The sequence below is a fragment of the Lytechinus pictus genome, chromosome 2 (genome assembly GCF_037042905.1).
Source record: "Lytechinus pictus isolate F3 Inbred chromosome 2, Lp3.0, whole genome shotgun sequence".
Taxonomy (NCBI): Eukaryota; Metazoa; Echinodermata; class Echinoidea; order Temnopleuroida; family Toxopneustidae; genus Lytechinus; species Lytechinus pictus.
Genome location: NC_087246.1, coordinates 65,453,479 through 65,525,567, shown reverse-complemented (window position 1 = coordinate 65,525,567; position 72,089 = coordinate 65,453,479). Strand labels below are relative to the sequence as shown.

The following is a 72,089-nucleotide window of genomic DNA, read 5'->3' as shown; positions in this document are numbered from 1 at the left end:
CATGAATGAAACATGATTGTAAAGCTTAGGTCGTCTTCGTAATATTTCATGTATTTGATGCAACTTGTAAGATGGGTTCCAATTCGCACATGAGTAAGTAAAACAACTTGAAGTGAAGGTAGATAAAGGTGTCATAATGGGCAAAAAGCGGAATGTGCAGAACGTGATTTTCTCTTTGAAATTAAAGATATCTCCAGCCAGATGTGTCATTAATACACTTCCATCAAATTGATTTACATACTTATGCCTTACAAGAGTTATTAATTTTGTGGCAATGAGGGAACTAGCCACAAAATACATGCTATATAGTCATGCTAATGTAAAAGTCCATAAATTGTCATTTTTTCTGAAATTTGAGATTGATTTTACTATTTAAATTCGAGGTTTTTTTTCTCGCTCGGTCGACACACACTCTTAGGTTCGACAAAGGGAAAAAGTCTAGCTTAGATCCATTAACTGAGGTTATAGTCTATGTATGTAAATGGATAATGCTATAGATCACTCGCTTATTGAATAAAAATAAAATTTTGCTCACATGTGCGCTATAAAAATAATTACTCCGATTGTGTTTAGTCATTTTCAGTCTGAGCTATTCTCATTGGAGAGAAACGAGGAATATTATCACGGAAGAACTGAAAGTAAGAGAAAGAGAGGGGCGGTGGGCATTAAAGAGGGTGAGGGGTCAGGAGAACTTGGAAGAGATAGAGGAATAGGCCTTCAAACGAACAGAGAAAGGAAGACAGACGGCGGCGGCACGCAGGGTGCACAGAGGGCTAGTACTATTGGGGGAAATGATTTACATCATTACATTTCCTTCATTTCATTACTTATTTTTAAAAAAACTAAAAATTTGTCTATGGATGCATCTGGCAACCAAAAAGAATATGAAAAAGGCAAGTATATCTAGATAATTATATGGCAATTTGTTTGTTAATCTTGTGATTTGTTTTATTCAATTGAAAATGAAAAATGAAAAAAAAAATCTACGTTTCATTTTAAAGGATAAGTCTACCCAAACTAAAAGTTGGTTTGAACAAAAAGAAAAACCTAATCAAAATCGGAGATTTTAAGTGTCGCTTAATTTCACAAAACAGTTATATTCACATCCTGGTCGGTATGCAAATGAGGAGACCGATGTCCGATGACATCATCCACTCACTTTTTCTTTTGTATATCATACATGAAATATGAAATGTTTTAATTTTCTCTTCAGTGTCATGTGAAACAAAGTTTTATTCCTCCCTGAACATGTGGGATTACCATTGTTTTAACATGTGGTTCAGATCTGTAAAAATAATTTTAGAAATGTATAATTCAAACAAAAAACAAAATAGTGAGTGGGGAACATCATCGACTCTCCCATTTTCATATCGCTGACTTGAATGCAAATAACTACTTTGTGAAAAATGAGCGAAATTTTAAAATGTCATAAATTTCTTACTTTACATCCGATTTTGATGAAAATTTCAGTAATATGCTTCTTTGATTTTCTCTTTTGAATAAAATCGACCTTTTTTCTCGGGTAGAATTTACCTTAAAAACACAATTATATTGATTGTATGCATCATTTTCCCATAAAATATAGATTGAGGTCCTCCCCCAAAGAAATATTTTTTAAAAAGCTTTTTAAAAAAAATCGACGTAAGCCTCATAAAGCTTTAGCGACTTCTTTTTTTACCGTGGTCATTACAATTGTTGATACTGGGATTTATCAAACTGAAGTTGAAGATATCAAAACATATATTGTACAAGACTGGAACTCTACAATCAAAGCTCTCCTTTCATAAGCTCAAAAGAGGGAGACATTTCAACATAAAAATTGACAAGCAAAAAAAAAATGACTATCACTCCGAAAGACTAGGAGGGGCATTTTCATGAAAGAAAGGGCAAAATATAATTTTGGCTCAAAGTTGGGGCAAGCACCTCGAGGACACCCTACCAAAATCCAAGCAATCGTAACGTTTGATTGGCCAATACCAAGTTTGTCACAGAATATTGCATTGCTTTATAGATTTTAAGTCTTGTGAAATGATCCCCTCGTTTTTCTGTTCTTATTCAGGGTCCCGTGACACAATGTTTAGCAATTGATAATAGCATACGATGTTCATTCTTGTACTCTATTCAATCATTGATCATATCTGCAATAAAGACAAATCGACACAACGATCAATCACAAGTCTTTGATCTTCGTGTTCCAGGCCCCATATTTTATAGATATGTATATTAGAGGGAAATTCAATCCGATAGCCCTTTAAAATACTTTTTATATAACAGCAGAGTGGTGAAAGTTTGGACTAATTCAGATGAACAATAAAAAAAGTTATGTTTTAGTTTCTTTAAAATTTCATCAATATAATTATACAAATGTATACACATTGTGTGAGAGTTTCTGTACTTGGCTTAAAAAATGGCAATGCCGTTGTCATGTTATCGAAATTCACTTTAGAACGACTGAAATATCATTATTCCAAGTTATTTTAATTCCAAGGATATACAGTAGTATATAAATATAATCAGTAGTTGCCTGGAGAGAAGAATTGTAATAAAACCTGAAAAACAAAAGAATAGCAAAGGTAAAAGTTGTAGACCTACCAAATTAATTGCCAGTTTCAGATTTGCTTGGATTTTTAGGGATCTCATTTTCCAAAGCAGACAATCGGGATTTCTTATCCCTTACTGAATATCTGCTTTCAAATTAATCATTTGTTATCAATGCTAGATAACCACAGTAATACCGACACAAAATAATCTTTACCAGTTTTTTATTTGTATTTTATTCTCATATCAATTGGTTACATTTACTTGCTTAACAACAAGTAACATCTTACCCCAAAACATATATAGAATATAGAAAGTATTCAAAAATGTTACAGCTCTTCAATACAATATACCAGATAGGTTGAGAAAACTAGAGCCAAAATAAAATTGGAAAGGGCCAAAGTGTGAACACATATTCCCGGTGGCAAATTTTCTGTTACTTTCACTTTTATCAGGAATCAATATTCAAATTTAATTTATCTTTGGATACCCAGATGGCATTAAGAAGAAAAAAAAGCTATTTTCTTATGCTTGTGATTTGTGACTTTGTGCAGATATGACAGAGCATGGTCCATGGACAGAGTGAGGTGCAAAACACTGCTGAGTGATTTTTCAAAGTGTTAATACAGGCAGTACATAAACCATGGGACTGTTTCACAAAACTTGGTATGATAACAAATGATCCAAATTAAAAGGTAATGCATCATCATATGACGGGCCCCATCTTACAAAGATTTACTATTGATCCAATCAACCGTAACTCTATGGAAATCCACCAGTGTCATAAATTTTTCTACAGGAAATTTGCATTATGTCCTTGTAAACAAAGAGAAAACAATGAATGCATTAACATACATCATAGAAAATATTTTGAACGAACATGCACAATGGATGTTGACGTTGCTGGCCGTCCATAGTTGTGATTGATTGGATCAATCGCAACTCTTTGTGAGACGGGCCCCTGAAGACAATATTAGATGGAAAGCAGGCAACTCCCCAAAACATCAACAAATTAGGGCCACACAACATAAAGCTTAACAATCGATTGCATGGACAACAATTGAGAATGATCATGAAAATCAATCGTACCATAAACCAATCAGCTCTGTGTAACTGTGTTACTGGACCCGTGTAAGCAATAGAAGGACCTTTACAACTCCTAACTTCATGCAAAGTCAGTGAACACATAGTCGGGTTTCACAAATCACACTGCCTTTAAGGAATAATCTACCAATTTGCATAATATGCATTCACTCCTTGGCTCTTTCAATGTGAACTTTGACTTCTTAGTTTATCAAGATTTGAGGTAAGGGTACAATTCCAAAGATTATTTATGAAATACAATGAGTCTTTGGAAATGTACACCCACTCATATTACCCTGTACGTATGATGCAACTGAAACAATCATGCTCACTTCAATTTTTACTACTGTATCAATAAAAGATTAATTTTGATCATAATTTTATGTACACATACTTTCTTACACTGAACCACTAAAACCAGTGTAATAAAACAAAACAAAAAATAGACTTTGGATTGGGAAGTTCAAATAAGGTGGCAAATTTGTGTCAAAATACACAAGAATTGCATCAATGACAGCTTTGGACCTCTCTGCTTTGAGAAATAAATGAAATACACATAGTATACTGGCCAGTTCAGCAATGCAAAATATTTTCAAACCTAAATGAAACCTCAGTCAATTGTGTATCTTGTATGTATGCTGTTTTAGCCTATATTTTTACCATTCATTACTTTAAAAAAAAATAGGTGTGTAATGATCGCTCAATCATTCAATATCAATTTTGCAAGTGCAAAAACACAAAGGGTATAAACATAATTTGCATCTAACTTCTTTGATTTTCTAGCAAATTCATTGAATCACATTTTACTTGTCTCTCTATTATATATATATATATTTTTTTTTTTTACAAAAACCTCTTTTAATCAGGAATGAGCACATTGAAGAGGATAAATTGAAAGAAAAAAGGAAGAAAAAATACACTGCACCAAAAAAATCTGATTAAAAAATACACATGTATTCATTTAAAGATAGTTGACAACTTTTGACTTGTTTGATTCATTTGCATGCAAACTATTCAGAATCAGTGAAACAGACCCAAAACTTCATCCCCCTCAATATTTTTTATTAAAAAACAATGTGGCTTACAAAGACCATCCAACAACTTGCTGTTTGTTTTCTTGCTTGTTTGGTTTTTAGATTATAACAAAAGCAACAGCTAAATTTAACATTATCACTATAGATCCTGAATATTATGCCCTGTAATATCCTTTTTATCACATTATCATGAATTTTTATGCGAGTAAGTATACATTCAATTATTTTTTTAATTGCTGACATAGATGTATTTCTGCTAGAAGAAATTTCTTTCACATACACTGTAAATTGCTGGTTCAAAGAGTAATATGTATGCTAACAACTAGTTAAAACAGGTTATTGTAGTAATGGGGAGACTAGTCTTTGCTGCAGATTTTATTAGTTTCTCTTAGTGGCTTTCATCGTATTAACTCTAAATAGCATACTATGTTCTAAAATATAACTCATTAATAAGACAAGAAGAGTTCCAAAAGCAATTCATTCCTTGCATAAATCATTACAATATGTTCATGATGGTAGAAAATTGCCTTCAGTACTATATTCATTAAGGTTTGATATATGGGGGAGATATTCTGGTAGCTCAAGGATCACATAATATTACAGCTAGAAGATTGACATTAATTCAAGAACACCTTTATATTTTACACATGCCTATAACATTTCATATTTATCATTTGTCATCATTATGTATATAGAAGACGCTACATCTTCTTGGTATTCATATTGACTTCTGTATTTTGTGTTGAATACTTGCCATTGGATTTTTGAATTTTGAATTCAAAATTTTAAATTGAATAAATAAATTCATGGAATATTAGGCACTATTTTGCGTTTTGAAAGCATTACATTAAAGAGGGAGATGTTTAAAATAGGTAAACAACGCGGAAGGCACTAGCTGCCCACTGACACCAATGTTATCATGGTTACGCAGATGCCATCTTCTGAATGCCCAAGCTCTGAGGATTCTCAGTTCGCATACACTCCGGCTGCTGTTTGAAGATCTTGGCAGGTTGGTTCTGCCTCCTTCTGCTGTGTGAAGTGAGGTCAGCAGATATTTGGACCAATGCCGATGTAGCCAAAAGCAGTATAGCGTATTTGCACGTGCTGCGCGACTGGCTGGTCATTGACAGCTGCATGCAAAATTACCTTGATGATCTTCGTAATGAAGATGGTGGTGAGTACACGTTTTGTCCAACAGCGCCAGGATCTTGCACCTTTAAACTAATATCATGAAGCAAAAGTCATACATCAAAAATCTGATACAACACACACACTCAGTGTGACCGATTGTGGGACCGATTGTGGGAGACTGTTCCAGTGAAATTTATCAATGTTGATCCTCCCACATTCAAGTCTTGATACTGCCACACTACTGCATAATTTGACCATGTAGGTCCATAGTTTGAACCAGGAATTATAGTTTAAACCTGATGAATGTAAGTGATGTAAGTGCATGCCAGAAAAAGATGCAGGCTATATAATGACTTCATTCACGAAGGATTGAATCTCCATTGTTCAAGTGAATTTTAGCTATCTAGAATCTTCAAAATAATTATCCAAAACACACTAATTCTAGCTTTTCATGCAGGCCTGTTTTCATGATTTTGTTTTGAACGGATTCTTAATTCTTTATTATGACCATAGACCAATGCTTAGCTGCTTGAATACAGCCATATCCAGAAATATTCAGAAAAAAGGAGAATCTTGGGTAAAGATAATTATTAAAAAATACATTCCACTTTCACCTATCAAAGTTTAAACAATAAACAAGTACATATCTCATGGCAAATCTGGGAAAAAGCATCTGGGTCAAATGACAACCTTTTCATTTTCACTATTGATGACAGGTGTCATATAAAATTTTGATGTTCATCAAAAATCCTTTGAATATTTTTTATCTATTCATTTACCTTGTTTTGAACCCACCCTCCCCACTTTAAATGAAATGCCAGCATGTTAAAAATTGATGACATGTAACATGCACATGACACATGTACACATTATGAGCTTAGGAACAAGCACACCTCAAACTAAAAATTCATGAAATATTTGTCTCCATCTCATTCTATTCCATAGCTGCAATGATGCAATCATTCTTTCATCTGGTATCCTCTCCCTCTGATTAAAATGGGAAACAAGTTCTTCATCAGAAGAGACAAGTAATATTTGGGAGTCAAAATATTGCTTCCCCAAATCCTCAGATACTGTCACTTACATCATCCTTGTTATTTGCATAGGAAACTGTCCAGAAGTTGACACTTTCTTTGGTTAGCTTGTCTTCACTGAATCACTTTCAATAACCAGCTTAGGTTCCCTGTAAAGTTGGCTGATAGTGGCCTTTAAGAATAAGTGAAAGTTAACATTATACTTGACTTCAAGTTAACATTGACACTACTCCTACAACTACTGCTTTTGCTAATGCTTCTACTACTACTGCTACTAATATTACTTCTTCTACTACTATTACTACATGTACAGTAAGCTCCATCCGATTGTATCAAGATTTGTCAGTCTATGTTCAGAGACCCTTCTTTGAATATATGGTTTTTTTTATTAACCTTATGACAACTAAAATCTATATATTCTGGGCCAAACATCCATCATATGGCTTTCTGTAACACAATTTAGTTTGTTTGCCTCCAGACGTACATTGTACATTGATTGATTGTGATTGTGATTTGCAAAGAAAAAAATAAAGAAAAAAAGAACAAAGTAGAGTATCAAAATGACAAGTACATGTATGGGTCATCATGTTACTCTATAAATAGACTTCCCCTTTAGGTTGTCCTGTTGCTTTGCCCCTCCCCCCTTCTCCTCCCTATCAAAATACACTGGCACTACCCCTGGGACTGAATACAGTGTTTGTCTATATTACCTGTCTTCTGATAATGTTCAAATTATCCTCAGCCTTCTTGATGTATCCTTCTATAAGCTCTGGATTTGTTTCTGCTTTGTGTTCTTGAAAGGCATCTCGTATCCTCCTCACTGCATACGTCCTGACAATAAAAAGAAATGAAAAAAAAAAGAAACAGATTAGAACAATGATTACAGGGAGAGAGATAGATAGATTATTAGATAGATACATGTAGATAGATAGATAGATAAATACATAAATAGATATATCAATAGATAGATAGATAGATGCCAAAAATTATAGAGCACAGTAATTTGACATCATAACAATTTTGTTTAAAATTACATCAGTTCCCTGAAAATACCTCATCATTAAGCTAAAATATCATTATAAAAACCTAACAAGGTCTATCATGTTTTTAGTAAATAGCAATGATTTATATAACATTTACCTGCAGGTGCATAGATACTGTATGATGTAGCTCTTATGCTCTACAATTACAAATTACATTGTACATCCATAATGCCTTTAACGGTAAATGCAGCCATTACCATGTCTCTCACTCTCAGGCTGAGCTGAGGAAGGAAAAGTTACTGTTTTCATCATAAAAAGCAAAAAATAAATAAAGTTACACGTCATATGCAAAGTTGGTTTGAATGCAAAGTAAAATTTTGTTTATTCATAAGGCCAGGCCCAAGGGTAAAAATCTACTTTTATATGGCAACATGGTTGTTTTTTTTTGCAGATGAATTTCAATCAAATTGGTCGGATTCGATGAGTGGTGAACTTTTAGTTTTATAATTATACTTCAAAAACATGTCATAATATTAATAATTATTCTACTTTCTTGCTACATAAATTGACCATATTATAATAGAGCACCTATGCTTCCAAGTGATCAGTAATTTACAATATGAAATCAACTTAGATCTAAATTTTGTGAGTTTTGAACTTTTGAGTACATGTAGTTCGTAAAAATATATGAAATGAAAGGTGTTACATAATGAATATCATTACCATACGTCGTTTCGAGTACATGGGACTAAATATTATATATATGTCATACATAAAAAACGTGCATTATTAAAGCATGGAATTTCCACTCTAACCTGTAATTATATCCAGTGAATTTCTGGGCTTCCCGTAGCATTTCTCTGTACAGGCTCAATATTTTCATCCTATGAACTTGAGCAGCGGCCATTTATCCGTAAAATTATTTCTACTGGAGGCTTCACGTTCGTTCAGCGAAGAGTAAACGCAATAGACATCAATGATTGCCGTTTTCGACTTGACTGCATGTGTTGGACCCAAAATAAAATAATGTGATTACTTTGTGTGATAACTCATTCTAAGCGGTACACACTGATCAGTGCGTGGCGATTCAGGGGAAGTAAATGCGGGAGTATATTGCTAATGCACTCCTTACCATCTGTGAAAGAATGATGTAAGTGATTTCATACACACGGGAACGATTTTTGTATTGGGGGTGCTGGTTTAAATTTGACAAGCAAAGAAAAGGGGGGTCGATCGCTACAAAATGATGGTGATTTCGGTACTAGGAAAAATTGGACCCCCCCCAAAAAAAGTTATTTTTTTACTAATACATGGTGAATAACACATGTACGGTACAGTCAGCACCCCAAGTTGAATCTTGGGGTGCATCCTCGATCGCTTCCCAGGGCCATCATGTTCATGCATAGGGAGGGAAAATTCTTATCATTTTTGGTTAATGTATGCACTATATAGGACCCAGATTGGCTGGCTCCTTCAAAAATGCGCCTTATTTGTATCTTTGACAGATATATGGCGCTACTGATAAAAATGCTGTGCATCATCATCATCATCCACTCTACTCCGAGTTGCCATGACCGGGTGCCTCGGGGGGGGGGGGGGGGTCTGTAAAAACGGTTCCCGTTTGCTCCGGCGACAGTCGAATGACTGAATTCAACGGCTGGATTTAACACTATATTAGGCCTATATATCCTATCCTAAACCTTACATCCTACCTACCCTAAACCTTACCCTAATAACCTAACATAATTTTACCATGTATACTATACTAACTCTAACCAGACCGAGACTCCCTGCTCTATAATTATAACCCTCCATCTTAGACAAAAATAAGGCCCGGAGCAAATGTTGTGTCACTATCTAAATTAAGTTTCGCGAGCAAGCATTTGATTTACCAAAAAAATCTGAAAATGAAAGATCCATTTAATATTTTACCCCGTTTTTCTAAATTTTTCTTGGATCAAAATCACCTTCATTTTTTTTGCATGCTTGCTTGCTTGTCAAATTCAAAACAACACCGCCTCTTAAGAATCGTCGGGACCTGACCCTTGATGGCGGGACAGATCCAGCAATGTCCAATCGGAGTGCCAATATGGAGAGTCGGGAAAAAAATTATCTGTCACAAAGGGGGTAGTCCTTGAGACCTTTAACATTTGCTTTACAAAATTATAATCAGTAGATATATAGAGGATTATTTCAAGGACTGACTGACTGATTTTGATATATTATAAACCCGAATAACCTGATCTGAGCACTATTTTTATATTTGATCATAAATAGATCGATACGTCTCGTATCTCGCTAAAAATGCCAAGTGCGAACTTAATTGGAGCAAGCTAAAAAAAATATTGAGATCTATAGACTTAACAACGAAAAAGTATACGATGAGCAACAGCTGAAAATTTTTATACAGCGGGCCTATGGCAGGGGCGGATCCAGCTTTCTCCAATAGGGGGGGCCGAAAAATATTTTCATCAACATTTTTCTCGATTGGCCGCTATCATCTGATTTTTTGTTGGCTTTTCAGGGGGTAGTCCTAACTAAAGACTGAAGTTTTTAGTATATGTTAGTTTTTTTGTTATAAACAAGTTAAGGTATCTCATGTGGTCTTGATATATAATGCTAGCGCGAGGCGCGAGCGAAAATTCTTTGATATTTGATGTCCTTAGAATTGAAGATTCTGAGCAGTTTTTATATTCATGAACAACTAAACAATGCGAGCGCGAAGCGCGAGCCGAAATTTTATTATAGTAACGTGAAAAGGGACTCAATTAGTGATTAGTGATTAATGAAGAGGATACAAGTATCACCAATTTAATAATGAGAGTGCGAAGCGCGAGCTCAAAATTTTTGATATTCCGACCTGAAAATTGAACAGTCTAAGCGCGTTTTTTATTTAAATAAAGAACAGGCTGTGTGTCTCAAACAATTAAATGCGAGCGCGAAGCACGAGCTTAATTTTTTGATATATTTACATGATAAAGGAGCATTTTGACAAATTTTGGTAAAAACTTTCAAAGAGGATAGGTATCTCACTAATCAAACAATGCGAGCGCGCAGCGCGAGCTGAAAATTTTGATATACATTAACAATTTGTGTAAATCAAACATAATAATGAAAGCTTGATGTGTGAGCTAAAATATTGTGTGCAAATTGATTATAGAACTGGTTATATTAAGTGTCATTTAATCCTCTTGAATGGGATTCATTACACAGGCAATGCGAGCGCGAAACGCGAGCACAAATTATTATATAAAGTCTATTTTTCAATTCTTCCCCTCACCTTTTTCTTGTTTCCTTTCGGGGTCGGGTCGGCCGTTTTTCGTAGTTTCTATCAAGTTAAAGAGTATACTTTTTTTCTGCAGGTTGACAAAAAATAGGGGGGGCCGGGGCCGGCTCGGCCCCCTCCTGGATCCGCGCCTGTATGGGTCAACGGTGATCTGAAAAAGGAACATTATTGTTAATGATAATTATCCAAAATCAATAATACAAGCTGAACATTTTTGTATAACATTCAGACCCGAAACCATTTCAAACACTTTTTGTAATAAAAATTAATGAACAAAATGCCTATACAACCAATGCGAGGGCAATTAAGTGTGGGCTGAACAATTTAGTTTGATCATAAGAGCTGAAAACGAAATATGTTCAAGCACTTTTCGTAATAAAAATAATTGTGTATCATACAAGCATTAGTCGAAATGATAGATTTCTGCAACATTACTACGGGAAAAAATACTAGTAATTATTGGAAAAATATAAACATTTAGGTTTTGAAATAATTATGATCCTTTAAATCTTCAAATGAATTCTAATCTTTTGAAACTTGAAATCTCTAACCGATGCAAAAAAAAAAAAAAAACAGCAGCCCGGCAATTTTTAGCACCGAGAGGCAACTGTAGATATTTTGATACAGAGATTATAGCTATTTTAATTGATTTATACATTTTTGAATACCCCCAAATATGCCTATATAAAATGGATTGGATTTGACTGGACGCGGCCCAATTGAGGCCATCAGGCATAAATATCCCTAAAATGATGTCGATCCGGATCGAGCAGATTTAAATTCATCAAAATTTGCAGAATTTTGAGCTAAATCACGGAGCTTAATGTGTAATGGAATTTTACTCACTTTTTTTCTGAACACTTGGAAAACGTCCCTAGGCTGACTGTCCAGCCCTAGCCCCCACCCCTCCCCCTCTACCTCTATCGGTTAAATTCTTTAAAGTATACATCCAAAGAAAATTCACGATTTGTGATGATTATAGACAAATTATATATGAATGGAAAGGTCTTGTCTTTTTATACACAAATATGTCACTAAAAAGTCTTATTGATGTCGTGGAAATGCAAGAAATGAAATTATTAGAGACCATTCTAAGCCCCCCAGCCGCCCCCAGACCGATGAGTTCACGCAGTGAAAACAGTCGAGAATAATGACGTCACACAATAATCGAGCTCATCATCCCTCTAGCTCTGTGCATAATACACTGAATCACCTTACTGACCTCTTCAATATCTTCCGAATTTACCGTTTTCTTCATGTAATGTGACATCCGAATTCTGTTTTCGACAACTTCAGACTATAAGGGAACCAGAACTGTGTTATTTTGCCCGTTTTTTATTGAATTGTGAACTGGAAAGATCGATTTTGTCCACTCGACAGTCTTCGTTGTGTTGCTCTACTAACTATTGAAAAACTCCAAGCTGCACGGTCCCATTCACTTGCTCCCGATGCATGTTGCAGGCTACGCTGTTTGATCCAGTCAAAAGTCAAGGTAAGCATGTTTGGAAACTGTACTTGTTCTGACGATGCATTCAGGTCAGATGACAGATACAGATCTGATATAAGTTTAGAATCATGCATTTTGGCATAACTACTATCAAAATTAAAAAGTTTTTATTTTAGAAATAATGTTTTTGCACAATTCCACCCAAGGGTTCATTACATGCCGCCACGCACAGAAAAATCAAGCCATAGAAGTCGTGTGTTGTGGACCCAAGAAGTGAGATCCCAGACGCCTCCAGGCTAAGCACGCGCAACCCACTAGTTAGAAATCCACTGCCAAACGCGGTTCGTGGTGCGAGGTTAGTATACTTAATACGTGTGAGTGGCACAATTCCAGCAGATTTTTTCTTCAGATTTCTAAAACTGGTCAGGACTCAGGCAGGCGATTAAATTATTTAGGAGCACTGAGTGGTATGGACCATGGCTGAAAATCTGCTGTTTCAGAGGAATGTTTAAGTTTTTATTATACACAGAATTACACACCATGATGCCGATGTCATGAAGCCAGACAAATTTTCAGCAGTGATTACCCTGATTCCTGGCCAAAATCACTCACACGTATTGCGAGGTTAGTATTAGTATACTACTAGTACGTATTGCGAGGTTAGTATTAGTATACTAACCACGAACCGCGTTTGGCAGTGGATTTCTAACTAGTGGGTCGCGCGTGCTGGGATCTCACTTCTTGGGTTCACGACTTCTATGGCTTGAATTTTCTGTGCGCGGCGGCATGTAATGAACCCTTGGGTGGGCCAAAATTAGAGTCTGGTGTTACTTTCTGATTAGAGTGTTGCTGCATATATGTATGCGTAATGCCTTCAACAATGAAGATAAATGCAATCTTTGTAATGACACAGAGACTCAGAGAGCACCGTACCTCAAGTGATGTTCGTGTAGTCTCCACTTCACTACTGGAGTACTGCTACAGCCTACACTACGCTACACACCTACCCGGGTAGGTGTGGCGTACATGTGCGGTAGTGTAGCGGTAGTGAAGTGGAGTGGGGCCTACACAAACATCACTTGAGGTAGAGCACCAGTGTTCTGAGTGGAACTTTTCAGGTGTCTAAACCTACTATCATTTGTTGTTGACCGGGAATTACATGCCACCGCACGTCATCAATCATCACGATAATTAAATTCATACTTTGATTTGATTATTTAAACTATTTCTTTTTTTCTCTCTTCTACACACAGATCTGCACAATTGCTGACTCTGGTGACTTCTGGTCTCGGCTTGCTACCTCAATCTGGGAGATTCCATCATGTCCTTTTACTATGATTTGGATATAGCCATTTTTTTCTTCACTCTTTCCAGGACCTACGGTTTGCAAGTTGTAGACTGATAATGATACAAAAGAAAAAAATTCTTTATCAATCTTGGAAACAATTTTGAGCACAGTTTTGGAGAGAACTAAGAAATTTGACTTGGACAGGAATACAGCTTGTCAAAAATAATAACACACAATTTAAAACGAAAGAACAATTTTAATGTTACTAGGGCATTTTGCGAGAAATGTTATACTCAATCACACGTCCCAAATCAAGGGTAAGTCCTTTGATTAAACATGTAGTTGAATTGCGATTGCAACTCGACCTTATTACGCTTGAATTTGAATTTAAGACTTACGCTTGATTTGCAATTGAACATAAGTTTCTTGCAGTGCCCCATAATTATGTTTTGTTATCAGATATTTAACGTGCTGATTTTTCTCGAAAGGTATAATATATTTGTCCTTTTAAACGGTATTTGAATATGGGTACGCCTTTTATTTGTTTTCCACAATATTTATTGCATGTATGAACAGAAGTGAAATATTTATTGTGAAGCACTGTGAATGTTGTGTGCTGTTGTGTGATGGTTCATCATTTTTGTTATAAGACTGAAAGCCTGGTGGATGTGAGGAAGTGGCCTGGATGAAAGAAAAGTGAACATGTGTCCAATTACTGATTTGCATATTCTAAGAAAATTTTGTTTCTGGATAAATTTTGCTATGCATTCCCTACATTAAGAGTAAAGGAGAAGTCCACGCAATCAAAAATTCATTTGAATTTAAAGAAAAATAACAAGATATTGCAGGAAATTTCATAAAAACTTTGATTCAAATTTATATAATTACTATTTTAACAGTTCCGTAAATATAACCTATTGTGATCAGATGAAGAGTTTCCTATCGTCAAATCTGCAAAGAATAAAAAACAAAATGCCACAAAAAATAGAAACGAATGTGATGTGAGTGACAACTCTAATTTGCATATCATTGTTTTGTGTATATGACTGTTTTGAGTAAAAACAACAAGGGAAATCACTCTATTCAAATAATTTTTAGTTGATGTGGACTTGACTTTTAACTCTACCCCTCCCATCCCAAATAAGAGTAGAAATAATCTAATCAAGAACTTGAAAATCAAAAGCAGCAATTAAGAAGGAAGATTTGATAAATACAGGTCTGAATAGAATTTCACAAGAAAATAAAAAGAGAAAAAAAAGATGGGTAGGGACGGGGAAGGAATAAAAAAAAAATACCCAGAAAAAAAAAATTCGAGTTTCGAACCAGGGTCCTCGCACATGACAAAACAACGGCCAACGCATTTGGCCACAGACCATCGCCCTATCAGGAAGGCATTTTTAAGATATATGAAAAAAAGTCCGCTCGCCGCTGTTTCCTAATAATGCTTCGGCAATTCAACTGCAATTTCAGTAATTTCGCGATGGATATTGCCGTGTTTTTTTTGTGCTTCCTGACTTTGCTACTTAATGATATTTCATAATTTTTGTTCAGTCATAAAGAAGAATGTCTATGCTTTATATTGACTATAACATTAATGTGACGCAAGTGTGATTTCTACGTGAAAATATGCTTTGTTTATTCACATATATTTCTTGAAAAAAAAAAAAAAATTTAAGCTAAATATCGGTTACCAAAATACGTTAAATGTGCACTTTTTTTCACTGTTCAGTAAATTCAAACTTTTATCTATATAACAAGACCAATCTTAAGAGGAATAAACAATTCTAAGAGCAAAAAACGCTGATTGGAAAGATCGTCTCTAATGGGCTGCTGTCAACTCAGCTGCTCACTGCTCATTGTGTGACGTCACTCAGCTGGAGCTCGCAAGAGGACCGGTGGAAGGCAGAAATATGGCATGAAAATAAATCATTTTTGAAAGCTGATTTCTGCAATCTCTGATCACTATTTTGAAAAGTGAAGTTATATATCTGATTAGTAATACTTCCCCTTTACAATGATGACCACATAAAGTCATTATAAAATACTTTTGATTCTTTGGATGTCTCCTTTAACGTTACACCTCCCCCCATTCCGTGCATATACATTTCGAGTCATGTCGTGAAAGAAGTCTTTCAACAAACAAGAAAATGCACTCCCTCTAAATGCTGTGTAAACAAATTTTGCGAAATAACCATGGCGGACTATAATCCGTTCTTCGGAGATGAGGACGGAGAAATTGAGGACAGCATCATTGCTGCAGTAGAAGAAGAAAAATCAAGACCATCCTCCAAATCTGAAGGTTCCCCCAAGACTGCCTGGTCCAAAGAAGAACTGAGTTACGACTCCATAGCGGTGAAATTACTGAAAGACAACCTTCTGCTTTCGGCATTGGAATTGCATACGGAGCTCACTGAAAATGGTCGGCAGCTGCCCCGCCTCCGTGATTACTTCTCCAACCCGGGGAACTTTGAGAAACAGTCGGCGGACGGCCGCGGTGGGTCTCCTCAAGTCGGGAATTTGTGTGAGTATCGGGGCAGTGAAATTTGCGGAAGTAATTTTGTAATGAAATGGTGCACCATTTCATGTTAATAATTGAGATAAGTATGGTAGTGGATCATATTACCAAACACTTTTCATGAATTCAATCATATCAAACACGTCATTATTCTAATGAAATTCAATCATATCAAACACGTCATTAATTATTCTAATGAAATTCAATCATATCAAACACGTCATTATTTAAATGAAATTCAATCATATCAAACACGTCATTATTCTAATGAAATTCAATCATATCAAACACGTCATTATTCTAATGAAATTCAATCATATCAAACACGTCATTATTCTAATGAAATTCAATCATATCAAACACGTCATTATTCTAATGAAATTCAATCATATCAAACACGTCATTATTCTAATGAAATTCAATCATATCAAACACGTCATTATTCTAATGAAATTCAATCATATCAAACACGTCATTATTCTAATGAAATTCAATCATATCAAACACGTCATTAATTATTCTAATGAAATTCAATCATATCAAACACGTCATTATTTAAATGAAATTCAATCATATCAAACACGTCATTATTCTAATGAAATTCAATCATATCAAACACGTCATTATTCTAATGAAATTCAATCATATCAAACACGTCATTATTCTAATGAAATTCAATCATATCAAACACGTCATTATTCTCATGAAATTCAATCATATCAAACACGTCATTATTCTAATGAAATTCAATCATATCAAACACGTCATTATTCTAATGAAATTCAATCATATCAAACACGTCATTATTTTAATGAAATTCAATCATATCAAACACGTCGTTATTCTAATGAAATTCAATCATATCAAACACGTCATTATTTTAATGAAATTCAATCATATCAAACACGTCATTATTCTAATGAAATTCGATCATATCAAACACGTCATTATTCTAATGAAATTCAATCATATCAAACACGTCATTATTCTAATGAAATTAAATCATATCAAACACGTCATTATTCTCATGAAATTCAATCATATCAAACACGTCATTATTCTCATGAAATTCAATCATATCAAACACGTCATTATTCTAATGAAATTCAATCATATCAAACACGTCATTATTCTAATGAAATTCAATCATATCAAACACGTCATTATTCTCATGAAATTCAATCATATCAAACACGTCATTATTTAAATGAAATTCAATCATATCAAACACGTCATTATTCTAATGAAATTCAATCATATCAAACTAATTATATCAAACACGTCATTATTCTCTTGAAATTCAACAAACTTTACCATACACAATTACCTACAAAGTACAATTATAAATATGTAAAAACTTTGCCGAAGTCATTTTTCTTTTTTACGATATTAGCTTTGAATCGGACCCCTCTTCGCATGTGAAATATTTTGCTCACTTCAAAAAGGTATCGCAATTCGTATTACCGAACGTGTGTTTTCTATGGGAAAATTTGAGAAAACAACAAAATCACTGATGAGCTATTTTGACCATATTTGATTATTTTTAGAATTAAGATTTTGAAAATGTGTTTTTGACCATTTTTCATCATCTTTCTTTTCAAGTTCCATTTGGAAGGATGTTGCAAAGGTTTGAGCGCATGAAATTATTTTTTGACGCGTACGATGCGCGCGTTCGGTAATACAAGGCCGGTCATTAATACATTCACTCACTATACATGTATGGCATGATGTATGTAGGGGGGGGAATTCAATGCAGTACGGAGTACCGGTAGCATTTTTTTCCCGTTCTAATAAAAAAAAAAAATAGAGCGGAGGTTTGAGGAAAAGCAAATAAAGTTTAAAAAGATTATTAGAATTCTATTTTATTTGTGACGTCTTACATCACTGAGCTGAGCAGCTTCCCCATATACATGTATAGTGTAGTAAAAAAAAAATCAGTGAAATGACATTTTATCAAAAATCAAAAATGGTTTTTATTGTACCTTGATTATAAACAGACCAATTATTTCACCTCCATTCTTGGAAAAAAATTGTCATCATGAACCATTAAAAAATTGACATTTTTAAGGGGCAGCTGCTCGTATTCAAATACCTTAATCTTTGATTAGATTTTCCTCAACCTTCACCAATATTATTTTTTGTGGTATTTTTACTAAAAACTACATGTATTCTTCAGAGTGAACTTCCCCTTTAAATGGTGTTATTGTTTACAAAATATGTTGAAATCAGACATGATCTTTTCTTTTCTTCTAAACTTCTTTTAAAATTTACTGTTGTCTCATGTACACTTTTGTATATTACATTTAAGTGATGACAAGAATCATACTACTTGCAATCTTCCACACTGAGATTATAAAGTTAAATCTGATGAAAAAAAATCCATTCAAGTCAAATCAAATCTGTTACAAAATACTACAATTACATTATTGTGAAAGTTTCATTTTTCATTAAATATACACAATCAATCAGTGTGGAATTATGAATATGAGGCTTGTCAGTTTTTACATGTGTATGTTGCTGTTTCATATTCTCTTGTGTTGTAGTGATGAAATGTTGTTGCACCTTCAATCTTCATATATGTTGCTATAAATGCAAGCTTGTATCTTTATTTTTTTTTCATATAAAAGAATACACAATGCAGTTGAGGGAAAATCATCATGATCCTTGAATCTATAGGCCTACATGTATTTGTATCTATATTTCACAGATCGAACATCAAGTGAAACAACATTTGATTCCTTGGACTTAGCACGTTATTCAGATGATGGTAACAATCAGGTAGATGAAAGATTAACAGTTCTGGAGTTTGAACTGCGGAAAGCAAGGGAAACCATCAAATCACTCCGAGCTAACCTCACAGAAGCTGCAGGTCAGTCTAAATCTCAATGTCAAATTTAAAGTACACTTAAAAAATATATTTTAACAAAGTTTGCACAAATCTAATGATGTTGATATTTTGAACAGGGATAGATCTCTTTTAGAAAAATAAAGTCTTACATTCTTTAAAAATTTTAATGGCATTACTTGAGTTGAGGAAGATGCACATATATACATGTAATGTTTTTTCTTTAATATTTATTATATAACACCAGGCATGGTGGCTCATTGGTAGAGTGCCTGCCCAATGAATAAGAGGTCGAGGGTTCGACCCTGCCCGAGTCATACCAAAGTCTAAATAAAAATGGTACCTTCTGCCTTCTTGCTAGGTCCTAAATTGGCTACTGGTACCCTTGGTAAATAAAACATCATTGTCATTATTAAAGATTGATTATGCATTATCATCTCATGTACCCCAGCATGTATTTAATCTGTGATGGACTATAATTATAAAATTACATTTCTGTAGCGCATAATACACAAGGTCTCTATGCGCTTCTTACGTACCCCCATCCCCCCCCCCCAAAAAAAACAATCATGTACTTGTGATATCAAGTACAGTATAAAATATGCAATTGCAATTGATTGAAAATAAAATTTGAAAATAAGATTTTTCTAATACTAAATAGGTTCATTATTGCGGATTGAAATAATCGCTAGAGGGTATTCATTTGTCTCGCAATCTACTATGGTCAACAAGGAAATTCGTGATCACTCTCGCAAAAAGTGTTCACTGGCTTTCTAGGAAATTCGTGATCACTCTCGCAAAAAGTGTTCACTAGCTTACAAGTTCACGAGCTTTCGAGTGCCGCTGCAACTCTTTATCAAGTGACGAAAATTATCTGATGACGTACTCTATTTATACTAATCTCCAGGACCGTACGCACGAACGCGAGAACAATAGGTGGGTATTGATCCGTTGCGTCGGTATGCGGCGCGGCCGGTAATCCGTATATGCAAATAAGCCGGGGGTATATGCAAATACGCCGTGGGTCGGCGATATGCAAATTAGACAAAATTGGCGGGCTCGCTAGTTTCCCGTGGGCGGGGGCTGACTAGCTGAGCGGTCCCTCGTTCGGGGCCGGGAACGATCGGGTCGGCGTGCACTGCCAGGCAAGGGGGTATTGTGCTGTCTGATGGTTCGCATCCAGAAGTCGGGGATGTCGATCCCGCTGTCTCTGTTGAAGTTGTTAGGACAAAGACGTATACTAATAGCCTCCTTAATCCTGCGTGTATACCAATGTCTCTCTTTGGCAATGCAATGTACACCCTCCCAATCTGGGTGGTGTTGTTTCTCCCAAGCATGTTCTGCCACCGCGGATGTGTCGGTTCGCTGTAACCGAACATCGCGCTTGTGTTCAGAAATGCGTTCAACTATCGGTCGGGCTGTTTCTCCGATGTAAGACCCGTCACATCCCTGGCAAGGAATGTTGTATACTACGCCATCACGTCTGTGATCAGGGATAGGGTCTTTGGGGTGTACAAGCTGTTTGTGTAAGGTGGTGTCCGAGCGGAAAACCGTTCGGATACCGTGACCTTCTAATCGGCGTTTAAGTTGTTGTGAGAGGCCATCTATGTATGGCAAGACTGTGCAAGTCTTGAAAACCTTCTGATCCCTTGGTGGTAGTTTTTTCTTGAAAGTGTTCTTGATAAAACGGCGTGGGTAGCCGTTGCTGTACAAGGCGCCACGTATGTGTGCTCTTTCTTTCGGGAGTTCAGGTGGGTGAGTTATGATACGTGCTGCTCTGTCGAACAGGCATTTAACAAGACCTTTCTTGACCGATTTGTCGTGATGAGAATCAAATGGTATGTATTGGTCTGTATGAGTGGGCTTGCGGTAGACAGAGGTGGAGAGTTTCCCGCCCTCGTGTCTTTGGACTAGCGTGTCAAGGAATGCTAATTTCCCTCCTTGCTCAGTCTCCAGAGTGAACTGGATGGACGGTTGCTGGCTATTCATGTATGAGAGTAGGCTGTCTGTTTCGGATCTATTTACGATTATGAAAGTGTCATCGACGTATCTCTTCCACACCCGAGGGTGGCATGTGGAAGGACACTTGGGCAAAGCGTTCTGTTCAAAACCTTCCATATATAGGTTAGCCACAACCGCTGAGACTGGGCTACCCATTGCTGCTCCTTCTGTTTGCTCATAGAAAGAGCCTCTGTACAGAAAATATGTGGATCTGAGGACGAACTCCAGGAGTTCGGCTATTTGTTCGGGCATAAGTGTGGTACGTTCTGATAATGTGGGATCGGATTGCATGCGTTGCAGGGCCGTACTGCATGCGCCCTCTATCGGTACGTTAGTGAAGAGGGAGACTACATCAAAAGAGATCATGGATTCCTGTTCGTTAACTGTCTGCTCCGATGTGAATTCAGCGAATTCACTGGAGTTGGAAACCGTGTGTTCTGAGCAGTTAGTGAGAGGGGACAGGATGTCCGCCAGGTACTTTGATAGGTTATAGGCAAATGAACCTATGCATGATACTATTGGTCTGAGAGGTATCCCGGGTTTGTGTATTTTGGGCAACCCGTATATTCTAGGTGGCTGTTTCTGTGTGGGCTTTATCTTTTTGTATGTAGCCTCATCTAGAACTTTGTCTTTCTTTAGTGCCAGTAACGTACTGGTCAGTTTGCGACACATTCGATCTGTGGGGTCTTTCTTTAGCATTTTATACGGACCAGAGCTCAGAAGCTCGGTCATTTTGTCTTCGTAGGCGGTACTATCTAGAATGATTGTGGCACTACCCTTATCCGCAGGGAGGATTGTGATGCTATCATCATTCTTGAGTGTCTTAAGAGCATCACGCATCTCTCTTGTGGTATTCGGTTTCGGAGGACGTGCTCTCTGTAGAATGGAATCTACATCTTTTCGTGCGGCATCGGCCGAAACTGGATCAATAAACTTGACCGCGGTTTCAACCTTAGCTACAATCTCGGTAATGGGCAATTTTGGGGGCGACACGGCAAAGGCGAGGCCTTTCTTAAGCAATAGCTCCTCGGTGGAGGTGATCTGTCTCGAGGATAGGTTAACAACCCATTTATCCTCATTCGCTAATGAGGCGGTGACCTTCTTCGATTTGAAAAGTTGATACAACCCAAATCGAAGAAGGTCACCGCCTCATTAGCGAATGAGGATAAATGGGTTGTTAACCTATCCTCGAGACAGATCACCTCCACCGAGGAGCTATTGCTTAAGAAAGGCCTCGCCTTTGCCGTGTCGCCCCCAAAATTGCCCATTACCGAGATTGTAGCTAAGGTTGAAACCGCGGTCAAGTTTATTGATCCAGTTTCGGCCGATGCCGCACGAAAAGATGTAGATTCCATTCTACAGAGAGCACGTCCTCCGAAACCGAATACCACAAGAGAGATGCGTGATGCTCTTAAGACACTCAAGAATGATGATAGCATCACAATCCTCCCTGCGGATAAGGGTAGTGCCACAATCATTCTAGATAGTACCGCCTACGAAGACAAAATGACCGAGCTTCTGAGCTCTGGTCCGTATAAAATGCTAAAGAAAGACCCCACAGATCGAATGTGTCGCAAACTGACCAGTACGTTACTGGCACTAAAGAAAGACAAAGTTCTAGATGAGGCTACATACAAAAAGATAAAGCCCACACAGAAACAGCCACCTAGAATATACGGGTTGCCCAAAATACACAAACCCGGGATACCTCTCAGACCAATAGTATCATGCATAGGTTCATTTGCCTATAACCTATCAAAGTACCTGGCGGACATCCTGTCCCCTCTCACTAACTGCTCAGAACACACGGTTTCCAACTCCAGTGAATTCGCTGAATTCACATCGGAGCAGACAGTTAACGAACAGGAATCCATGATCTCTTTTGATGTAGTCTCCCTCTGCACTAACGTACCGATAGAGGGCGCATGCAGTACGGCCCTGCAACGCATGCAATCCGATCCCACATTATCAGAACGTACCACACTTATGCCCGAACAAATAGCCGAACTCCTGGAGTTCGTCCTCAGATCCACATATTTTCTGTACAGAGGCTCTTTCTATGAGCAAACAGAAGGAGCAGCAATGGGTAGCCCAGTCTCAGCGGTTGTGGCTAACCTATATATGGAAGGTTTTGAACAGAACGCTTTGCCCAAGTGTCCTTCCACATGCCACCCTCGGGTGTGGAAGAGATACGTCGATGACACTTTCATAATCGTAAATAGATCCGAAACAGACAGCCTACTCTCATACATGAATAGCCAGCAACCGTCCATCCAGTTCACTCTGGAGACTGAGCAAGGAGGGAAATTAGCATTCCTTGACACGCTAGTCCAAAGACACGAGGGCGGGAAACTCTCCACCTCTGTCTACCGCAAGCCCACTCATACAGACCAATACATACCATTTGATTCTCATCACGACAAATCGGTCAAGAAAGGTCTTGTTAAATGCCTGTTCGACAGAGCAGCACGTATCATAACTCACCCACCTGAACTCCCGAAAGAAAGAGCACACATACGTGGCGCCTTGTACAGCAACGGCTACCCACGCCGTTTTATCAAGAACACTTTCAAGAAAAAACTACCACCAAGGGATCAGAAGGTTTTCAAGACTTGCACAGTCTTGCCATACATAGATGGCCTCTCACAACAACTTAAACGCCGATTAGAAGGTCACGGTATCCGAACGGTTTTCCGCTCGGACACCACCTTACACAAACAGCTTGTACACCCCAAAGACCCTATCCCTGATCACAGACGTGATGGCGTAGTATACAACATTCCTTGCCAGGGATGTGACGGGTCTTACATCGGAGAAACAGCCCGACCGATAGTTGAACGCATTTCTGAACACAAGCGCGATGTTCGGTTACAGCGAACCGACACATCCGCGGTGGCAGAACATGCTTGGGAGAAACAACACCACCCAGATTGGGAGGGTGTACATTGCATTGCCAAAGAGAGACATTGGTATACACGCAGGATTAAGGAGGCTATTAGTATACGTCTTTGTCCTAACAACTTCAACAGAGACAGCGGGATCGACATCCCCGACTTCTGGATGCGAACCATCAGACAGCACAATACCCCCTTGCCTGGCAGTGCACGCCGACCCGATCGTTCCCGGCCCCGAACGAGGGACCGCTCAGCTAGTCAGCCCCCGCCCACGGGAAACTAGCGAGCCCGCCAATTTTGTCTAATTTGCATATCGCCGACCCACGGCGTATTTGCATATACCCCCGGCTTATTTGCATATACGGATTACCGGCCGCGCCGCATACCGACGCAACGGATCAATACCCACCTATTGTTCTCGCGTTCGTGCGTACGGTCCTGGAGATTAGTATAAATAGAGTACGTCATCAGATAATTTTCGTCACTTGATAAAGAGTTGCAGCGGCACTCGAAAGCTCGTGAACTTGTAAGCTAGTGAACACTTTTTGCGAGAGTGATCACGAATTTCCTAGAAAGCCAGTGAACACTTTTTGCGAGAGTGATCACGAATTTCCTTGTTGACCATAGTAGATTGCGAGACAAATGAATACCCTCTAGCGATTAAGATTTTTCTGTTCAAAAGTTAAGTTGTCATTGAATATGTAAAAAAAAAATCTTTTCAACATATGCTAGAACCTTGCAAACTGTACATTCATCTCTCCATCATCTTGTGAGTTTCAGTGGGGGATGAGAAAGGGGGAAGGTACCAAAATATCTCTCCCTTTAATGCAGTATACTATATTTGTTGTCTTTGTTCCCTCCACATACTTCCATTCAATCTTTCTGCTTTCTTTTCTTCATCCTGCATCTAAACTTTAATAATTAGTTTGCTAGTAGTGTCTAACACTTTCTTTACATCAAAGGCATCGGTATTGCAGTATAATAGCAGAGAAGCTCTTAGGGAATAAATTCCTGCCAGGTACCCATTTACCTCTCTGGGGTTCACTGCAGCAGTTTCTATACAGGGGCTCGCTCTCACAATTGATCATGGGACCCACAACGGCACATGATCGATTGTAAAATGCCCTTAAATTTGACCCTTGACATCTGCTTGTTAGGATCAATCAGTATGTACATGTGCCATTCACCAGTTAATCTGAATTCTTTGAAAAGGGGGTGTGTATTCAATCTATCCAATTTAATATCAGTATAGATCCTCCATCTGCTGTATGTACCTGGAGATATTTCTTGATTGAATAAGTTTTTGAGCAACCCTGCATTGAATGTGACAGGTAGTGTAAGAATCATGTAGAAAATGATGAAGTTTATCCTTTTTGTTTTGTTTTGTCATGTGTTTTGTGTTTTCCATTGTTAATAAGGCTTGTGTCATCACATCAGGTTGTCGCGTCAAGTCGGGCAATCGTGAAACCGAGCATTCAAGAAAAGGGTCACCTCAATTCCCAAAACAGTCCAGTTCACACGACCATTCGAGAAAAGGGCACCCTACATGTAAATTCATGAAAGGGCGGTTTCCAGTTTACCCGATGTTTTGTGAAAATCATAGCAAAATTATTGAATGTTCGTGTAAACTGGACCTGACGTTTTGGGAATATCTGGGGCCCTTTTCTCGAATGGTGGGGTATACGCGATTGCCCGACCTAACGCAACAACCCGTGATGACATGAGCCGTTAATTATATAAAGATATCTCTTTCTACATGTATCTACAATTCAACTTAGCATCTTATCTGAATCTGATTTAGTCTTTTAGATTTCTTCAGCTCTTCCCTGATATCCTCCCTCTGTCACTCTTTCACCCCCTCTCTTCCTAGTACCCTTCTCTCTCTTCACTCCTCCATCTCTGTCTACAATTCAATTTACCATCTTTTTCTGATTTAACCTTTTAGATTTATTCAGCTCTTCCCTGATATCCACCCTCTGTCCTCTTCTACCCCCTCCCCTTCCCAATCCCCTTCTCTCTCTCTTCAATCCTCCATCTTTATTGTGCCTTACATGGTACATGTATCTTCTTTCTCTGTCCTCTTCTACCCCCTCCCCTTCCCAATCCCCTTCTCTCTCTCTCTCTTCAATCCTCCATCTTTATTATGCCTTACATGGTATCTTCTTTTTCTGTCCTCTTCTACCCTCTTCTACCCCCTCCCCTTCCCAATCCCCTTCTCTCACTCTCTCTTCAATCCTCCATCTTAATTATGCCTTACATGGTATCTTCTTTCTCTGTCCTCTTCTACCCCCTCCCCATCCCAATCCCCTTCTCTCCCTTCAATTCTCCATCTTTATTATGCCTTACATGGTATGTTTTACCCCCTCCCCTTCCTAATCCCCTTTTCTCTTTCTTCAACCCTCCATCTTTATTATTCCTTGCATCATGGTATCTTTTCCTCCTCTTCCCTCTTCTGACCCCCTCTTTTCAAAGTAAAATACAATGTTGTGAGATGGCCATGGGGTACTTGATAATTTCCAAGAGAAATTCAAGCTTCTGAAAAGAATTCAGCATGCCATCATGATAAAATCTTACGGGTGAATATTCCTGGTGTGAGCAGCTTCCAACCTCTGAAAGATATTTTCACCATGGACAATCTTGATTTCTTTTTATGTATATTTCAGAGAGTGACATTCCATCACCTGTGCATTCCAATACTGATATGGAGGGAGCTGTAGCAGAGGTATGAAATCTTTTAAGTCATTTGGGCTATGTTCACATTTGGACCCTGTCTCATAAAGGTTTACATACATATCCATGTATAATGGATAACAAATATGAAAGAATAAGACTTACTGGTTCTTGATCATTGTTTTAAACAAACTGGGCATGCAACAATGATCTTGATCGGTCAGAAAGCTGGTGTGAGAGAGCAAGAGAAAAGGGAGGGGGGATGGAAAGGTTTCTGTACATTTATGATCATTTGAGGTTGTAATACATGTACGTGTACGTGTTGAAAACAATATCTTTTACCTGTACAGGTATCTTATGAATACAGTGATACGTATATATATGTAAATTTATTGCTAAATTCATAATTCATAAGATAATAGAAAAATTATAATATATATTTTTAAATCCATGATGGCATGCTGTAACCAAATTTCAGAGTAAATTGCTATCAGAATATGTTTGTTGCTCTCAATCTTTTTGGCACTTTGCCAACTTACTTTCATGGATGAAAAACACCCCCTTACATGTTTGTATCATGATAATTTGATATGGAATTCGACTTAAAATGCAGAAGATACAAAAATAAAACATTTGATTTCATTGATACATGTTACACATATCTGAATTTCACGCGCGAAATCGGCTGGCGGTAATTTTTTATTCACGCCTGTCTCGCGGCAGTTGCGTGACCCTTCGGAAGGGTGTCTATTTTATTCCGAGCAATACTGTATCATGATAATTTGATATGGAATTCGACTTAAAATGCAGAAGATACAATAATAAAACATTTGATTTCATTGATATATGTTACACATATGTGTAGTTGACCAAACACTATAACCATGTTATGTGTTTTAAAAATTGTAAAGCAACAGAAAGATAAGTTGGTAGATGTGCATAAATTTCTGAATGTTTTTAGTTCTGTTGCAATCATTGAATGGCGTACCTGTGTGAACTGCTCCCTATGGAGTAGAGCATGTTCGTGTATAGTATATTGGCAAGCCTTAACCCAATACAGACCTCTTTCATGTCGGTATATAGTGTAAAGTACATGATAATGAGGAAATTGCTTCTGGATAATGTGTAAATTTGTTTTGTCTGTAGTATTTTTACCCCAGTGGAATGCCAAATTGTGAATGAAATTACATTTTCTTTCAAACCATTTTGTTAAAATGAAATGGCTGTATCTTAGATAGTAATGATAATCTTTTTTTTTTTTATTTGATTGGTCATTGGGCTAATATTCAAACTCATTTTTTGTTCCTTTGGTTCCTTTGTTTATTTTTTTAGGAAGCCACCAAACCTCTTGAAAGGAGAGCAGTCAACTTTCTAGTGAATGAATACCTCATGAACAATAATTATAAACTCACATCCATCACATTTGCAGATGAAAATGAAGATCAGGTAAGAAATGTGGAAATGATGAGGAGGAGGTGGATGGTGATGATGATGATATTGATGATGCTGTTGATGATGATGAGGAGGATGATGATGATGTTGAATATTGTGGTGATGATGATAATGATGAGGATGGCGATGATGATAATGATAATGATGACGAGGATAGCTGGGACAGTGAGGAAGGTTAATGGTAGTGATGACTATGTTGATGGTGATAATGATTACGATGATGATGAAGATGATGGTGATGAAGATGATGATGATGATGGTGATGATGATGATGATGATGATGGTGATGATGATGGTGATGATGATGATGATGATGATGATGATGATTATGATTATGATGGTGATGATCATGATCATGATGATGATGGTGGTGGTGCAGATGAGGACAGGGAAGAGAGAAGGAAATAATGGATAGGGGAGGGGTACATGTAAAGTTCACGTTTAAGAGAATGATAGAGGAGGGAAAGAGAGGGGAGGGAAGGCGAGAGAAGGCATTCAATTGAGGGGAATGAAATATAAATGAGGAAAGTTGAGGAGTGAAGGCGAGGGGTGGAGAGAGTGCGGCAGGGTAATTGAAATGAATGGTGAGGATGAAGTGGGGAGAGAGAGAGAGAGACAGAGGATGTAAGATGAAAGAGGGGGAGAGAGGGAAGGGAGTTAAGTTTATATACATGTACATGTATAGGGGGTATTTGCACACCACCCTTAATACCAATGTAATAGTTGCATACATGTATTATCATAATAGCTTTAGCATAATAGCATGCATGTTTGCAATCTTAGCATCCATTATGTATTCCAAGTCTGTCACTTCTCAATGTAAATTTGCATGTGTATCAGATTTCCAATTCTCTTTAGGGCTCTGAGTGGCTTTTCATTAGTGTTTTGTCAATAGGTTTAAGTGCCATGACAGGGGGCCGTTTCATAAAGCTGTTCGTAAGATAAGAGCGACTTTAAGAACGACTGGTGAACCTTTCTTATGCGCTAAACCATCGCCAATGAATATACCATTTACCACAAGAAAGGATCACCAGTCGTTCTTAAAGTCGCTCTTTACTTACGAACAGCTTTATGAAACACCCACCTGGAACATGAACCAAATGGGCTGTATCAGTAAACTACTCATAAAAATATGTGTGACTCTGTGAACAACTGGAACATGTTCATACATATACAGTGTCCCTGCACATAATTTGTACACTATACATTAACAACACTACAGGAAAATGTAAAGTAGAGCAAATTGAAATTCCTAACCTGGCTATCTTAAAGCCAATGATTTATATACAGCTTGCTAATGGCACTTTAAATTAGTATGAATTGAAAATTACCAAATCATATTGTATATAATTTAACAATTGTAAACTATCATGTATTTTATATACAACCAGCTTAAATTCAATGCAATATGGTCCATCAAACAAAGAGATATGAGCCTTCTTTCAGAACTTATCAGAAAACCTCTCAATACAAGTTTCATTATAAGCTTGAATAAAGGTCATACATGTAGTCAAATCACACCTTCATTCACTCTTTTTCTATATATGTAGATTTTTGGCCTACTACTTTCCGGGCCATTTCTTTAATTGAAGGTCTAAGAAAATTTGAATGATATCCTTAATCAAACATGATATCTTTAATCAAATATGAAAATTGATTCATTGGTTTATTATAGGCCTACTAAAAATAACTACAACAAAATGAATTAAAATACATATTTTTTCAATTCATGTTCTCTTCTTGATCTCATCTATTCATCAGAAGGGATAAATGAATATGTCATCCCAAAGTCCTGAACAAAAGAAAATCCTTATTCCTAATAGAGAGGTTTCCTGATGTGTAATTAAAAAAAATGCTCATATCTTTGTGATTATTAGACGGTCACATACAACTTCATCCAGTTGAAAAAAAAATTAATTGTAGTTTACGGGTGTAAAAACATAAACAATATAATGTTGTCATTTTAATAATTTACCCATCTAGAGTGCCATTAACATTTTTTGTGGGACACGCTCTATATATATCATACGAAAGAGAAAAGCATTTGTTCTCCACCTAGTTGCAAATTGTAATCAGTCTTGCATGAATAATGTGAATAAAAAATGCAATAATGCATGTTGTTGAACCTTTCTGTGATCATTGAGCCATAACTTTCTATTTCTATACTTCATTGATCATGAGCAATTTCAATTTCTTTTCCAGATAGATGAGGTGATATATTAATATTATATACAAATATTCATATTTTTTGTTGTTTATTTCTTTTATTTATTTTGACAGGATAGGGGTCACTTTGGGGAGGGGGCACTTCTTTAAAATAAACTTGTACCAAAACATTGTACCATTTGATTGTGATTTTTTTATGTATGGTCAGCCCACCCCCCCCCCTTCAAAACTAAAGAAAATGAAATGTGAATAATAATAATAATATTTTGCAACATTCATATAGCACTTAATGCAAATGTTTCTAAGCACTGCATACTATTACCCCGGCTTTAGCACGGCTACCCTGATCGGGCGCATCGAGCATTCAAGGAATTCCTTCCTAACGGGTACCCATTTACTACACCTGGGTTGAGAGTGGCAAATGTAGATAAACGCTTTGCCAAAGTACGCTAGTGCTGCGATGGGATTCGAACCCCGGGCCTTGTGGTTCAAAGTCCGAAGACTTATCCACTGAGCCACAATGAATATCCAATTGCATCCTGTCAATGAGGTCCATAAATTTGTGAAACAAGCAATACTAATTGAAATACTCTGAATTATTTATAAAATAAAAGCATAGATCATCTTCGCCTAAAATCTAGGCAAAGGCCGTAGCTTTTGTCTTTGCCTTTATGAGTCTGATGCCTTTGTGTGAAACATCAGCAATAAGTCTGATTCAGATTATGTACTGTGGGTGTGAAGCAGCCACTGCCTATACACTCCCGTCTTGCGTTAATTTCTTTTCAACCAGGATTCACTGCAGGTTTTTTGTTACTTAAGACTGCAACCGGACATTCGTTGACAAAAAACAAGAACTAATGCAAAACTGGAGTGTATAGGCGATGGCTGCTTCACATCTAGTGTGGAGTCTTCCCTATCAGACGTATTGCTGCCGTTTCACATAAATGCATCACACTCGTAATTTAGATAAATACAAAAGCTACAGCCTTTGCCTAGATTATAGGCCAAGGTCATCTCATCTCTTGGAAAAATATATAGAAGACCGTCATGATCACTGAAGCATTCACCTTTGAATATATTTTGATATAGTCCCAAATTTTCATGTTGAAGTATTAATATTCTTGTATTTTCCAAGGACTTTGATGACTGGGATGATGTTGGTCTGAACACGCCCCATCCACCTGATCTTCTCCACCTCTACCGAGACTACAGTCGTCATGTGATCGTCAAGCCAGAGATGAAGGATGTAGGATGTGGGGAGGATAGCATCGACGAGGAGCAGCCGGAAGCGGTGGAGGCGGACCTTAACATGAGCATTGAGCAACAGAGGCAGCATTATGTGAGAAGGGTTGAAATCTATAAACAGTTCATTTATGAGGCCTTGTTCAGTGCAGACGAAGCTCAGCAGTATTTTTTGTTTTTCAGACATGGTGAAATGAAATATGCAGTGTAAACTTCAAAATTGAAAAAAAAAAAACTCTGCAGTTACATGCATATAGTATCGTCATAGTTATGACAACAAAGCAATTTATTTGTGATATATTGAGTCTGAATATACAGTGTTGTGAGTTTTTTTTCACACGAATTCAGACCATAAGAGTAATGTTATGCTCTCTTTTGTAAGAATTTTATTGGTTTACCATTTTTCGGTATCCAGGCAACCAGTAAAGTCTCTTTAATAATCAACATTTATTAATGTTATTGCATTTGTACTGAGCTGCATGTATTTTGCTAAGCATTGTCCTGGTACCAGGACCATTGGTAGGGTATTTTGATATGGGAGGGGGGAAAATGGATCTCAATATGACCTGTTTTTTTTTCTCAAAATTTATATAATTGGTAATACAAAGTTTCTTGTCTTTTTTTCCCACTAACAAAAAAATAGAAGGGATGGTCCCCTTGCTCCCCCCTCACCCTGTACTGAACAAACCTTAAAAAAAAGCACAGAATCCCCAAAGTGTAAGAGTATCCTGATAAATTGTTCATGAATAATAAATAACGCTCCATCATCATAATTTCAGGAAGCTGAAATGGAAAGTCTTGAGAAGCAAGCTGCACAGCTTAGAGAAGAGAAAGCTGAACTCAATATGGTTGTGGAGAAAATGGAAAGGTAATTTATTTGTTTACAGTCTGGTAAAGAATATATTTATGGGTTGAATAAGGCTTTGCACTTCTTTGAAAAATTTGTGCTTTCTTTGAGGGGCAGGGTGGCTCATTGTCTTATCTTTGAAAACATTTTCTTGATTTAATCTTAAAAGAAGAGGGTTTTTTATAACGACATCATGATAAATGACCACATGTTAAATTTTCATTATGTTTTATGAGTTGGCTGGTCTTTTTATTATATCCATTTTCTGCATTTCATTTTATATATCTACAGTACATGTATTTATAAAAATGACAGGTGAAATGAGTAAAGATCTTTGTTGACACAAGTGGAGAGAGTCAGAATATTCCAACCTCTATGCTTTCAATATTTTGTGAACATTTATATATTTACAGAGAAATCCAATCTCTAACAGCCCCTAAGCAGTCCACCCCCATGGTGAGTCCAATCACATCGCCAATGAAAGACCCCACCCTACACCCTGACCACAGAGGAGAGAGACGGGAGCCCATTGGCCAGGAGATGACTGAAGACACGCCCCCTTCATCATCATCATCCAATCAGGTGGAAGCATTAAGGGATTTACAGCCCGAGGAGGAAGAGGATGGGAGAGAGGAGGAGGAGGATGAAGTCGACGGGGTAGATGAGATTGATGGGGTTGTCAACGGCGACGAGAGGAGTGGGGAGGGTCAGGAGGAGTTCAGAGAGGTCGAAGGTCAGACAGAAGAGAAGATGGTGGATGGTTATTTGACAAGGAGGAAGTAAGAAGTAGAAGATTATTTTCATTAGCTTTTTTTCTGAAGTCCAGCTCAACATAGGCCATGTTCTAACTGATATTGTTAGAAGCCGAAAATTGCGAAATACTGTTTTCGTCGTATGGTATTTTTTATGTAGTTGACTACCCTTTTCTGATGCTGTAATGGTGAAGAAAATGATTTTTGTCATTATTCCTATACAGTTATGAATGATTTGAGTGTAAAATCAGTTGATAAATTGAGCCTGTACTGTTTGAAATATTTTGTCACAATTGGCTATCCATAGTTACACCACAACTTTAGACCAGAGTTAATATTACACCCAAGTTCAGAATATAGGCCATATTATCCAGCGTATAAAGTTTTAAGTACTATGGAGCATTCATACTAATGCTCTCATATGACCCCATAACTGCATCTTTTGTGTTTTACCCATGTTAAGTACACTTAAATCAACTTTGCTATTAGGTTTAATGAAAATGAAAAAAAAAAAAAAAATCCATATTTTATTGTTCGAAATAGACATGAAATGAAATGCTCCGAAAAATTACTGTAATACTGTAAAAGATCATGAAAGTTTAACTAATACTAGGCTAAAGGTAGCAGCATTCCATTTTAAAGAAAGTATTACTGCTGCAATGCTCTTGATATCCATGTGCATGTTATTGGCCCCATTAATACATTCTAGTATTCTACATGTACCCTCTGAAAGTGTCTTCCCTATAGGTACAGAGCCCATAGGAATTACATTATTTAGCAGTCAACTGGTCAAATCATTATGTATATTTGAAATTATCTAGCTCGTGGTTAAATAAAAAAAATCCATTTAATTCTGCTGATTAAATATTTACATCAAATACATCCCGTCATCAAACGTTTGTATTTTGGTCATAGAAACGTTTCTGAAGCATTCCAGAGGGCTCTGCTAGGGACAGTTGTTCATCCTGTCGAAACCACAGAGACGAGACTCTTAGAAGAGGTCTCCCACATAGCGTCATCGGGTCAAGAGGTCGTGGAAATGCTTGCAAGATGTTTGCCTCATATCATTCCTAATGTACTACTTGCAAAGAGAGAGGTATGTTAATTAAAGTTAATTGATGTATGCATCGACATAGCACTGCACTGCGCCTGGCTTTTTGCATAACCCATGGAAAGTGCTCTAATCTTCTTTGGAAGCCCCCCCCCCCCCATACATGGCCGCCATAAGTTGCAGTGATCTGAAGTTGGATTTCTGTACTTTACTACCCTGGAAAAGGTTTGCACTTCATACTCCGTTCATTCATGAAATACTTCATGAAATCATTCATGCAATGTAGCTTTCGGAAGCCGGCCAGTGTCATCCTACTACGGTCCTTAATCATTCCCGTTTCGTAAAGACTTCTTATGATAACAAATACGCAATATCCATAACAAGTTCACAATCCACCAATCAAATCAAATTATTTTAGTAGCTTAGAACTGTTATAACAGCCTTTACGAAATGGGCCCCATATCTGTACTGCACAGTTTCAATGTGTCTTTAAACTTCCTTCTTTCCATAGGAACTTGTACCGTTAATCTTGTGTACTGCCAGCTCCCATCCCGAGGCCAAAGAAAGAGACCAACTATTAAATCTACTTTTCAATCTCATCAAAAAACCTGATGAAGACCAAAGGTAAATTCAAATAATTGATTTAAAGTCAATGAGATTAGATAGGAAGAGGTTTGAAAGTGTGAAAATCTTACAAAAAAGGTGTTTCAAGAATGGAGACTTGTTCCGTATTTTGTGAAAAAATATATAAATAAGAGCAATAGGAAAATCATATCTATATGTATATAAAATGATGGACAATGTAGCAAGTTATGGTTGAATTCTTGCATATTTCCTGTGAAAATGTAGATATTGAGGGTAGTGTTATTGTAATCATTTGAAGGTACAACATAATTTCACAAAGGTATGTTTTCCTTCAGTGATAGAGCTCATGAACATCTTGATGCCAGGAATGATTTTTATTCAAATAGAATATTAGAATATAGAACTTAAAGGACAAGTCCACCCCAACATAAACTTGATTTGAATAAAAAGAGAAAAATCCAACAAGCATAACGCTGAAAATTTCATCAAAATCGGATGTATAATAAGAAAGTTATGACATTTTAAAGTTTCACTTCATTTCACAAAACAGTTATATGCACATCTCGGTCGGTATGCAAATGAGGGAACTGATGACATCACTCACTCACTATTTCTTTTGTATTTTATTATATGAAATATGAAATATTTTGATTTTCTCGTCATTGTCATGTGAAATGAAGTTTCATTCCTCCCTAAACATGTGGAATTCCAATATTTTAACATCTTGTGGTTCAGGCAAAGAGGTCCTAATTGTCAAATTCGTAAAAATTGAAATATAGTATAATTCATACAATAAAAAACAAAAGAAATAGTGAGTGAGTGACATCATCAACTCTCTCATTTGGATGTAACTGACTCGTTCATATAACTATTTTGTGAAAAATAAGCGAAAATTTGAAATGTCATAACTTTCTTATTTTACATCCGATTTTGATGAAATTTTCAGCATTGTGCTTGTCTGATTTTTCTCTATTGATTGAAATCAACATTTTTCTGAGGTGGACTTGACCTTTAAAAAAAAATAGATACTAGAAAAATAAACTACAGGTGTATGAATTGAAATTAAGTTTTGTCTTCTTTCCCCCCCCCCCCCAGACAAATCATTCTAAGTGGCTGTGTAGCATTCGCTAAACATGTAGGACCAACAAAGGCAGAGTCAGAACTACTTCCGCAATGTTGGGAACAAATTACACACAAGTACCTGGAAAGAAGACTACTTGTGGCTGAGTCATGTGGAGCACTATCCCCTTACTTGCCAGTAAGTGATATACAGATTGCATCATACTTGTAGGAATTTGTCATTATTTGTATTATATTCATTTCATAAATTTTGAAAATTTGTGTAGATTTGTATAAATAAAAAGAATTAAATAATGGGGGGGGGGGCGCAAAAGCTACATATTCTTGTTATCAAAGGATGAAAGCTGAGAAAACATGATGAACCACATCATAGGATATTGTCATTATAGACCATACCATTTTTTTAAACTCTATAAATCTGTGTAAATTTAGTGACTGGTGGAGGTAAAACAATTAAGCACTTTTTGTTTCTAAAGGATACAAACTGAGAAAATTTTATTCTTTGATCTTTATGCTTTATTTCAAACCCTTGTGCTATATTGCCCAGATTGCTATATATCCTAAAGATCATTATCAGTGAAGGCGGAGAAGGTGAGGATACAAAATATCAGTGCATTGAAACTTCTGTTAGCTCTATCTCTCACTCTCCCCTTTGCCTCTATCTCACCCTCTGCCCCCTTCTCTCTCCCTCTCTCTCATTCTCTATCTGTTTTTTTCTCCTCTCTCCAATGCAGAAAGAAATCTGTAGCTCGTTAGTCCTCTCCATGCTACAGCAGATGCTTGAAGACAGAGCAGAGGAGATCAGAGGTTCGGCCGTCAAGAGCTTGGGTCTTGTCTTCTCTCTCATAGATGATACAGACAAATACAATCAGGTTGGTGATCCTAAGACAAAAAACAAACATTGTGCTGAAATATTTAGGACCCTGTCACCCATGACTTTTGAGTGAGAGCAACATTCTTGAAATGGGGAAATGATGGTATTAAAGCAGATATGAACCAATAGCGCCATCTCGAGTCCTCAACTACTCATACATGGCCAGTTTCCTAACCCATAATGCTAGTGTAGTCTAGTAATATTGACCCACTTGAATGATAACATGTTAATCAACTACTCAATACATAAATACCGCAATAATTATGTTAACAAGTAGCAAAACAATCACTTTTCCTCTCAAAACATTTTAGTTTCTCTATACAAATACGATTATAGGTCGATTTATTCTCTGTAGTATTAGTAGATATCTGAAAACGTATATTTTTAAGACTATGTATTTATATCACAGTTAATGAGAGACCACACACAGTTCACTCCCCCTTTAAGCTTCAGGTGCTAGTGTGCTGTCAATATTTGTCTGTGTGGCTCTTGGAAAGATGGGGAGCTTCATTTTCAGTAAGGAACTGGAGTGAGAAATAAATGGATTGCAGATTTAGAAATACATATCATTGAAATTTAAAATTTGTATTAATTTTGTGGTATAGATTCTAGTGTGACAATCATATATGATAAGGAGTGTGGTTGCAACAATACTTTGCTCTCATGCTACTGTTGGAGGAATAGTCTAATTTTAAGTGATTCCTACTAATTGTTTGATAATGACACAATTGGGGGTATGAAATTCCCAGGTTCAGGCTTCAGAGTAATGATTACTCTGTAAAATACAAAACTGTATTGTATCATATTTTTCTTCAAAATGTCACCTCTTTAATTACCTAGGGCCTAGACCTGCTACTGAAGGCTCTGGGTGATAGCTCAGACAGTGTAGTCAATGCAACTCAACAAGTCTTTCTCTCTGCCTTTGCTGCCTGGGCCCAAGATCTTGACAGACTGGAAACCAACCTCATCTCAACAGTACTTAAACGCCTAGAAGTCACTGCCATTGTAAGTTAAGATGGGACCATCTTACACCTCTATCTTGCTGAATTGTTTCCCACACACTAGTTCTTGCAAAGATGATGCCATAGTCAGAGCTGCCAACCATTACGTTTTTGCTGTAATCATTACGTTTTTTCATTCAAATTACGGCATTATGGTTTTTCTTTTCAAATTACGTTTTTTGACAATTTTGATAATGTGTGTACATAATTGTATGTATGTGTAGTGCGTGTTCAGCCCGAGATGAGCCTGGTACTTGCGCGTGCGTAGTCGCCCGCCGGCCGGTTTTCCAACGCACTTTAATAATTTGATAGCGTGCGCGTACATATACGTTTATAGTTGAACATGCGAGCGGCACGCATGGCACGAATCGCGATGTATAGCGACTGGTAAATACGTCTGTAAGGATGATGACGTCATCCAAGATGGCAACTTACGATGACCAACGAAATGATCGAGGATGATTATGTTTTGATCATCATTTGAAAGGAAATAGCAGTAACTGCGGTCTAAGGTACGATATTTCTGAATTTTATATATCTTATCTTAAATTTGCATGTAATTTCTTTCCTATAAAGTGATGTTTTATGTACAAAAAAACGATCCGAAAATCGGATTTCCGCCAAATGATAGATCTAACGCTACTGCTAATACGTTGTCTTTACGCACGGGCCAACACTCTTCAGGTGAGTGGAGCCAACGTTCGTTCTGCAGCTAGCTCAGAGCGAGGAGTACGATGAATTGGGTAGGGTAATTCCCCAAATGTAGTAAGAGAAGAGTCCATTTATAATGAAGGGGGATTTGGAGGTTTGAGGGAAATTATTATTCCATTTGCAAAATTTTACAAAAATACTCACCATATATATTAAAGATGGAATCATCCAAAGATATTTTTCATATACTTTTAAATTAATTGTGGTGAGAAAGAAATGAAATTTTGAGGCTATTTTCTTGAATTGATTAACATAAATTCCCTTCGGATGATGGTACTGTCTGGTTAATTTTCATCAACTCTATCAAACAAATACGATAAATTTGTCTTTGAAAAGACATGGAAAGCTCTTCATTGTCCCCTGAAGTACTAATTCTGGGTGATATTCAACATTTATTGATAGTTTCACATGATTTATACTAGAGAGATGTCCTACTGCTTTTTGAATTCTTTAAAAAAGTCGGCACTGTAGCATTCAGTTTAGCAGGAATGGGAAGATTTCTTCCCCGGTTCTGGCGGCCTAGATGTCTGCTCTATAGTGCTGTCACTGCTGGGGATGATTGAGTGTGCGTGCAGTGTGATTGAGGCTGAGCTGTTTACATCGTGAAGTGATCTACGATGGGACTTTTGTGGAATGATTTCAACTTCTAGATCTATTTGAATTTTAGATTAGATTGATTTATGAATAATTTGTTTATATTTGTGGAATGTTACATGTACTTCAATTTTATGACACTTTTTTAAAGGGTACTGTTTGGCAAAAACAATGTTACTTGGGAAGAGAAGTCTAAATTGATGTGAACTTTTTTTTTATTTCTCTTAGTCTACAATTTGGTAGTTTGTCAGGAAACTCAACACAAAATAATGTATTTTAAAAGTGGAAAGGTAGCCCCTGAAAAATGGAGCCTTAAAAATGTTCACCAGAACTGATTTTGGTGCCCCTGAAAGAACTTTTTCTCGACAGATCTTTACTCTGATAAGGAAGTGCCGGAGTAGGTTGCACTACAAAATTAAAGTCCTACTTGTCTTTTTTTGAAAAATTTGCCTTGGTGCCCTTTTGACTAGAATAAAAGTGGCATTCATGCCCTTTAGAATGGCATTGATGCCCCTTGAAATTTTGGGGCATTTAAGGCCACTTTGCCGGTTGCCCCAAGGCAAGCTGAAAGTGCCCTTTTAAAAATGGCCTTGCCCCTCAATTCTTAATTCGAGCCCTGCTACTGACTTAATTAAAGTTGGTAGATTTTGTCAAAACAGGCCCAAGACTAAGGGTCCAATTTGTAACACTCGGTTACTTAGCCCAGACTAGGCCTAGAGATTAATTTTTTTTAAATTGTTCACTGCATACATACTTTTTGCATTGGATGTTTGTCGCGTGTGGTTTTAAGGTTAGTTTTAACACATTCCTTTTTTTTGTTGGAAATTCCTTTTTTTGGCCATAATGATTCCTTTTTTTGCTTGCACAAGGTTGGCAGCTCTGCATAGTCTTATCTTAGTCTTTGATCAACAAGTGTGTCTACACACAAATACTAGCCCATACACAACTTGCTGTTTCAATTCAGCGAGAGGGCTTTCAGTACAAAAGGCATTAGTAGGCTGCACATTCAGACCCTTAACTCGAGTGAAGGGTTTGCACAGCAGACTAGTCTTATCTATTGTCTTGATATGTGGTTCATCTAAAGCTAGCCAAATGTGATGAGAGTGTACAATGCTATTATCTTTATGTTTACTCAGCTGTGCCACAAAACAAAGGATTACCATCAGTCTTAAAATGAAATTATAAGACAGGTTATCTCTTGTATGTTGATGGGCAGTTGTCTTATGCTTTAATGGTGAAGAAATCTGTTGTACTTAATTTGCCAAGAGAGTTTATACTTTGAAATAGTTTGAGTTCCACAAATTCTGAACAAATATACTGTTCCAATAATCCAATATTGTAATTCATTGATGTCTTCCCCATAACAGTATTTCAATGTTTTCAGCACATCTAGCCTAGCATAAACTGCAAATATCACCTTCTGATTGAACCTTTCCTCCTGACTATAAATTTCTCTTTTTCACACATCCTTTTTTTTCTGGGTCAGGATCTTCAAAGGCCCAAGCCAGATCTCCTACAGGGTGAGAGGCTGATAGAACACTACGCTCACACGTTACAGTGCCTCGTTCCTGCCTTATACGCCAACATCCTCAAGACGGGACCGTTTGAAGAACAGTTACAGAATGGAGTGGAAGAGGATGGTGAAGAAGAGGAACTTGAAGGTAAATGCTTGTTATATAAAATGGCCATAATAATAATAGTCAGTTCATGTATAGCGCATAACACATTACAAATAACGTCTCTTTGCGCTTCCAAAGGACTTGGATATTATTACCTTGGCTGTAGCTCAAGCAGCTTTCCACCGCTCGGCATTGCAAGGAATAAATTCCTGCCAGTTACCCATTCACCTCACCTGGGTTGAGTGGATTAATATTTTGCTGAAGGAAACTACGCCATGGCTGGGATTTGAATCCACGATCCTCTGTTTCCAAGTCCGGAGACTAATCCACTGGGCCACAATGCTCCACATAGTTCCATAGGGATCTAAAATAAGTGATTGGGTGAAATCTGTCATGTGAATAGTCATTTTACTTGCTCCAAGCAAACAGCAATATTTGTTAAAGACCTATACTAATGACTAGTTCAGTTGAACAGTCATGGTTTTGACATGAGGATGGTTTATCAAAAAACAGGGATTTACAGGAGAGGAACTTGAAGGTGAAGGTGAGTTGGATCCTATTCCAGTGATTGGCTAAAAGGAAAATATGCTAATGACTAAAAGACTACTTCTACTGATCAGTCATGATTTTTTTATTAGGATGGTTTTAGAGCATCAAGGATCCAAATCTCTATCTTTAGATAAAACACGTAATGCACACCTTTGTGTTCAGGAATTAGTATAATTACCTACAACTATTACCTTTGATTCAGTCAAAATGCACTTGGCTTTGCCTCTGGCTTGTTCTAAATGTTCCAAAGGAATCTTGTGTGTGGAATTCTTACTAATGCCCTTGATGATGATGTGTGTTGTTTATATACTGATACACTTCAAGATTTCTTTTATAAAGACCCCAGTGTAGAGAACTTTCTGTACTGCTATCTTTTACTACCATGGTTACAATGCTCAACAGCCAATAAAAATCAAAGATTCCTTAAATGCTATTAGATGCTACCATTTGATGCCAAAGTTACCATAACAATAAACACAGCGAACAGAATCCACTATTCTAGGGCAAGGCCAAATTACAGCACAAATGGGAAAAAGGGGCACATCAAAACTCCAAGGCTAATGAGAGAGAAAGAGAGTTGCATTGAGGCAAATCAAAGGGTGTACAGGACCTTCGAGTGTACACGGCCAAAACCTTTGATTGCCATGGACGATTCTAAGCCCTCTGATTCTTGTTAGCTTGAGAAAATTGTTTGAATTTACCCAGAGTAACAATACTCGTTTCTTTTCGACAGTGACAAGATTTCCCAAGCCGCTATGCTCTCTTCACAACCTGACCATCATCATGGGGGATAAGAGACGACTCATCAGGCTCATGAAGGCCTTTGAGGCATACACCATCCAAGAGGGAGATGTGGAATCGTGGCCTAGTTACAACTGGCTCACAAATGAATAGTAAGTCTTTTTTATTCTTGTTGTATATAGTCTTTGTTATATTCCTGGTGTGTTTGAGATGACAGCTCAGTCATTATGGTTTTAGATTTTGGTGACGTTGGGTTGGAGTCCCACTTAGTGTGCTAGTGCCCCTGTGTAAGGCATTTATCATCATTACCAGGTTCCTTGGAGAGGACTTTAAGCCTTTGGTCCTCTGGTTTTTAGCAGTCAGTTAAAAAAAATCAACATCACCACCAATCTTATTTTTATTGATATAGGAGAAAAAATACTTGTTTAGTGAGCTTCAACCTGCAATAATTGACAAATAATTCAAATATGGAAATAATTATGTGAAATGGGATGGATGCATTCTAAATGCCTTACTGTCTATTTATTTCTTCTTAATTTATCACAGCTTATAATTTCTTATTTATGCTTTTTAATTTTCTATTCCCATTGACAGCATTCCAAGGTTATTAGAAGTGGCTGGTAGATTGGATGCTTCCCATACTAACTGTGTAAGAGCACTCACCAAACTATTTGTTCATATCTGCAAGACTTTTGGTCCCGCATTCACGGATACAAAGGTAAGAAATACACCTAGCTGTTCAAATCAATACTCTGTCCTGAAATTTATAAAACTTGAGTCAATGGAGTAAAATTCAACTTGCAGATTATTGGAAGTATCATCAAAATTATGAAATTTGTGAAAAAATCATTATGGCAGCTTTACATTCTTCATGTAATTCCACTTCTCAATTCAAATTTGGTAGTTAGATTATTAATTTGTAAGTTGAAAATGTTGAAAATTTGAAAGATATTGGACAAGGAATAAGAAACTTATAATTGTTTTTTTTAAAATGAGATCACTGTAATCTCAAATTAACTTGGTGTGTAGGTTTTGACAGTTGACGAGGAGTACTCCTTATTTGTCATGTACTTCATTATCAGGCACTTAGGATTTTCTACTTAGTACTTAGTAACTGTTTGCTCCAGGTGGTATTGAAAATGTAATGATAGATTTATTGTTAAACATACTTTTAAAAGAAAAGTATCATTCTGATTGAAACTTTCAAAAGAGATGACATTTTTATAGTCATTTTGTGTAATGGAGCAAGTGATGAAGTTGTCTCCCTCAACATCATTATGATATCAGAGTTGGGACTAATTTGAAATTCTATTTATTTAGTAATTACAACTTCATACCACAAATCAAATTTCATAATCTTCCTGTTTGTTAAAGTTTGTTCAAAATTTTACCTTCCTTTTTCTCTAATTTTATTTATTTATTATAAATCAACTTTTCATTTTGTTTGGACTTCCTGTTAATGATGAATGTTCTTCTCTCTATTGGTATTTGTTCTCTTTTTTTTAGTGATTTATAATGTATGTGAATAATGATTATGAAGTTTGTACTGTCTTGATGGGGATATCCTTTGGTATCAAATTAGTAGGTCATGGTCAATACTAAATCACTGTAGATATGGATATGTATCTTGTGTGAATCAAGACCATTTAATATCTCTTTTCTATCTTGGATACGTCAAGGCAATCAGTTTTATATTGATTTGTAAGGTTGTTTCTGTGTTTCTTTTCAGGTTACACCAAAGTTCCAAGCAGTGCTAAATGTTCCCAAAGAACAGTATCGTAAGTATAGATGAAAGACCAAATAAAAACTCAGGAGTTTCCTCATACATTTGTATTAATCACTGTATGCTTTTCCATGTTTGGTGTTACTGACGTCGTATGCCAAATTTTCAGCATGTTCAGTAGTGTCAAAACAGTTGAATGAAAAAAAGCACTTCATAAGAGAGAATGAAATACTTTAATTTTGACAAGCCCTGGCAGATCAATAATGACATGAATTGCCTGCCATATTTAAAGTCAAACTGATATAGATATATTTTGTTTAACTCTCAAAAGATTCAGTTCATTCCAATATTATTTGAATGAAGTATACATTGTTACAGTGAATAATGAACTATCAAGCCAATATATTTGATTGGTCGTAGGAAATACACAAGTATGGAACTGTTTGGAACTGTATAGAACTTCATGTAATAGTCAAAGGTAAATGAATTGCCAATCATTAAAGGATAGTGAATGAATATGATTTCCCATGTACACTTTCAAAGAAAACTAATATTTGAAGTCAACTGTAAAATTGCTTGGTATGTCATATGAGGTGCCTTGTAGTCAGAGCCATGTTTAGATGCATTCTCAACAGGAATCCTGCTTGGTGTCTTTCTTCTCCTTATCCTTCTAAGGTATTTCTAAGACGACAAAACACAAGGGGAGAAGGAGAGCCCCTTTTTTGGCCACAAAAGACACACCTGCTAAGCTGCTATATAATGTAAAATATGTATTTAAGATGGAGTATAACAAAAGGAATAGAATTTGTGATTCTGTTTGCAATACCCGTGACATCAAAATGAAAATCAAATGCATTTGTATATATTATACAAGTAATATTATGTGTTCAATATCATGACTTGTTATCTTAAAGAATGGAATTGATCACAATTTAAATATCACAAGGGATTCAGTGACTTGGAGAAATTAAGTCTATGCTCATTTGTTACCTTTGTACCCTTTAGATACTCTTGTCCGCTCGGGCCAAAGTGCGGTAGCCAAAGCCACGTTACCGGTGTTTGTTTGCGGGGTTCTAGGTAGCCACCATCGGGAGGACGATCGTCATCAGATCTCCCATTACCTTCAAGAAGCCATCGTGATCCTTGGTCAGTGCCAGGCACCACAGGACAGCGTCCATCTTGCTTTCAATGATTTACAGTGAGTTTGTTGTGTATCGGTTAAAGGTAGTTGTAGAATAATCTGCCATTTTATAAATAACTGGAGTACAGGGGGCCAAATTTTGTGGGCAGATGTATTTGTTAATGATTAATTATTGAATTTTAGTAAATGTTTGACAAAGATTTTGAGTAAATTGTGTGGAAAATGTATTTAGACAGTGTATATCAACCCCGTTAAGACTTGTGATCACTCTTCTGCAGGAAGTTTTGTGACTGCATCACTTGCATGCTTGTAGACTTTCAGTTGTTTCTTTGCTTTCTGTATATTTAATACCACTCTAAAGTAATATTGTCATTAGCTTTCATTGGGAATTTCCCCCTTCTGTGTTGGTAATATTCGATGTAAACATATTTAATTTTGGTTTCTATAAATGTACCACATCTAGATATAAACTGACATGGTCCCAAACTTGATGTTGAATACTTTCTCATGAAACCATTGCTTGCTGCAAGTACATTGGGTTAGCTTTAAGATATATTTTGCTACTTTTGTCCTTGAATATAGTGCAAACCCAACCTACCATGAGCTCCTCCTTGCCACCTTATGGAGCTGTGTAGTCCATACTGCTTCCTCCGTCCGTATCGTCACTGCTAGACTCTTTGAATTACTTGCCAAGGGAATCAATGAATCACTGGTATCATCAAGAGTGGTGCCTGCTCTCATCACCCTCTCAGGAGACTCAGATGTGTAAGTAATGGGAATTGCTGGTATGAGAAAGGAATCCTGTCTGTTTCCTATTGATTGCCATATTTCACTCTATAAATGCGTTTTTTGAATTATTTGTTTTACTAGCACTCACACTCCTCGTTAAAGGGAAGGGGCTGGGTAGGAATGACTATTCAGAAGGATTTGTTATCGATACTGATTGCTAGATTCTGATACCTCAGACTGAGGTGATAAAATAATTAAGATTTCATGGTGATTCAATTTGTAATTCATTACATTTTGTACATATCTTTGATGAAACTCCCTCCCCCCTTACATGTACCTCCTTTGTTTCTTCATGTTTCTCCTTGGCTCGCCTTTCTCACCTTTCTTCTCACTCCCACCCTTTTTTAATCCTCATCCCTTTTTACTCTTTGTCATTCTAGCCCTTTAAAGCTGCACCCCTTACCCCTCCTCTTTCTCACTCCCACCTCACTTAATCCACACTTCTTTTCTCCTCTTTGCTCATTCCTCCTTTTAATCTTCTCCCCTTCCTCACACTTTTCATCATTTCCACCTACTTATAATCCTCATCCTTTCCCCTCTTCTTTGTTCACTTCCACCCCTTTCACTGATTCCACTTCTTTTCTCAATCCCACCCCCTTGTATTCCTCATCCCTTTCCTTTCCTCTCTCTACTTCTCTCAATCTTAATCCCATTCTTTATGACCATTTTCAATCTCTTCTTTCTCTTCTTCTCTCTAATATTTTTTTTGGTCTTTCTCTCTCTACCCAGTTCTGTCCGGGTGGCCACCATTCCTGCCTTTGGTACTATCCTAGAGAACACAAATCAGAAAGAGACATTAGACCGGGTCTACACTCAGTTCCAGACCTTCCTTGATGATACCAACTACACCCAGGAGCACTCCCTCATGGTCCAAGTTATTCATACGTTGGCCAAGATTGGTCCTAACGCAGAGCCCAAGTTCAGGGACGAGTGTAAGTTGGCAGAATGGAATGTTTAACTCTGTTGTAGATCAGGATTTCATTTTGAAGAGTTATTGTAACTCGTAAACATTTTAAATACATTGTCTTAGGGTGTGTTTATGCTTCCATTGCGAGGACAGAATCAGCGTTTTCAAACGGCGACACGATCGTCAGCTGGCTTCGCATCGTAATTTTCGTTCAGCAGGAAAGCGAGGTCAAATTTGGCGCGCCCTTTTTCAAAAGTTTTTTTTTCCCGAGTGTTGTTATTGGGAAGGTACGTCGACTGTTATATAAACATTGGACAATTACCGATATTTTAGTCATTGCATGGAGCTTCTTGATATAGCCATATAATTTCCACCATGGTGAGGATAATAGTAAGAAAAAAAAAGAATATTAAGTATACAAAATAATAAAATATCTATTTGTTTATGCTACTGGGGCATCTGGCGATGTCTCCTCATTATAACTCATGTTCCAGGTTTTTTTTGGGGTGTAAATCCCTCAACATTCATCGTGATGACAAATTGGAAGAGTAATACTAGTAATAGTACTAAGTTACACATGCAAAACAAGGGAGATGAGAGGTAATTCCGTGGAGGTAACATGCGACCATGGAGCAATGCGACTGTATTTTCCCGCGGATTTTCATCTCACCGGAAGCATGTACCAATGACGTCATTTAAACACATTTACAATCGTGGTACTGTTTATACTTCCCCAGAAAGCCTGATTCTGGTCAAACGACGTTTACAAACGCACCTTTTTGTGAGTTTACGATCGGCATTTTGAAACAGCGTTTAAATGAAAGTATGCATGGACGCAACCGTGTTTTGGACTAATCACGTTTGGAAACGCTGATTCTGGCCTGAAAAGTGGAAGCATAAACACGGCCTTAAGCAGAAGAAAAACTATGATGTACAGATGTATGTTAATTTACAATATCTTGTTTAAAAACAGGATATAAAATGTTTTTGTGTTATGTGGAAATGAAACTTGAAATTTTGAGAGAGTTATGTAATTTGATTTTTTTTCTTTTCATTTAGCAGGCTTATCTGCTGTTAATATAACATGGCAGATATCACTATTATCCACTTTTAATTCATCACGGTTTTCATGAAACCTCCCAAAGATGAAATTGATGAAAAATGATCAAAGATATATTTGTTTCAATATATTGGACAAGACTGTTTAAGTGTATAGTCTCACAAAATTCTGAAGTCTTAAGGCTCTCACTTGATTCCCTAGATTTTGTACTTTTATAGTATCATAAACTAAATTCAATCACATCCTTTAGCCCTCTATATAGCCTCAAAACAAAAACTGAACTTGACATATATGTATTATATATAATATCTGTTTTTTGTCTGCAAAAACCCTGTTTGGATGATTTATGTAAATGATGACGATTTTTATCTGTGCAGTTATAAAATCAATAGCAATTTCATTCCCCTTGTCTAATTCCTTCCAGTCATACTACCTCGACTAGCAGCTATGGCCTATACCAACAGTCAATCAACCAATGATGTTAACAGAGCGGAGGTCGCTATGGCTCTCTTTGAAGCGTACAGTGCAATCTCATGCTGCTGTATCCTTTTCATTTCTTCGATATTTTTTGCATAATCAATTTATCTGCTTTCAGCATGATATCCCATATCTTGAGACCCATATTTGAGGGTTTGCACACAGTTCATAGATTAATGTAAACATTTGTTATGTTAGATTACAAATAGATGATAGTATTTGATTATGAGATTCAGAGCAATGTTGCAGCTTATTAAATTTCAAGCAAAACGTTTATACTAAATCATTTCATTTCATGCTGTTTATGTTGGCTAATTACCTAGTTCCTTAGACCATGTATTTTTAGCTTACGTAGCTTAGTTTTTTTTAATGTTATTGTTTTAATGTTATTTCTTGTTTTGTTTATTTTCATTTCTTCAAGCCCCTTCTATAGAGCTCAATTTGGTGGTGGTTTTGCAGTTTCATTAAAATAAAACTTGACAAAATGGCCATGTAGAGTTTGACTATTAAGTAGATCAAGTGTTTATCAACCAAGAAAGAGTGTAGCATATTCCTTAATACCAATATCATGACCAGTCTTGTCTGTTGATCTGATCCGAGATGCCATGCTCCCGGGACTAAGGTGCTTAAGAAAAGACATGGAGACAGTTCTTCCAGAACATGAGGTAAGTCCTGTAGGTTCATGGTGACTGTTCCATGAAGCTGTTTGTAAAGTGTGACTTTCCGCACGACTGGACTATGTTCTTGGCGCTAAGTCAGCTACATAGAGATATATCATTTTGCACAAGTAAGGGTCACCTGCCATGCATAAAGTCATTTGTAAGTAAGGAACAGCTTTATGAAACATCCACCTGGGGCCCGTAACACAAAGCTTAGCAATGATCATAGAACAATTTTGTATGATTGATTCCATTGACTACAATGTACAATCAATAATGAAAATCCCAGGTTTAGTACATGAACTTCCTTTCCCAACCAATTACAAAGTACCATACTTGATGTTTTGTATTTGGTTTTCCCTCCAAAATACTACCTCGCCTTTCCCTTGTCTCTTTGTTTTGTATTGTTCCTCTATTTCCTCGCAATAAGCCACTGTATTGACTCACCTGGATACTGTTTCATAAACGTGTTCTTGAGTTCTAAATCTTGTGATCTTAAGTTGAAATAAGATCATTGTAGACTAAAATTCATCTAGGGTTTGAGGTAAAATGAGTTCCAATTTGTTGAAAAATTGGGACATTTTTTATACTTCAATTAGAACAAAAATATATACCAGTCACACAAAGCTTTGTTAATGGCTTCATGGAACAGCCCCCCCCCCCCCCCGATCTACTGCCGTAAAGACTGTCTTAGTGAGAGCTCAATTCAGCAACCTTTTTCATGCTCTCAGTACCAACAATAACTGACATAATATTCCATGAACTGAGAATGTTGCTCTATCTAGGATTGGCGAAAAAGTGAATCACCCAATAACTTGCAGATTTGCCAATCAAATACAGTGTGGTGTTTTGCTTTTCACTTATTTCTCAAGTTAATGGCTTTGATTTGGAGTCACTAGAATATTGTCAACACTTGGAGTATGTGTATAATAGACTGTTTTGCACAATGTTAAGTGCTTTGCACTATACTAGCATTGGTAAAAGTGCATTGCACTGTGTACTAAAGAGAAATAAATCATCTTTTGGTTCTATAATTACATACTTTCTGTTGTGGCATAAAAAGGAAATAATCATCTTTTGGTTTCAGTGGATGAAACAAACTATCATTCCTCTGTGGTATAAACGGAGGTGTTATCTTTCAGCCTTGCTTCGGAAGTTGAGAAAGATAGCTACATCCTGACACCTCAGAAATGATAGTTCGTCCAGTTTCCCCTATGGTAATTGGTTGTTTACGATCCAACAATTACTAGCCAATTGAAAGTCCTCATTGATACTCCTCTGTGTATGACCTTTGACCCCATCCTTTGTGCCTCTCTGACCGTTGTGTGCAGACGAAGGTGAGGAATCAGATCCTGGATTGTGAATCTCAGTTGTACAAGGTCTACCGCCAGCCTATCAATATTCAAAAGGTTGTTGCCGCTAGTTTTCATGTGCCAGCAATTTCATAAATTTCAAATTGGCAATGTGATCATATTCTGTAGAGATAACCACCAGAAATGTATGCTCTGATTTCTGTCACATTATGAATCTCAGTTGTACTAAGTTCACCACCAACCATTAAATAAAAAAATGTTGCTGCTGCTCGTTCTCATATGCGAACAATTTCCTAATTTTCAAATTGGCAATGCGATTGTATCCCATAGCAACATTCACCAGTATGTGTGCACAAATTTTCTTTTATACATTGTGAATCTCAATTTTACAAAGTTTATCACCCAGCCATACCACATGTAAATGTATGAAATGTTGCTGCTTGTTCTCATATATGCAAACAACTTCTCAATTTTCAAATTGGCAATGTGTATCCCATAGCAACTTTCACCAGTATGTGTGCACAAATTTTCATTTACATTGTAAATCTCAGTTTTACAAAGTTTATCAGGCTGTACAGCATATAAACATTGTTGCTGCTAGATTTCAACTTCCTTGCACAGTCAAATTTTTAGAGATGAATGAAAGTAGTTGGAGTAAACACTGATTTCATGATATAGTCTGTAAAACCAAGGTTAAATGTCACTATACATGTATCATCGTAGATCTAGATCAGGTACTGTTACATTAACTCAACTCTGTGAAATCATGAAATCTAAAGCTAAAAAACAATCATTCTGAAGATTTTCAACACAGTTGATCAGCATGTGTGGGACAGTGTATTATTCTTGCTTGGAAAAAGACCAGACATAGTGATAGAATTTAATGCTTGTTTTACTAATTTCTTAGCGATTACACAATGGCCCCAATTCACAAAGGTGGCTTTTAAAAACATCGGTTGAACCCATGTAGATTTTCTGTATAAGTTACGCTTATTTACTGCATATATTAAAAAATGTCCAATGCTAACGCGCGCTTTTGTCTCAGTGGGCCATATTGACGCCTGTTGCTGTGGTTATCCACGCTACTGTATTTTATTCATATGTCCACTGTTTTGAATTAATGAGTCCACTCTTTAAACAGTGGACACATGAATGAAATAGCGTATTTAGCCATGGCAACAGGCGTCAATATGGCGCACAGTGACAAAAGCGCGCATCAGCATTGGACATTTTTTAATATATGTGGTAAATAAGCATAATTTATACAGGAAATTTGCATAAACCATGGGTTAAACCGATGGTTTTAAAATCCACCTTTGTGAATTTGGGCCAATATCTTCCAGAATCCTTTGGCTCATTTTTTAAATCCATACATACAGACAGGTGGGTGGTCATTTCATTGGATTCTATAAAATCTTTGAAGGGGGTATATAGGAATCAGTGTACTGGCGGGCGGTCGGTCTGTTGCAAATCTTTCAACCAATTTTCATGAAACTTGGAACACATATTGATGTTGGGGTATAGATGTGCAAGACACATTTTTCGCATGTGTCGGAATTTGCATTGCCATGATAACAGTATATCATGGCAAAAATATGGTAAAACTTCCGCATTGAACTACTTAGTTTTTAACCAATTCTCATAAAACTTGGAACACATGTTTGTGTTGGGGTATAGATGTGCAAGAGTTGGAAATTGTTGCCTTGGAAACGACATGCAGCGGGGGTATTAATCACCTTCAGTGATAGTTCTAGTTTAATATTGTTGCCACAAATGTGATCTATTTTTCATAGCAGTACCTATAAAGGAAGGGGCATGGATATTAATCATGCTTGGATAAATTCCGCGACCCAGTTGCTATATTTTATACCCATTGAGCATCTCTTGTTCACGCTGCTAATCAGCTATTGTTAGCTTTATATGTTGTTTTATGTATCTGTGTGATAGTTACAAATCATTTTTCCCTCTTGAACAGAGTGGGAACAAATTTCTGATAACCATGATCAAATTTGTATAAGTAATAATCTTCGCATTCAGGTGCTTTTTATCAACAATCGTTCTGACTCTACAAGGATTAGATTTCAACTTAAGCTTATTCAACTTATTTTCAAAATTGAAAGTGTTGCTACTTTTAAAGTATGCTATGCTTATGGTCCTGTAACACAATGGTCAGCAACTGACCATACTCCTTTATTTCCTCGATTGATTGTATATTGTAGTCAATACAGTGTTAAGTGATCATTGCTACAGTTTGTGTTACAGGGCCCTGCCAGGATAGAAATATGAAATGCAAGATTTATTTTACTTATTTTTATTTCTTAATTTGTTCAAGCTTTTTTTACTGTACATATGTATATCTATTTAAAATCCACCTGTCTTGCCAAGGAATAGATGTAAGAATTATTTGTGAATGAAACTCATTCTTCCACAGCAAACAGCACATTCAACTGTGTTACTAAAATCTCTCTTTTTGCCCTTTCCCTCTGTCTGTACCCCCCTATCCCCCCTCTCTTTCTCTTTCTCTGTCTCTTTGTGTTTCTCTCCTGCTCTCTTCCTCTTCTCTTTCTCTTTCTTACTTTGTCTCTGTCCTTGATTTGTTTTGTCTACAGGGTGTTGTTTCTTCAATGATCAAAGATTTTGAGGCGAAAATCCATGGAAAAGAGAGGTGAGATTTTATTTATACACATACCTTATCTTTCTGCCATAGTAAACTGTAAATATTAAATTTTTGATGGAAACATATTCTAAACCCATACTTCAATGTAACTTTCACTTGATAACTACTGTATGTAATATCAAATTACTTTTAAACTCCCATAATGGACAAGGGTTTTATTTGTACAGAATGCTCCAATTGGACTATTGTGTGGGAAGTTTAAGAGGAAACTAACAAATGTGTGACTAAATCAATTCTTCTATCAGTTGATATTTCCTCCTCTTATGATATCTATATTTATCAGAGTCATATTACTTATTAATTTGAAGCTAGATACTTGTGGTGAGAAGAATAAAAAAAAAAAATGAGAATGAGAATGAAATCTTGAAATGGGATGCTAGTAAACTTTTTACCATTCTTTTCTCAACAGTCAGATGTTGGTTGAAATTTGAATATACAAAATATCTCACGTCTGTCCTTATCCTTTGGCTTGATATTATTTTCTATGGGGATGTATATATGCTATTTGATGATGATGATGATTACATTTGTTCTATAGAAAATCATTTTCTGGCAGAATAATTTACCAATTAACAACACCTTTCCATTTGAAAAACGGAAATCCTTTGTTTGTAATAATAAAATATGCATTGATATTTTATACTTTTGCATGTTTTGATTGTTGTTTGGGAAATGTGGAGGGCTATTCAAACATGCACTGTTGGGGAAGGGCTTGTTTTCTTGCAATTTGTACTTTTATATTCGTCCCTTTCTTGAATTTAAAATTTATCGTCGCTCCTAATGGAAGATTCCCTGGTCCTTGCGAGACAAACAATCATATTCATAGGTAACAGTATCTGAAATGATAAATGTATACTAATTTCTTTGCTTCGTTTCCTCTTTTTCCTCTTTCTTTCTCACCCCTCCCTCCCTCATTTTCCCTCTCATAATTTGGTCCTTTGTCGATCACATCCTGTCCCTGTACAATGATTGACCCTTTCCCTTTTATCTTGGTCACCCTGTAATATTTGGCTATCATCCCACAATAATGCATAAATTTTGCTTCTAACATAATACTCATTTTTGCCCACTATTATTTTCATGAATATCTCTATCTTGTTAACATCCATGCTTATATTAATACCTTTGCCCATATTTATTTTATATTGGTCTACCAAAATATTTGAATTCCTCCATCTACATGAATATACATTCATTCATTCTATCTCTTTTTTTTCTCTCCTTGTCCGTTTAATGATCTCTTTTAATTTCCTCTCACTCTGTATTTTACCATTTCTTATTTCTCTCGCACTCAATAATTTGATCTTTTTCTCTATTCTTTTATTTTTGTATCTATATCTCATTCTCTCTCTCTTTCTAATTTCATTCTCTTTACTTTTTATTTGAAAAATGTTTCTGTCATTTCTGAATTGTGTTAAATTTGCATTTGATGATATCTATTAACAATCCTCTGATAATCCACCATCTTTTTCTTCCCATCTGTCAACTCAATTGCTTACTATTTTCTTATCACTATTTGTATTAACAAATGATCTGAAATTTTACCTCATGTAATATATTAATTTTTCGATTCTATCCTTGCTATTTGTGTATGATTGTTTGATTATTGTATTTCCCATATTTATCTTGGTTTTTATATGATTTTCTGCTTTTGATATGCATTTTTTATTGTATTTCTTATGCTCTTGCCATTGTTTTCATTGCATGGCTATGGCTTGTGCCGGCATTTAACACATTTTCTTCTTATTCATGACATCTTGTTTCTATAATTGCAACAATAAAAAAAATCCTTCCATCCGAAAATGCATATAATTTTAAATGAACACACCTGGTTTTGATTGCCCATGTTGAAACATGGCTCATGTAATGTCCATAAAAAAAATGCCCCTTGCATGTCCCTGGCCCATGTCTGCATTTTGCCCCCCCCCCCTCATCCACCGATCCATCTCCCCATTCTGATACCCATTGTTGAAACAAAACCCCTCTTTTCTTGTGCCTCCCAATGGTCTATGTCCTTCTCCCATACCCATCCACCATCTCCTCACCTATTATTGAAACGTTACCCCCCCCCCCCCCGCCTCTTGGGTGTCCCCATGATCCTGGCCCCCATCCATGGATCTGTCTCTCCATTCCTCTACTGATCGTTGAAACAATGCACCCGACCTCCCATGGTCCATGCCCCATTTCCCCGATTCATCGCTCCATTCTGGCACCCATCATTGGAACAACACCCCCCCCCCCCATGCCCTCCAATGGCCCTTTCCCCATCAGATCTTCATCGTTCAACAACATGGCTCACAACCTCCAGGGGCATGTGGCCCACCTGGGGGAGGATGCCAGAAAGAAGATGGCTATTAAGATGAGCGCTCAGAAGACAAAGATGGGAAACGTCTTCTCTCGCAAGAAATAATTGAGACAAAAGGTCTTTAAACAATTCTTTAAGAATATATGAACAAAACTTTAGCTTTAACATTCATTGAGAATGTCGGATGCAAATGTATGAAGTGAGATTGGAAATGCCTGGCAAATTATTAGATCCCCAGGGGCATGCTGGAAAACGTCTTATCTGAAAAGAATCGCTCGGGCAAAAGATCTTTACTTGTGATCAGGTTTAGGGACTTTAAAGATTGATTTATAATGTAAGGAAATTTGGTTCTATATTTGTCTAGTTCTACCCATGTCTAGTTACCCCTACCACTACTCACATTTTCCCCTACAATTATTGTTTAATACTGAAATTATTTGTGTTTCCATTTATCTTGGCTAGATGGTTCAACAATTACCCCTTAAGAAGTTTGGTGAATATTTGGTGGCAACTACTGTATACAAACAAATATTGTAAATTCTTTAATGAACCTTTCAATGAAGTTTACAAACTGCATGCATCCTTTGGTTGATATGGTCTGGCTTGTGTATCTATGCACCACACTATTTGTGACACATATTGTGTCATTAATCAGCAATTTGCTTGTACCTTTTTTAATTCTGGTACAATTGATAGAAATGCTTGGGATCACCCAATTTATATACCGTGCTATACCAATAGTATGGGTAAAGCTTCAATGGAGGTAGAATTCAGCTAGAGTCTCAAAAAATTTGCATATGTACACTGATTCAATGTGGAGGTCAAGATGATGAGAGTCAGAACAGGGTGAAAGGTCAAAGCTGCTCGAACAGAAATGCACATTTTATGTCAAATGTGATATTCAGACAACACAGCACCATTTTATGAATATATTCATTTTTGTATCACTTGTACTTTCTACTTGAAGCAATATTGGCCAAAGAGAAACAAATTATATGTAAATTCCCTGTGACCCTTGACCTTTGACATTCCTATGACCTTTATATTCATTTGTTCTTTCCATCGACAGTGAGGATACATCTCCCAGGAGCACCAATCCTTTCTACTCCCCCTATATGGCCAGTGTCAACCAGGACAGCAAGTCGTCGGCCACTAGCAAGACTGCGCCCTCTAAGACCATGATGGGTGGAATCTTCTCTTGGGGGAAATGAACTGAAGGAGAATCGTTCATGGTTCAACCAAAATGAGACTAGATAGGGTCAGGCTTGGTGCTGCTTGCCACCAATAGTGCAAGCATGCCCCTCTTGGACCATTGTATACTCTTTGCAGAAGGGATAAGGTAGAAGAATTCTCTCTCTTTCATCTGGACTTGTTGACGATATGGCGAGAGGTAAAAATAGGAATTCAGTATCAGGATCTGGAATCTGTTTGGGATGTTGTCAAGAGATACTACCAAGTTCTCGTCCTGCCCACCATCAGACGGGAAACATTATACGCTTTGAAGTAGTCTGAACATGCAGTCTAAAGTCCCTGACTGGGACTTGTGCACAGAAGGTCCCTCTCATTCACAAGTTGCACCTGTGTTAGTCTTGTCTCAAGGCCCACATGTTGTTTAGGGTCTGTGACCTGCAGACAAGCTTTCTACAAGTCATCTTTGAAGGAGAAGTTTTGAAATTCTTACATTCCTTGTCGGACTGGAGGGAACTTCTAGTGTGGTTCTGCCAATCACCAATGCAACTACTGCTCCTGGGACCATAACCTTCTTGAAGGAAGTTGATCCTCTAGAATGGTGCAATGGATAATGAAATCCCACTCTTTGAAGATACAGCAGTTTCCCTTTATAGCACCACAGTACAAAGTAGGAAATGAGTGTTCTTGAATAGGATTGATGATATTGGCAGGTGACAATTTACACAGGTAGCATCATCCCCACCTTATCCTAGGATCATGACGGGAAATTTGTCCTTATTCTTGTTTCAAAATAGAGAATGATAAGTTCCTGGAAAGCTGATATATCAGGAACATTCTTTATCCAAGAGTGTTATGATAATGCAGTGGAATTATATGTTTAGGAAAATCTGAAAACTTACTATTGAATTTATTTTTATTTCAACCTAAGTAAACTAGCCCCCCTATTGAACCTGACAATGCCTTATTGGTTAAAGTGGACATTTCATTTTGTTAATTTTTGTTAATTTTGCTCCAATTTTTGTGCCAAAGTTGGAGAGGCAACTAAATCAAATCAAATATATTTTGTGTCTAATTGTACACATTATTTCTTCTTTCTTTTTATAGTGTATTCATAGAATTGTTGAATACAGACAAGTTAGTACCCTGTACAAGTTTGTCATTAGATGTTACAGAAACATGCCCACAAAGTAATCTACTTTATAGGTCACTAAACCATTTCTGTCTAGTGAATAGTGCAGAATCTTGCTTTTGCAGTTTTAGGAAAGTAGAATATGAGGTGTTGTAACACTAGATGTATAGATCCCCTCACAAGCATAACCTTATTGTTAATTTTTTGAAAAAAAAAGTAAAAGCTTGGCCATTTTGCTATCACTCACTGTTTTTAATTTAAAAGGCAATTCCTCTATTATGCTAATGAAGATAAAACCACAGGTCAAGCTTTTGTAAAGTTTTGTAGGTCACATTGAGTACTTTCATTTCACAGAGACAGTCTTCATAAACAGGTTGCTAGTGCAAGTAATAATGATGATAATAATAACGGTATATTTTTACCCAGTGTAGCTACTCCTGTTCTGAAAACTGTTCTCCCAGTGGGCCCTGCTATTATTACCCAGGCTTTAGCTCGGCTACCTATAGGCGCTCAAGCATTCAAGGAGTTTATTCCTACCGGATAGACGTGTATCCAAGGTTGTTTATTCTGATTTAGAATAAAAGAGAAAATATTTTTTAAAGATTTATTATGAAAAGGGTCAAGTAGTACTGTTAAAAATGCACTATTACAGTACTGTAATAAGATTTGTATATTGCGTTGTGTAAGATGATGATCCTCTATTTTGAAATATTTCTGATTATCGCCACGGTAACATTTTCATTTGTATATTGTGTATATCCAGTCATTCACATTCCGGTGCATTGTACAACTCTGTTATGCCCTAAGTGTACTATCATGTACATGTATCATTGAAATATGTTATGTCACAAACCTGTACTAGATTATACTTTGAATTTATGTGCTTATTAGTAGTCATTTCCTACTTGTTTGTCACAATTTTTTAGTCTGTAAACTATTGTCAGGTTAAGATAATATGTACCATTGAGAAATGAGGTCACAAAGCAATCATACATTTTTTTTTCTTTAGTACAGGCTGCAAAGAGCAGTTACAAATAGTTTTGAATTAAAGTAAACACTAAAGAGATATGATGTGTGAAGTAATATTGGAAAATGTCAAGAGCTAATGAGTTGACATGTCTATTATTTGATGAAAAAGATTATTTTGTTGTTGTTGACCTTTGAGGTATTATACTAACATATTCTTGTTTAACTGCATATCAGTTTGTTTTGATCCACCTCTAAAGCATTACAAAGTTCACTGGTTTAAAAAAAAGGTGTGCTTGTCACTACAGGTATCTTTTTTATTTTTTGTGCTTTTAATTTTGTTCATTCCCAAATTCATTTTGGGAAAAAGCTATAATTACACACCATGAAAGCAGGCCTGCATGAAAGTGATTATAAAGACTTTGAATAAATTTGTATTGTATTTGTTTATTATTTAATTTACAATTTTCTAGAGCTCCTTTTCAAATCTTTGCTAGCAAAGAAAACATGGCAGTTAATTGAAAATATATTTTACTTCCTAATGATAGCTGCTGCTGCTTCCCATGTTAGTGTTGGATGTATATATCATTTTTTCAGATATTTTGTAATCCAGTGTTGTCTTTGTTTTGTACATGTACATTTTTGTACAAGAATGTAAGACTTCATTTTTAATTGCCTCACCACCTCAAAGATGCCACAATCACGTGTCTTGACTTTAATATTCAAATGTGTTGTAGAAGTGGTGAATTTATTAGTGTATCATCATTTTTCATGTTATATTAGATTTCTATGCTGTATATGTTTATAGACTTGTATCTGTAAATTTTGGTTGATTCAGTCAGAGAGCATCTTTTGTGCAAAATGATTTCCAAGTCTTTCTTCAGAGAACTATTACAATTTGTTTTATATATCCTATTCAGCTTTATTTCTGTGATTTATACTTCTTTATATCATTCCTGTGATTTTCTAAGTTTCTATCAGTTGATTTTTCCATCCAGCTTTATTATGTAATTAGCATTGTCATGTGATTCTTTCTAGAGGTAATATTGGCTTAGAGATGATCTGTAGCTATTGTGGGACGTTATAAAAGGGGGCTTGATAGACCTTTATTGTCATGTGTAAGTACTGATTTTATGCATACTTTTATGCAATGTGGTTAGGTACAACTTGTTTAGTCCTATCCGGCAGTATTTAGGGAGTTTTTGCGCCTGACACAGAACACTTTCAAGAGCATGTATTTTCAAATGATCTTCATGACAATGCGCAAGCAAGAAGTCTTTGTCGAAAATTTGTGAATTAACACAGCCGTTTAGGTCCTGAACTCTGGACAAATGACTTCTTTGCAATTTTTTGTCAGCTCCAAAACTTAGGGCGAACTGCTGTTCGGGTTCACCAATTTTCAACAAAGACCTTCCAGCTGTTCATTGTCTTTGACTTGCATTTTTCAATACATTTACTGTGTTCTTTAAGTTCATTCTGCATGGCAGTGTGAACACTCGCTTTTGACTCACTTGTGACAATAAGCTCTCACGTACAGACCAACCCGATGTTAACAGTAATTGTTCTGTGCTTTTCTAGCCATATTGTGATTACAAAAATGCCAGAGGTTACTCTACAGCAAAGATCAAGGCCCTGTCTTACAAGGAGTTATGATTGATCCGATCAACCACAACTATGGAAAGCCAGCAACATCAACATTTAACATGCATGTTTGTTCAAAGAAATATTATAGATATACTGTTTCTTCATACATTCATTGCTTTCTTGAAATGCCACCGTCTCCCTACCCTCTGTTGAAAATATTCTTAGAAAACAAAAAAAAGTCAATTTCAAAATTCAAATTTCTCAAATTGCTATATATCAAATCTAATTTGTTTGCACCAGTGTAAACCCATTTCCCTAAACTGTGCCCCGCAACAAGTATGCATTATGTTGTTGAAATAAATGTATATAATATTATTTTCCATTTGGGGCACCCTAATATAGGACAAAAATGGAGATGCAAACTCAAGTTTTCAGAGATACATGTGTCTTCACTACAGACATGCGATCCCTAGTTTTGCAGACACTTTATAGCAAAAGTAAAAGCAATTCACACCCAAGAAGAAGAATGGGAGACTTTGAGAAAGTATACATTGAAACTTATTTGTACTATCCATATCCATACATATATTGATCTGTGATATAGAATTTTAATTGAGAATTCCTTTGTATTATATATCAATAAGCTAATTGAATTCAGTGCACTTACACATACCAACTGCCAAAGTCATAGAAAACCTTTCATTTCACTATCTCTCGTTGTAAATGGTATAATATATTATATTTCATAATGATTAGCTAATGTACTAAATCATCTTATATGCCTTTTTAATCATAATTACTCAATATGTATTCTATTAGTTCTAAATATGTTATATACGTCCAAAGTTACTAATATAATGTACTGTATTTTTTCACCGCCTTTTCAATTATATTATCTTACAGGTACTACACTGATGAATTGTGATAGATTAGAAAATAGCTCAGTACTTGAAAATGTTAGGCCCTAGGTCTACTGATTTTTTTTTTCCCCAAGTAGATTTATATAAAGGATTGCTTGTAAATTGCTCAAATAACTTAAATATATATCTCTCTCTTTCCTCCTCTCTCTCTCTGTCCTATTCTCCCTTTACTCTTAAAAACCTTAAGCCTGCTGCTCACTATACAGTATTACTGTGATCAAATATCAAAGAAATGGCAAAAGAAAAAAAATGTAACAAGTATCAATTTGTCAACATTAAAAAAGAAATCAAATATCTTTGGTGACATTTCATAAATTACCAGTTGGTCTGTTAGACATGTTTGTATGCTTGATCTTGAGATCAAGTTCTGTTAGTTTTCATGGGGAATCTGACACTTTGGTTTCTTAACCTGTAACAGTTCAGGTAAGCACCCTGAGTAGAACAAGATTTATAACCAGCATACAAATATAATGCCTCTAGAAATTCAATCCATTGCCTTCTACAGTACAGTCATTATCTTACTTTCTCTAGCCTGGCAGTTAACCAAGCCTCATTAAGCAGGTTTGGCTGAAGAATTTCTTGCTGGTACATCGAGTTTGCTTCCTCCCAAAGAAATAATCTCACAGATATTTCCAGTGCTTAAACCGCAGTCTGGTTGAGAAAATGATTATCTACTCCCCATGAAAGTAGACAGTGCACCCACATGACTTTTATTGATCTTGGAGGGGGGAGGGGGCACCTCCATTGACCAGTGGGTATCATGCATGTCCGTGGGGTTTCAGAAAGCACCCTTAACGAGTACCGGTATTTTCAATGATCTGATAATGCACATCTTGACAAGTATAGTGGTGTAAAACCCGACCCTGAACAAGTATTGGGTACAAAACCTTGCCCTTGGGTCAGTCGTCCTGTGCATTTCATCAGGGTTACATCACTCATAAATCGGCTCGGGAGGGGGGGGGGTAAGTCGCAGGGTAAATTGGAACCTAACATGTAATGTTAGTAAAGTAGTACCCTTTCCCATGTTTGATATACTCTCGTAATCAGACCTTAATCACATAGGTAATACTGCAAGAAACGTATACCTTTTTTCAGCATTTCAGTGCTTTTGACACCCTTATTCACTTTGTAACTTGTCATTTAAATTGTGAAATAGATTTATACACGTTTTGGGGATAATGATTAATATTCTCCTGTCAATGGAAGTGCCCTCCCTTACCCATCGGGGGAAGAGTTTACCATTTTAAACATGAGATGCATCAAATTTCTATTGCCATTTTTACAGAAGTTGGATCATGGTCAGGTTGTTTTGTTTGCAGTTAATTGTCTCCATGCACACAATGATAATAATGTTGAAAATGTATATGTGTATGTATCAGAGGTGTATTTAAATTTTCTAGGAAATATTAAAGCAATGGTGAATTTGTGTAACTTAGTTTATAGTAAGCAATTGTGTGCAATAATTGTCTGCATGAATTACTCAATGAATTTTATTATGTCTATTGTTTATCGACCAATAATTTGTCAATTTATGTTTTGGATGGCTGTTTTTTTTTTTTTTTTTTTGGGGGGGGTATTTTTCTTTCTTTAATCCATATGGTTATGTATTATGTTATAACTATCATAAGTTTCTTTGGGGGGGGGGATTGGGGTACAGGTGCTTCCTTCATAGGAAATAAGTTTCTTAAGTTTTAGTTTACACTAGTCATCCATTCAGAGTTACACCTTCATTCAAGTTTATCGGCAGTAATGAAATTATTTAGATAAAAATCTTCTTAAGAATATAAATGGGAATACTTGTATGCAGTTACGCAAGGGTGATTGTACATTGTTTTTGAAATTTTCATGAAGCATTTTCTTAAAATATCCTTAAAAATTGACATACTTAAGCTTTTCGACATGCAGAGTAAAATTGCATGAATAAACAGAACACTAGAACGAAACAATATGTAAACATTTTATTCTTAAAATTTGTTATTTATAATTATTATTATTCAGTTGATATAAATATTAGGTGAGCAGCCGTGTTCCATTCCATTAAGCGAGTCAAAGATATGAATACGTATGTACATTAGAAACTTGCTATATTTTGTTGGGATCATGAACACAATTTTGTGATGTTAGGGTTTAATGAAATAAATATGAATAGCTGGGACCAGCAAAATTGCCCTTGTGTGAATGTGTGTTTTGTGGAAGATGCCAGAAAACGATTTGGAAGGATGGTGGAATGGGAGGAAAAACCTTGTGATGAGGTAGAACCGGTGAAGGAGTTCTCATACCAGGGGGACAGGGTAAGTGTGTGTGGTGGATGTGAGGCGACTGTGACTGCTAGAGCAAGGTTTGGGTGGGTGAAGTTAATCATGAAAGTGGAGAGCTACTATGTTGGAAAAGATTTTCTTTGGAGATGAAAAGAATGGTGTATAAGAGTTGTGTGAGATCGGTGATGCTGTATGGAAGTTGAGATTGGGATTTTGAGGACAAAGAGAGCAATGGTGAGAATGATGTGTGGTGTGAAGTTGGATAGGAAGAAGACTTGATGCAGGTGTTTGGTTTGGAAAAAGCACTGAACCTTTTGATGAAGGCAAATGGGGTACGTTGGTATGTGCAGAGGAGGGATGAAGGGCATGTTTTAAGAAGGGCTTTTGAGTTAGAGGTGGGTGGTTAGAGGAGGATCACAGGGACAGCCAAAGAAGAAATGGAAGAGGCAAGTGGAGGAGGAGGGTTGGGCTGAGGATAGAGGATACACTGAAATGGGCAAAGTGCAAGGAGGGGTAAGGGCGAGTGTGAGGTGAATTTGGCCACTCTTGTTAACAATGACAAAACTGGATTTAAAACTAACATCATTACTTCCCTCATTTGCATTGCCGATGATACTGTGCATATCACGGTTTTGTTAAAAATAAATGAGATATAGAAAAAGGTCAGTTTTTTTTTTTTACATATGATTCGGATGAAATTTTCAGTGTTGTGCTTCAGTGAATGATCGTTCTGTTTTTCCACTCAACTGTTTTGTTGGGTTGGAATTGACCTTATAAAATGCCCAATTGCAGCTTATTAAAACTGAGTGGTAGTAATGGGGGATTTATGTTATGAAAGATGTGGAAAGCCAACCAAGAATAAGTTTGTCTTAGTATATATTCAAGAACTGGGAATAGATTGGTGAAAGAAAGTAGTTAAAGGATAAGCACATATCTACAGGCCTTCATGCATGTGAATCTGACCAAGTTGAAATCCGATGTGGGAACACAGAAATTTGTTGGACTACGGCAAAAATTCAAATTAGATGATGGAAATAACACCTTTTTAATTGTATATTTGGTTTGAACCACTTTGATTATTCACTTTATTGAAGGACTGGTCACCTCGTGCAGACTACTGAACATGCACGGATCAAGTCAGATTAGACACTAGTTTTGACGGGCCGTTTATTGTGCAAAAACAATATGGCCTTTGAAATGGTATTGTGTTCAACCTGGCTAGATCAGAGGCATTCTACTAAATGTGCCATCTAGTATTTATAAGTACCGGTAATAATCCCTGGATAGGAAAGTTTTGTCGTAGGTCACTATCTCTATAAACATTATATGTATCTTTTGTTGTAAATATTATATTGTGGATTATTATTCACACACTTGGATTGGTATAAGATGAAAATGAATTGAATGAAATCAAATAAATGGGAATGAAATACATTGAATTGGAATGAAATTGATTGAAATGAATTGAACAAAATTACAAATTCAGGCTCTTAAAACACCTACAAATTATTCAATTTAGCTGTAAATTGACATATTTATTACATAATAAACAGATGATATAATTCTTAATGAGAAACATAATACATATTATACACATCATTTAAATATATTTCACAATATTTGACAGACCATGTTGTTGTATTGATGCATCTAATGTACACAACAAATTTCATACTTCAACAAAAGAGTTCATAATTACAGGTATATATTTAAATCTTTTCTATTTTACACATAAACAAATTATTCTAATGGGTAATGCCTTTTGTTAATCTATGTGTTGATATATCCATTTCAAAATGACATTCCTCCTTGTTCCAACCGGCAAGATGATTCATATCATAACCTATAAAAGGCATTGTAGTAGCTAAATTATTCATATTTTGTAACCTACTTTCAATCAGAGACTAAATTACGCATTATAAAGCTGTAGGTAATAATCATATTGACTGGCATCAATTTTGGGGAGATTCCCTCAGAAGACCAATAATGCCTTTGTCAAGAATTGGGGGAAATAAAAGACTACTTTGGGAAATATGTACAATATTTCGCTCATACCCTGTCAATACAATATAAATATATATTAAGCGCATATGCAGGCATTTTTTTAAAGAAGGGGTTTTTTACTGAAAGCCTGTGAGGTTCACACATGTGATAATTATGTTCCTTATAAGCTCATATTGACTAATTTCATGTTACAAGTTGTGGAAGCTATCTCATTATTAAAGCTTATTTCTGAGGGGGTTTTGTTAATGAGCATTGAGAGTACTATATAGATTCTGAACAGTAGGCAGGGGATTACTTTAAATTATTACTTTAAAATAAATGACCAATAATTATTAGTCAAGGAAAGGCATCAGAATTAATGAGCAAATCTGTTGCAAATATAGACATACCCTAAGTGAAAAAGTGCTTTGAAGCAAAGATATGAGTCAATGCTCTATTGGGGGTTTAAGACCATAGTTTCAGTACAATCCATTGGTCTCAGATATAAGCCAGCAGTCCAATGAAAAATAACTCTATCACTTTTTCATTTAAACCTGCCTGACATCAACTATTCAGATGCCTAGAGTAGGACCAAGATGACTTAATGTAGCCTCAATACATCATTGGTTAAGAGTGAGTCCTTGTTTTGGCTAGACCAGGTCTGGATAGTCCAGGTTGAAGATTGTCCAGACTGGATTGTCCAGTCTGACAATGGCTTCTCAGTCTAGCGTCTCCATAGAAGCTACTGTTGGGTCATACATGGTAACAGACGCTAGATGATTATTGGGCATCACCTGAGTGAAAATAGAAAACAGCAAAAGATATAATATTCATTTATTGTGCTTGGCGATGCAATTTTGTTTTCATAAAATTTACCCGAGTCAAAACAATTTTGAGACCAGATTAAGCAAAACATGGGTTATAAACAAATACCTCCTCTATTCCTGTGGTCCAAAAGACAATGCAATGTTACCTTATAAACATCTTCCTATCTTTTCCTTTCACTTTTTAATGGGGAATTCGTCACCATTCAGATATAAATTTCACCTGGTAGAACCATGGTAGGACATGAGTTATGACTAGCAGAATTATGCAATGCCACTAGCCAATTTGCCTTATGGTAAAGCCATTATCTCAATTTCTCTGATCAGACAGCTGCCTGAGGATAATTAGGCTTAGCCAAAGAATTTCTTGATGGTACATCAAGTTTGCTGTCCCACAAAGATGTCTCTGTTATAGTTATTTCCAGAACTTTTTCACAAAATCTGGGGTCAGCAAATAATTATCAACTGCAATTAAAAGCCGACATCCCAACTGACTTTAAAATCATATCCTCCATCGGTCTAAATTCCATTATGTGATAAGACATATCTCACATATTCAATAATATATCAATACATATTCAATACTTAATCAATACTTCTACAGGAAGTATAACAGGAAACTATATGTTTATGAACTCCAACTTTTTTTAGAAAGTATTACTCATTCTTCAATACAGCTAAACTTCTGACGCACACACAATATTCACTACATTTATCCTTCTCACTTAAAGGTCCACTCCCCCACTTCAGAGTAAAATTAGGACGTACACTTGATATGGTCAAACTACTCAAGGCTGAATCACAGCTGTCTGAAAGTAGAGAGTCTTGACCAGAGTATTATAAAAAGGGGTTAACTTCTGAACCCATGTCAGATTAGAGATTTAAGAGCTAGAGAAGAATTAACATTTTATAGTACATCAGTTTTCAGAGTCTATTTTATCTTCATGTTCAGAGTACAGTCACCATTAGATTTACTCATGTATTAGTTATCATCTATTAAAATGTATATAGATAAACTGTACATCCGGTAGTGCTATGTCTTCATTTAAGACTGGTTGAAAGTAAAAGTGCAATAGATCCGACAGCTACATAACAATCCAATAGTATTTATCAAGACTCAACCAAAACCCTAACCACGAGGACAAAACTACTCATGATGACATAGCTCTATAAACCACAAAAATGAAGATTTTGACTCACCTCAAATATAAGGTTGAGTACTCCATAACAGAATGTGGACCCAAATGGATTAGTTGTGTTCATGGCCGAGGCTCTGTTCAGTACTACTGGCTTCTGTGATGAGCGTATCAGTCGGTGATTCAACGTGTCCCACTGTTAGGGGATTGGAATAATAAAATACTGAAAGAATGCAATCCAAACAGAAAATTTCAATGAGTGCACTATGAAAAAAAAAGAAATTGAAAGGTTTTTTTCCTATGGGCATGTTAACACTTTGCAGAAGATGCAAATATAAACTACATTGTTATCTGGAATAGGTCTGTAAACTCATGGTCATTACCATATCATCTAAAATCAGATTATGTTAGATCGTGCATAATTTATGTAAACAAAATATGGTAAAACTACTGAAATCTTGGCCCAAAACTGATAATGCTGAAGATTAACAGATAAAACACACGTGGGCACAGAAATCACTAACGATTGGAAAAAGACTGATCCAGTAAACAGAAGACCATGCTTATTTTCCTAATCAATGAATTTCAGAATTATTATTCATCAACATATATCCATGCAACGAGGGTGGTTGTTTCGATAGATTCTGGTTCATTTCATTCTTTGATTGTTACAACTGCAATTTATGTTCATTTATGTTCATGAGAATGACTTATGACCCACCCACCTTGGTAAATGTTGTGATAGATAGAGGGCTCTCATTGTTCTCATCTTCTCTGTTGAACCTTGTATGGGGGAGGAGAATCTCAAAATTACATCGATGGTAGCTGAAAAGACACAAACAAATAAGATTCAATCCAAGATACAATATAAGTGGAGCAAAGTGCACATTTGAAAATGGCACAAGAGGGAAACGGATCAAAGCTTATATCAATAATGACAAATGTTGAGATTTATAGAACTTTTTTTGCTGCAGCAGCAAATACAAAAAGAACTCTTCTTGGAGTATAAATCTCAATATATTCCAAGAAGAAATGAGACTCAAAGACAATTATAAATTATGAAATCATTCTTATCAAGGCTTATGCAAATGTGTTACTTGATAAATATTGGATACAAGAATGGTATCATCTGATCTAAAAAAATACTCATTTACTATCAACCAAATTGCTTGAAAATTATAAAGGTTATATCATTATAACAGATAAAATTAGATTTCTTTTATCAAACTAGTTTCAAGGGGGCCCTATACAGCAGGTCGCAATCAACACTGAGCTTTACAAAATTGCTTTTGCCACAAAAACTCTATTTTGACTGACAATTCTAAGACCGACTTACATATTGAAATTGTAATGACCAGGATAGTTTGCATGTAAGATGAACTTCTTTACACAATGAGTAGAAGCATCGAATAAGATGTCCTGGAAGAAGGAAAGAGGTAAAAATGAGATCAAATTGAATATTATTGTCAAGAAGGAAATCAACATAAGTTTTGAGAATCAATAAAGAGAAAAGGAATGAAATCCCCTCCCCTGTCTCCCTCCCCCCACCCCTCTCTTCTTCTTCATTTCCCCCCGAATCCAACTGAATCTGTATCCCTAAAATGCTGCATTGATACATGTGCCTTTTCCTTTGGGTTACAAAGCACTGCACACACAAACACTACTCCATATTTGGGCCACTAAATCAACAGTTCCAAATCTCAGAACTATCAGCTTAGTCCATGTCATACTTGTCCTCTTATTTGTAATGCAAACATGATTTAATGGCTTTCTTGAAAACTGGCAGTACATTATCCAGCAGTACTTATTATCAGTCAGACTGCAGGTCCCAAGAAAGTGGCTTCTTTCATCCAAGTGATATTCATGACTTGAGATGTTTTGCATATTTAATGAGCTTGATGCGGACCAAAACACCTCTTTTCATTCGGTCATTGCTGCTCTAATTGTGCATCAAATTTCATGAATTTGGTACCATTGTAAAGAAGAAGAATCATTCTTTCAGGTCATGTGTTTGAATTTATTCAAAGATTTTGTAATATAGGTTAAAATTTTGATCTAAAATATGCTACAAAATAAATATTTTCACCTGACAAAAGCTGCTATTTTCACACTTTATTTTTGTTTGAGCCCAAATGATTTTTATATCATGATAAAGCTGAATATGTATGCTTTGAAATGATATAGGTTTCAAAATAAGAATTGGTTTAATCGGGTCAAGATCACACTTTTCATTTGCCAAGTACATAAAACAGTTTGAAAACAAGAATACTGCACTCTGATTGGTCAAAGAGACCACACAATGGCAAATTCCAACGGTCCCAGTGCCTGGGTTCGTGGGAAGGTCACACTTCCCATGTGGTAATCTCCTCAAATACCCCGCGCCTGTTGTTCTGTGAACCTTATCCAGCCAATCAGAACTCTGGATTTCTTGCAAGTACAAAATTTCGGAAATCTCGTCTTGTACCTTGGTGGGAAAAGTGTGATCTTGACCCGATTAAAAGGTGCCGCATATCAAGAGTGGCATTGTGAGAAAGTACAGAAGTTCAGCTTTATGGTGATATAGATATCATTGAGGCTCAAAATAAAAAGTTTTGCACAATTTACAAAAGAAAACAGAGGAAGAAAATTCAGTTTTGAGGCACATTTTCAGGCCAAAAATTTACTTATTTAACAAAATATTGTATACAAAATAAATGACCAATATGAAAGAGTAACTTTTACTCTACCTGATGGTGCAATAATATTTCATTTAACTTCCGGTTAAAACAGGTAAATTCTTAGAGAAAGAAAATCTCACGAATCACGAGATTTTGCAAGGAGGAGGATTCAGCCACGAGATGATTTGGATGAATCTGGCCTTTTTGCTCATTAACATAGGGACCTGCGGTCTGACTGTTATGGAGAGCTTACAATACGAAATTCAAATAAACTTACAACTCCGATTGTGAAATAGTTATAGAAGTAGTCTGATGTCCTGGGTTGATCCTTGTGAAATGATCTAGAGTGGATCCTCATCTATCAATCATAGTCAAAGAAAAAAGTACAATTAATAATAATAATTATAATAATAATGTCAATATTAATAGCTGGATTAATTAAGAGCTTCCTGAAGATAAAGAGCTATATAATAGTATTATTTCCCCGGCTTTAGCTGCACTAGCTATAGGCACCCAAGCCTTCGAGGAATTTCTTCCTACCGGCTACCCATTCACCTTACTTGGGTTGAGTGGAGGACAATGTGGGTAAACTTCTTGCTGAAGGAAAATACGCCATGGCTGGGATCAAAGCCATGTCCCTCAGACAGAAAGACGAGTCATAACCACTAGACCACGACGCCCCATGCATTGAGCTTACAAATTATGAATATTACAGCTCATCAATCCTTTGCTTTGAAAATGTTGCAAAATTATAATTAAAATTCCATGCAGTAATTGTAAAAAAAAAATGGTATATAGAAGTTGCTCAGCTTGGTACTTGAAGAAATTACAAATAACCACAGCAGTTAAGTAACAACTGTGGATTAACAACCAGTATAAATAGTACCATATGGATAACAGAATTCAACACTTTGTGTTTCATTTGCATCAATAATTCACACCCATAGACATGTTTCGTTTCATTGGCATTTTTGTACAACCACATACTTCCCAAATGAAGCTCCTTCGTCCCTTAGTTTTGTACCTCTCATAGTTCCATTCTGTTTTTAATACATTCACTTTCAAAACCACTAAGAGGGAGCGCTATTGTACTGTTTATATAGTTTTAAACAAGTAAGAAAAAAATCAATGCAGCCTCCAGTAGATGGAGGAAGTTCATTGAAAAAAGGAGAGAAAAGAATCAATAAAACCCACCTCACAAAACAATACCATGCTCAGGTTCATTATCAGGTTTTATGACTCATGGTACTTTAAGTGAAAGAGATGCTTTCATTTAGAGATACTTGACCAGTTGAATATTTAACCCCTTTTCCCTATAGTATGGGCAATGTCAGATTATCTTGAATTTGGTATGAGTATGAAATATTCATGCCACTGACAAAAGAGCCTAAATAAAAAGAGCTGAAGTTTTGTTGGAAATGTAGAAAGAAAGACTTTTAGAAAGAAAATAATATACTATGATCTAAATTTTTTAGCATAAATCCAATATGTCTATACATGACAAGAAAACCCATAATACACTCTAGATTGCTACACAACATTTCCTTTTAAAAATATTCAGATAAATATAACCCTCTAAATAATTATTATACCACATACAAGAGTTCACTGCGAGCAGCTGAAATAATGCAACACAAAGGGGGTGCACCGGTCGATGTACAAAGAAAATACCTACAGAACAATCATTATTTTTCTCTCAGAAATCATTTGGTGATAATAAAGAATGGTGGCATGCACATTTTCATCTACTGTGAGAAAAGGGCATGATATGATTTGTTATTTTCATGCATTGAAATAATTGTATTGCTCTAGATATTGTTCTTTCTTTCTGGCTGTGTCTTCCCATGTCTCCCCCCCTCTCTCACTCTCTCATATCCTCTTTGTCTTTGGTGTAGCGGTTCTGACTCTCACCTTAAAATCAGAGGGTCGTGTGTTTGAATCCCACCATGGCCTAGCGTCCTTTGGCAAGGCGTCAATCCACAATTTGCCACTCTCCACCTAGGTGTTAAATGGGTACCCGGTAGCCTGCGAAAGCCTAAGTAGTATGCCTAGCACCTGAATCTCTGAACTCTTGTTGGAATGCTCCCCAGGGAGTGGAGAAGGTGCATACATCGTATGCGGGCATGCCAGGATCTGATGACCGGGGTAATAATATCTCCGTAAAGCGCTTAGAGACATCATTTTGATGTATTAAGCGCTATTTAGATGCGGAATATTATTATTTGTCTCATCTTATCTTCTGATTTGAAGATCTTGTTTGGCACCCCTAGACTACTCATCACATCCTGACAGGAAACTTCTTTAAAATGTTCATATCTCAACCCCCCCCCCCTCTTTCCTCTCTCCTTTCTTTTCTCTTTTTTTTGTCTCACCTTAT

General features: G+C 36.5%; 4 protein-coding genes across 7 annotated transcripts in view; 2 read left to right on the top strand and 2 right to left on the bottom strand.

Moving 5' to 3' along the window:
• LOC129269716 (bactericidal permeability-increasing protein-like) overlaps positions 1-546 on the top strand; it is a 25,006-nt gene extending 24,460 nt beyond the window's left edge. The window contains exon 16 of the mRNA XM_064095428.1: positions 1-546. This exon is cut by the window's left edge and continues 644 nt beyond it. The gene's annotated coding sequence lies outside the window, so the exon portion shown is untranslated.
• A 2,199-nt stretch (positions 547-2,745) lies between these two features.
• On the bottom strand, positions 2,746-8,942 carry LOC129253782 (LYR motif-containing protein 4-like). 2 transcript variants are annotated; one of them, XR_010292695.1, is made up of 4 exons: positions 8,619-8,882; positions 7,531-7,651; positions 6,871-6,992; positions 2,746-5,876 (listed from the first exon to the last, which is right to left on the bottom strand). XR_010292695.1 is itself a non-coding variant. In XM_064095427.1 (3 exons), the coding sequence occupies exons 1-3, from the start codon at positions 8,708-8,710 to the stop codon at positions 6,924-6,926; spliced, it is 282 nt and encodes a 93-aa protein (XP_063951497.1). In that variant the 5' UTR covers positions 8,711-8,942; the 3' UTR covers positions 2,746-6,923. The 2 variants fall into 2 exon arrangements, 1 of the variants encoding a protein (XP_063951497.1); XM_064095427.1 differs by having other exon boundaries at positions 2,746-6,992; positions 8,619-8,942.
• A 6,986-nt stretch (positions 8,943-15,928) lies between these two features.
• On the top strand, positions 15,929-58,135 carry LOC129253783 (RAB11-binding protein RELCH-like). 2 transcript variants are annotated; one of them, XM_064095423.1, is made up of 24 exons: positions 15,929-16,345; positions 19,047-19,208; positions 26,743-26,801; positions 28,082-28,195; positions 31,503-31,706; positions 32,389-32,477; positions 32,870-33,235; positions 34,124-34,304; positions 34,771-34,883; positions 35,940-36,102; positions 36,659-36,796; positions 37,639-37,803; positions 40,591-40,765; positions 42,006-42,165; positions 42,608-42,731; positions 43,743-43,791; positions 44,742-44,934; positions 45,460-45,642; positions 46,396-46,598; positions 48,058-48,174; positions 48,687-48,775; positions 52,692-52,747; positions 55,031-55,181; positions 56,134-58,135. In XM_064095423.1, the coding sequence occupies exons 1-23, from the start codon at positions 16,018-16,020 to the stop codon at positions 55,167-55,169; spliced, it is 3,570 nt and encodes a 1,189-aa protein (XP_063951493.1). In that variant the 5' UTR covers positions 15,929-16,017; the 3' UTR covers positions 55,170-55,181; positions 56,134-58,135. The 2 variants fall into 2 exon arrangements, with proteins under 2 accessions (XP_063951493.1, XP_063951492.1); XM_064095422.1 differs by lacking the exon at positions 55,031-55,181.
• Positions 58,136-64,626: 6,491 nt separating this feature from the next.
• The window catches only part of LOC129253784 (phagosome assembly factor 1-like), a 17,244-nt gene continuing 9,781 nt past the window's right edge, over positions 64,627-72,089 (bottom strand). For both annotated transcript variants that reach the window (XM_064095424.1, XM_064095425.1), the window contains exons 9-14: positions 72,085-72,089; positions 69,990-70,070; positions 68,392-68,474; positions 67,781-67,880; positions 67,120-67,251; positions 64,627-65,889 (exon numbers count right to left, since the gene is read on the bottom strand). The exon at positions 72,085-72,089 is cut by the window's right edge and continues 129 nt beyond it. In XM_064095424.1, coding sequence (XP_063951494.1) covers positions 65,815-65,889; positions 67,120-67,251; positions 67,781-67,880; positions 68,392-68,474; positions 69,990-70,070; positions 72,085-72,089 — 476 coding nt within the window. In that variant the 3' untranslated portion in view covers positions 64,627-65,814. The remainder of the gene's footprint in view (positions 65,890-67,119; positions 67,252-67,780; positions 67,881-68,391; positions 68,475-69,989; positions 70,071-72,084) is intronic.

What these genes read in the sequence shown, in the direction of transcription:
- LOC129253782 (XM_064095427.1), bottom strand. Translation starts at nt 8,710, where the DNA reads ATGGCCGCTGCTCAAGTTCATAGGATGAAAATATTGAGCCTGTACAGA. An exon ending in TTCACTGGATATAATTACAG is followed by an intron (nt 7,652 to 8,618) that starts GTTAGAGTGGAA and finishes TTTTATTGTCAG; the next exon opens with GACGTATGCAGTGAGGAGGA. An exon ending in TGAACATTATCAGAAGACAG is followed by an intron (nt 6,993 to 7,530) that starts GTAATATAGACA and finishes TTATTCTTAAAG; the next exon opens with GCCACTATCAGCCAACTTTA.
- LOC129253783 (XM_064095422.1), top strand. Translation starts at nt 16,018, where the DNA reads ATGGCGGACTATAATCCGTTCTTCGGAGATGAGGACGGAGAAATTGAG. An exon ending in TAACCTCACAGAAGCTGCAG is followed by an intron (nt 19,209 to 26,742) that starts GTCAGTCTAAAT and finishes TGTATATTTCAG; the next exon opens with AGAGTGACATTCCATCACCT. An exon ending in AACTGGCTCACAAATGAATA is followed by an intron (nt 42,166 to 42,607) that starts GTAAGTCTTTTT and finishes TCCCATTGACAG; the next exon opens with CATTCCAAGGTTATTAGAAG.